The sequence below is a fragment of the Apteryx mantelli genome, chromosome 3 (genome assembly GCF_036417845.1).
Source record: "Apteryx mantelli isolate bAptMan1 chromosome 3, bAptMan1.hap1, whole genome shotgun sequence".
Taxonomy (NCBI): domain Eukaryota; kingdom Metazoa; phylum Chordata; class Aves; order Apterygiformes; family Apterygidae; genus Apteryx; species Apteryx mantelli.
Window position 1 is genome coordinate 18546103 of NC_089980.1, and position 60948 is coordinate 18607050.

Consider the following 60948-nt stretch of genomic DNA (forward strand, 5'->3'; position numbering starts at 1 on the left):
TCATCCCGACCTTTAAAACATGTTCCAGCCTTGTTTCTTCCAGCAGAAATAACATCTCTGGGGTTACCAGTGCTATCTAGTCTGCTGGCAGCTACGGAGATAAGAGCTCTGCTTGCAAACTTAGCTTCCCCGTTCCTTCGGAAAGGTCCATTGGCATCGCCAAAATAGTGGCATCATCTCGTTCGTCAGTACTGGAGAGTCCAGTAAAAAGAAATAAAAAAGTCAGGGAAAAATAAATGCACTGTTGAACTTGGTGAAGTAAAATTGCATACAAAACTGGGTCATGGCCAGCAACAATACAAAGGATGAAAAATCTGCAAATATCTGTGTGTGTCATTTTTGCAATCTTTTTTAAGCTAAGTGACTTACATTGACATTTCCATAGCAAAACATTGTTTGAATTTTTTTGTCTCATAGTGTTATTTTTACTTTCAAAACTGACTTCAATGATAAATGAGAAAAGAAGGGGTTGTTTTTCAAGGGTTAAATAACTTGGAAATGGAGTGAAACACTTGGTTTCAAGTTAAACCAAAGATTTGGCGCTGACCCCAAATCAATATTCGGGAGTTTTTGTTGCGTGAGAAGAAGTCGTAAAAATGAGCCGGCCTGACTTGGGGTGTGAGGGGGGCTCCTGGTGGGGCTTTGTTTCTCTGACTTCAGTTTCCAAATTGGCTGCTGAATCAAGGAAGCAGAAGACCTTTGGCTTGGGGACTTATCCTAAGGGAAACACGGCAGAGAGGCAGAGTTGCTGAGCGGAGCAAAGTGGTGCTGCAGGTAATGCTGGCGGCGCGGAGGGAGCTATTTATGTCTCAGGGGGCAGAAGAAGAAAAGGACACGAGCAGCAGCCCCGTACCCTCCTGAGCACTTTTCTGCAGTCGGAGGGGGGTTTCAGCTACTTTCTGGCCCCGTAAATCCAAGTGGCTGCAATTTCAGCACCCGGTTCCCACCACCTTTAAAGTGTTTCATCCACTTTCCTGACGTGCATCTTTTATTGCCAGAGTGCTTGTAAAAGCGGAGCCTGAAATGCTCAGTAAATCCCCAGTTGCGTCATTCAGGTGCTCTTTGGCAAGGGGAACATGCTCACACACCATCCAAAATCAATAGGAAATCTCAGCCTGTCCTCACAAAACTTCCCCTTGAATTGCTTGTGGAGTCTCTTGGGAGCCTGAGCCAAGGCAGTAGCAGCAGGATAGTCGTCTCTCAATACATCCACATTCAGGTCAGCTCCTGGGATTAGGTCTCGCCGGGGTATTACTATGGTTTATGTGTCATAAACAAATTGTGTACATAAACTCATCTCGACAGACTAGTGTCTCTCTGGTTGAATTTCAACATCTTTCCATAAGTGCCTGCACTTGGACTTCATTTAAATGTGTCGGGTGGGGAAAGGTTTCCAGGTTTAGAGTCTCATCAGTTATTATAAGGCTCCTCAATTCTTCCTCAGCAGCCAAGTTTGTTTAAGACTATTTAAGTTCTCCTCTTTCCCTCTGCTGATAACATTAGCTTAAAGCTAGTGAGAGCCATGGAGCAGCTTGGGTCACGGGGTGCTCACTGAGTTTTTTGCTGTTCACAGGCAGATTCCTCCTGAGTTTTTGGGGGCTTCTGAATAAATAGTTGCATGCCTCCACCACTAAGTGATCTGCTTTTCCTTGGTGAACAGTTTGAGCAATGCACACGGCTCCTTCGCTAATGCAATCAAATGCTCACAAGTAGCACTGCACGTTCAACCACCATCGCTGGAAAAGGGTTAGAAATGTAGATTGCAAGGCCTGGCGTTGGACTTTCTCCAAAACTGGGAGTTACCCAACTGAAGTCAGCGAAGTTACGAAACGAAGGAAAGAGAGTGAGGGTAGAAATAGGGCCCAGGGATTCCCGGACAGAGTTTTGCCCATGAGTACGCTGGTTCCAGTGTTGCTGTAATTGCCTGCAAATACGGTGCCCTGCAACATTCCCAACCTCATGGCTGCAGGGCTCGGCCGGCACGATCACGTCTGGCCGGCGACAAGAGCGGCTTCCTTCCGCCCGTGGCTCATTCTCCTGCGCCAAGCTAAGCGCAGGAAACAAAGGCGGTGTAACTGTTTAAAAGGAAATGCTAATTAAAAAAAAAGTCTATTTTGGTTTAGCTAAGTTTGATGGCGAGGCTGCAGGCAGGGCGGAGGGCTTGCTGCCCAGGAGGCTGTGCCGGTCGGTCTGCATGCAGCACTAACAGACCTACCTGGTCTCCAGATTTCTGTGGGTATCAGTGTATATGCATAGGTGTCCTTGCTTCAAGAAAAAAAATACAGCAAGAAATCTCTCCTCTTCAGAAGTCCTGCAATGAGGGCTTCCCCAGGAGAGCTCCCAAGCTGTTTACAGGGATACGGCGCAAGGCAGCACTGGCCTCTTGCCCAAGTTATTGGAGACTTGTCGCAGCTTTGTCAAGCAGGAAATATTTCAGAGGAGCATGAAAATCGTTCTGTGCATAACTTAATCCTGTGAATCATCCTCCTGACCACTTCTGTAAGCCACCTCTTCTCGAAGTGCCAGCTAATCCCATCTTCAAGCCAAGCAACCCCAACACCCTCTTCCAGGAGGAAACCTCCCTGCCAGCCTGCAGCCCTCCCTCTAGTACTATTAGTTGTTTCCTTTTAATACGGCCCCCCTTGGAGAGGGGGCAGCCAGCACCCAAGGGAGGAGTAGGTTGCCATCCCTCAGCAATCAAATGCTGATGTCCCGCTGGTCGAAGCCCTGGCTGCAACGTTGGCTGTGGTCGGAAAGGGAAGGCAGGCTCCAGGAGGAAGATGGCATGGGCGGTGCAAACCGAAGGGGATGCGTCCAGCTCCCTTCCCTTCCACCGTCTCAGCGTTTCCTACACCTGAATAACATCCTCAACTGTGTGTTTTGCAGGGACAAGGCAATAAGTAAGACAAGGCAGTAAGTGTGCAATAAGCATTCAGATTATGACGATGTGAACCCTGATAATCTAGTCCCCAGCAGCCAGTTGGCAATGGATGTGTATTCAGGCTGTGGTGGCCTTCCATGCTTTGCAGGAACAAAGTGCAAAGTTTGCAACAAGCATGCATTCAGGTTGTTATGATATTAACCCCTGTAGCCTGGTCTGCAGCGGGAAGGGGTGAAGTTTGCAAAGAATCCATATATTCAGACTGTGATAACAGTGATCCCAATAATCTAGTCCACAGGGGCAAGGGGTGGAGTTTGCAACAGATGAAAGTGTAGAGCGTGATGTTAATCTCCCTAATCTGCTTTCCAGCGGCAAGGAGTGAAATGTTACTGAGTGCATGCAAGCACTGTTACCGTGTTCATCCTGACCATCGGGTCCGCAGGGAGGAAGAGTGGGGTTTGTCACTGATGCATATTAAGACTGTGATGATGTTGAAAATAGAGTTTATAATGGATTTATGTTGAAACAGTTCTTAAATAAGTGTTTCGCAGAGGCCTGGGGTGGAATGTGTTGGGCATAAATTGCAGGTTTTACTGCACTCACACTTGGGCATCCAATTAATTCGCACAGGGGCACCCAATTAATCCATGCATGAGTGCCCAAATAGTTCACGCATGAGCAACCAATTTATTTACACATAACTGCCCAATTCATTCATGCATGAGAGCCAAATAAATTCATGCTTGTGCAAGCATTTAATGCATGTATGAGCACCCAATTCGTGCATGAGCGCCCATTTAGTTCCCGCACACGTGCCCAATTAATTTACGCAGGAGAGCCCAATCCGCTCGCGTCTACCTCGCCGGTAGGACAGAAGCACTTGTGATCCAGTGCGGGAGGATGGAGACGACTGGGACATATATTTCCAAGTTAGTATTTTGGGAAGAGCAAAAGTGTGGCTCCAGTCAAAACTGGAGGAAGAGGAAATCCCAGGCCAGAATATCTCTAGCAGCTCGCCGCTGTGCCTGAACCGCGGCCCTTGCACCACCCGCAGGAGGGGGCTCCAAGCAAAAGCTCAGCTTGGCAGCAAGAGCAAACATGGTTTCCCTTTGAATAAATCCGAAATAAAATACAGGCCACCCTCTTCGCACCCCCACACAGAGGCATTTTTAGCTCGGCCCTGCACGCTCCCCTCTCGCTGCAGCAGCGGACGGGCTCATCTCCTCCCTCTGAACATTTTCCATGCACAATCCATCCTGGGGAAAAATGCATATTTATTGGGGACTTGCTAAGATGTGCAGAAGCCAAGCTGGACGTGACTGCAGTGCTGGGAGTGCCTCTTTCCTTGGAGCGCAATGGGGCACACGGAGCAGGATGGTCAGGGAAGGGGGCTCCCGGCACATCTGGGATGGTCCCTTCATCACAGCTGGAGCCAGTCGCTGAACCTCCCCGGGCCTTGGCCTTGCAGGTCTGAATTAAAGATAATCCTCCTGTCTCATCTCATTCTGCTCTGCACAGCAGAGCCGACTCATTCGGTTGCGTTGGGTTTTTTTATTCTGTATTGCATGACCTAGTAAACATAAATAATCTACAGCAGTAGGGATGAAATTACCAATAATAAGCAGGTATTTGCACAAGAAAGAGACAAAGTAGGTGTTGCTACATCTGAGGTTGTTTAGCTTTGAATGGGTTTACCAGCAAATTTAATAAAAGAGTGCAAAGCCCCACTCATTTCCTTTACTTTGCTGTAGCCCTGATTGCTATCAATTTTGGCTAACCAGGCTGAAAATCAGCAAAGCATTTAGGGCACTTCGTGCTGCTTTAGCAAATGCTGGTTTCAAAGTGCTCAGTGCAGACATGGGCCCTGGAGGCCAAATCCTTCTCCAGGCTTAGCCTCGGATACTCCTGGACAGGGAAAACCAGTTGTGTGTGGCTCCCGCACGGTTCTGTGGGGTGAGAAGCCAGCTGTGGAAGGACCAGCCGCACGGCCATCGGCTCTGCCAGTCCTCCAGAGCAGCCCCTGTAACACAGCTGCAGCCAGCAGGACACAGGGCAACCCTTGAGTTGCTGGAGATTACGTGGGCTACTTCCTTATGATAGAAAAGGGGGAGGTCAGTTGCGTCTTCTAGCACAGTGTCTTCTAGCAGATGTCTTCTAGCAGGTATCTTCTAGCATGGTGTCTTCTAGCATGGTGTCTTCTAGCAGGTATCTTCTAGCAGGTGCCTTCTAGCATGGTGTCTTCTAGCAGGTATCTTCTAGAATGGTGCCTTCTAGCATGGTGTCTTCTAGCAGGTATCTTCTAGAATGGTGCCTTCTAGCATGGTGTCTTCTAGCAGGTATCTTCTAGAATGGTGCCTTCTAGCATGGTGTCTTCTAGCAGGTATCTTCTAGCAGGTGCCTTCTAGCATGGTGTCTTCTAGCACAGTGTCCTCCATCCCTCCCCCCCAGGCTGACCTTGGCTGCAGTTGGAGCCTCCTTGTCCTGGCACGGCCGTTTCAGGGCTGGTGCCCAAGGGGAAGATCCATTCGCACCCTCGACCCACCTTGCCTTTGGGGCTGTTGTTTAAAGAGGTGCACAGGGAGGCCAGGGTGCAACTGTGCGCTTCACCCTCCTGCGACCTGGACATGTTTGGGGATGTGCACGGAGGTGCCCTGCATATTAGAGGGAGGGTTGTAGGAGAAACTCCACCGTGGTGTCTGAGGTGGGATCCTCAGCAGTTCTGGCAGGTCCTTAAAAGGGATTGAGAGACCTAACTTTGGGCACGTTAAAAAATATATAGAGATATAGATAAAAAAAATATATATATATATATATGTATACGCACACATATATATGTAGTTTGGCAACTGCTCTGCTGTCCCAGACGGGCGTGAGCCAGGCACGAGCAGTCCGCAAGGCTTTGGGAAGCGAGCTTTAAGCAAGCGCTCCGGCGTCCGATAAATACCCCGTCGCAGCCGAGTTTGGGGAGAGCTGGCAAAAACATTTCCCTTTCCAAAGCCCGTTCTCGTGGGGGTTTGCCAAACACCGTGGCACCGCGTGCTGCCGAGCCGGCCGTGAAATGCAACCGTCGCGGGGCCGGGTGAAGTTGAGAAGGGTCCTTAATTAATAAATGTGAGAGTAAGAGAAAGCCGCGGCAGGCAGCGACTTTAATGGAAATAAGCTGCTCGGCTTTGCCCTTGAAAGTTTATGGCGTTTAAAACAATTGTAAACATGTCAGTGTACATGGAGACCGTTTCTATAGCAGCATAGCAACAGTTAAGGGCTTGCTCCCAAACATGCCCCAAAGGAAACTAAAAATAGTGTGCCTGTTGTATCAAAATCTGTATACATATTTGGGCAGACCTACAGAAACCAGGAGTTTGTGAGCCTCCATCGGCTTTTTTTTTTTTCCTTTTTTTTCCCCCCTCCTCTTTCTGAAAGGGAACTCGGAGGAGGATATTTTGCTTAAGCGTCACAGTTTGGGGAGAAACGGGCTAGATGCTGCGCTGGCCGGTGCCTTGCTCACTCCTTCCCAGCCGGTGCAAAAGCCAAGGCGGCCAAATAGCATCCGTCCTCCTCGCCTTGCATAAAAGAACCCCCCCCCCCCCGGAGGCAAAAGGTGATGGAGAGTCAGGCCTGACGGGTGCTGGGTACCCAGCCCAAGTACGCATTTCCCTGTGCACCTGAGAAAAACCCAATTTTCCCCCTCGTGTCCTCTTTGCTTGGCGCTTCCCGGAGCCCAGGAAGAGGTCCATTGTGCTCCCAGGAGAACATGTTGCATGCCACAGCAAGACCCGAGATGCGCAGCAGGGAAGCTGGCCAAAATCTGCAACGGAGGCAGCGCATCAGGGCCGCCACCAAGAAACTTAACGCGGTTTTCTGGGTAGCGGTGACCACGCAGTAACTGTTACTGGTCAACTCATTCCCAAGGAACAGAGTTATGGTACATTTTTTCCCTGAACTTCTGCAGAACAGTTCAATATTCAGGAAAATGCTGGATATAAAGCCTTAATGAAATGTAGCAATACTTAAATCACATCCTTCATAGCTGAACTGTCTCATTGATTCCTTAGTTTCTTCTTTTTTTTTCTTTTCTAAATCCGTCATCTGACCACAAAGTAGAAAAGATGCAATAAGAGTTAAGTGACCAACTGCTCAGCATCAGTGGTGCCTTATCCAGCACACCATTCATAAACAAAGCGTCTCACCATTCATTCATTCATTCATTCATTCAGAAAAGCTATAGGCACAAGGCACATCATTCATGAGGGATATCTTGACCAGCTCTACTTAGGCTAAAATTATCCCACTTTTACAATGTAAAAACCCTGATGCTTTTTATTTGTTCTTAATTGTAAACATGTGTCTTCCTATATTTTAAATGAATTGCGTGCTGTAGCAGTTAATGAATGACTCGTCCCTACTAATAAAATCTGCACAAGTGGATTTATTGTGGGCATTAATTTGCAAAACAATGCATTCATGAAGGAGCACTGCGAAGAAAGGCTTTTTGATTGCAGTCAGGGTTTGGGGAAATTGCTTGCTACCAGGCTGAAATCATGGTCCTCTTCAGCTTCTCCAGGATAACAATTGGGATCCCTCGGATAAAAGTGACAAACGGTACTTACCGTTGCTGTAGCATCTTTAACTACAACACAACAGGATCTCACCTGTCTTTCCTTTTTTATTTTACAGAGCCTAAAGCATATTCCTCTGCTTTGACAAATGGCATCATCGAAAGCCTTGTTTTGATGTTCTCCACGTAGCATAACCAATAAAATGGGAATAGAAAGCTGTAAACAGTACTTTAAACCATAAGGAAGGAAAAACAAAACAGCTGCATCCCAGGGCCTGACGGTCCCTGCAATCTTCCTGTGATTTGGTGATTTTTTTGCCTTCTGCAGCACGGCTTCACCACCGGTATAAGGCGAGGTTAGCTGTCCCCAGCTCCAGGATGGGTGGTCATGGTCATGGCTCCTGAATCTAAGATCAACCTTACTTTTTTTTTTTCCTTTAAAAGCCAAGTTCTTAAATACACTGGGAATGGGCAAACAGCCCGGTTATGTCCTTTGCCGCATGTTTCGTGCAGCAACAGAAGACCACCTAGCCAGGAGACCATCCCTGAGGAGCCCACTCCTTGGCTTGACTTCACCTGGTGCCCGGAGCCACGGCAGCCCTGGTCCTCCCCACCACCTCTCCCCACGTCCCCTCACTTCATCTTCGTCTTTGGTGCCTGTCCACTCCCCAGGACATCCAGGGAAATGTCGTGCCCTCCTGCAAGTGGACTTCAGCAGCAGCTTGAGCTCTGGCCATGGACCTCCAGGCTACGTCCCTGGTGCCAGGAGGGAGCACAGACTCGCTGTCTCCTGACCGATTTTACTCGGGGGTTATTTAAGGAAGACATCGATAGCTCTGAAGTCGAGGCAGCTGAGCCAGACCGCAAGCGCCTCGTGAAGGTGACTGTCAGGAGGCATCACCCCGGGGATTAGTGTCATTAAACGGAGTTGTGAAATGCCAGTGCAAGCAAAAAATCCCCCCGCTGGATTTTTTTTTCACTTCACTGGAAAGCAGGTACTTTCTTAAAATCTCCTGATTCATCACTTGCTTGTCTGCTACTGGTCTGTTTTATTTTCCCTCTGCACCGCTCCCCTTCCCCTGATGCAGCCTGCGCGTGCCGCCCGCGTTTCGGCAGCTCTGCAGACCGCACCACCCAAGTCAACCCCCCCCCCCCCCCGAAGCAGAGCCCCGAGCAACGTCCTTCTGCCGGAGCCCAGACCCGTCCCCGGAGCACCTCGTCCCAAGGCGAGCTCCGGCGGCAGGATCCGGGGCCTTCGGCAGAGGGATCGCCACTGACCCCGGTGCGTGCGGCCTCTCGCTGCTTGTAGCCTCCTTCTCTCCCTGCGCCCTCAGACGGGTCGCTCGGGAGGGCTTTTTTTTTTTCTTTTTTTCTTTTTTTTGGCTCGTTTTCCTAAGCTGTAAAAAGCCGAGGAAAATACTGAGCTGCCTACCTGGCAAGGCTGATGTGGAGATTAATTAGTATTTCTCAAGCGCTCTGAAAATTGCCCAGTGTTATTACTGCTACATGACAACTGTTGCTAGGTAGGGAAGATTCCCACTGCCCGGATCCGGGTGCAGCCACCCCCCCCACCTTTCCTGTCCTTCCGTAGGTCAGGCCTGGGCTGGGCCTAGCGCCATCCGGAAAAACCCTCCTTTGGGCCTTTCTGCCTCTTCGCTCGCATTATTTCTCCCTCTTTTGTTGTTCCCTTCTGCACATCGGGAGCCGCCAGCCGTGCGAGGCGCCAGCGCAGCCCTCGCTGCGCCCGTTCCCGTCTCCGAGGGCTGCAGAGCACCTGAAACGGCACGTCGGGATTTGCCGACGTGGGAGCGACCCCCTCTCCCCTGGGAGGTCGGCTGCGCCCAGATGCAATTTCAATGCGCAGCCCCCAAAAAACTGCCTCAGCCCAGCAAGGGTGGATCCGCGGAGCGCTGCAGCCTCTCGCCACACCTCGGTATCCGGATGAGTCACGGAGCTCAGCGAGAAGGACGGCTTCACTCCCCTTCCCCTTTTCTCACAGCTGGGGCTACGGGCTTTTGCAAAACGGCGCTTTTCCCCTCCATCTCTTAGTTTTTAATGAAATCGTTGCGGGCGCCGGATCCAAGGGTCCGGCGAGGCCGGGTCTCCGGACACGCAGCCGAGGAAGCCTCGGCTCCCGCGGAGGATGGACGGAGCCACCCCAAGGCAGAAGGGTTAAGGTTAGCTTGGGCTATGCCAGCGCTTCCCCGATTTCTCGGACCGCGGCGGCCTCCTTCCCTTCAGCTTCTCCCGTCGCTTGACAGCCTGCATCCCGCTCTTCTGGGAATTCACCCGGCCACCGGCCACCACGCTCGCCGTGTTTTTCCAGGCGGGAAAGCAACAGGAAGGGCATTACTCCGTTACTGCTCAGCCAGCTCGAGTGGCTCAAATCGCAGTTTTAGCAGGCCTTGCGGCGTGCGCGTTTGCGGGCAGGGAGCGCGGGAGTTTTTTCCATACTGTGAGAAAAAAAAGAGAAAAAGCCTTGGCTGCTCCTATCGAATGCAAACAAAAATATATACATGGAGGTCTGCGGTTTTGTGCACTTTCATGGGATCCCAGGGCTCAAAAGCCGCTTTGTTTCTTAAGCTAACTCGGCACGTCGCGGGTCCCCTTACGCGCAGCAGGGACCGGCTTCCACGCCGTAAATCCAGGCTGCTCGCTCGCCTTCCGGGCTCAGGGTGGTTTGCTGTTGGCACGGGGGGTTTCGCGTTGAGTTCTCAAATGTTTTCTGCATTTTTCAGCCGCCGGAGGAGTGATCTGGCTCCAACCCCAGGTGTGACGATTAGCGCGAACGCGCTTCGTTGCAGCGTCACGTCTCACAGTGCCAAGCTCTGACTCGCCATCAGCCCCGAGTGACTACGGATTTGCTTCGCCCTTCCAGCGAGGAATTCGGCCGGGGCTTGTCAGCCAAGGTGTTTTCACGCGACCGAGCTCTGACTAAGGAGTCCGTCACGGATCAGCGCGGTGAACTGCGGTGACTACCCGGTCACGCGTGCACGGCAGAGCACGGCCGCGCGGGCAGCTGCTTGCTGTCGTCAGCGTTGACCCCCGACAAAGTTTGTTTGGGTGTAGGCGTGATTCGTTCCCAATCTGCGGCCTGGGGCATTGAGGCAATGCCAATCTCCCTCTTTTGCACGGAAAATGATGCTGTTTCAGAGTGTGTGGAGCAGGCCGGTTTGCAGGGACTTGCAGGCTGGGCTTGGTAGCCCTGGTCCAGGAGGAGACCCGGGCACGGCCAGGAGATGTGCTGAAGCCATCGGGGCTGGCTTCAGCCGTTGGCCGAGTTGCTCCTCTGGGAGGATACTACGGAGCTCGTGGGGCTCTGTCCATGCCCCACGTTAAGCGCAATCCCACCGGACTCTTCTTCCACAGCCGGGTGGGTCTGAGCCCGGCCAAGCCACGTGGCCCCCGGGCCGTCGGACTTAACGCTGCAGACGCGGCGCGGATGAGGCGGCGCTGCTGGGGCCGCCTGCGGTTCGAGAGCCCTTCATGCGGCTCCCTCCCCTCCGCGCCTCCCCGCTGCTTCTCGGCAGGCCGGCCGTGCCGTGGGACGTACTCGCCGCCCCGTGCCTCGGTTTCCTCCCCGTCTTACTCGGCAGGTTTCTGCCCCTTTGTGGGAGCAAAGCTGAGCAGATATGCAAAGCAGCCTAGCAGAAATTCCCCTTAAAAAGGCATTTACTTATTCCTAGCTGTATGCAATAAAAGGAAAATAAGATCAAAGGCCGCCTCTAGGCCACAATTTCCCCTAAGCGGGGGAAAACAAAGTCAGCTACTGTAGTCTGTCTTTCCATTGCCACAGGGATGGCCTTTCAGCTGAAATACTGTTTCAAGTTATATATTTCATGTGCATGTTTTGTCCAAACGGCAGTGCAAAGCTCCTGTGTTTCTGCCACACAAATAGCTGCTAATTATAATTGATATGTATCCATCGATAGCTTATATATGTATATATATCAATATAATATATATCAGCTTTAATACATACATTGCATCCGTGTGGGCAGCGGGGTTGTTGTCTGGATATCGCAACCTCCCCTCTGCTACCCCTCACTCTTTGCCGTACTTGTGAAGGGTCTGTCAGCTGAAATATATCTGTTATATCCCCACGGCCTTGTGGAGCCACCTGAATTTCCGCCTGGCCGTCTATTTCCTACCCATCCATCGCCCTGCCGCTGCCCGGCTCAGGCAGTCCGTCCCGAGGGCACCTGTCCTAGGAGACCCGTGAGGGGTCTCGGCAAGGCTCTCCAAGCTCCCAGCAGGCGTGAATATAAAAACGTGTATATATGAATATATACATATATATACACACACAGAAAGAGATTTTTATGTGCATGTATATGTGTATATATACATGTATGTTTATGTGTATGTATACATGTGTTATATACAGATATCTGTACAGACATATATAAAAATATCTATATATCCGTATACACACATATCCATATATGCACATATACACATACACACATATATACATATACACACACATTTACAGATACATACATATATACATGCACATAAATATCAATGTATAATATGTGCACGTACATATATACACACATATATAGCTATATACACACAAATATATATATAATACATATATAGACATGTATATTATATATATAGACATGTGTGTATATATATGTATACACATGTCTATAAGTATGGGCGTATGTGACCTATTCACACACCCACCCCCGCGTAGGCACTGGGGCCCGGGGGCGCGGCGTGCGGGGGGGCGTGGCCGGGCCGGGCGTGCAGACTACAACTCCCAGCATGCCCCGGGGAGGGGGCGGGGCGCCTCGGGTGACGTGACGCGGCCCGCCCCGCCCCCGCGGCTGAGGTGCGCGAGCGTGCCGCCGCTGCCGCGCCAGAGGGCTGGCGGCTCGTGGGAGGCGGCGGTTGGCGCGGCGGTTGGAGCGGGGGAGCCGGCGCCCATCGGATTATCGTCTCCGCGCGCCCGGCCGCCGCGGCGAAGGCAGCCGCCGCTTGCCGGCCTGTGTCCCCCGGAGCCGCGGGGGCGGCGGAAGCGCTGTGGGGGCTCCTTCCACCCCGCCGGGGCTGTCGCGCTGCCTCCGGCCGCTGAGGAGACGCGTGGAGAGGCTGCCCCTTCCTTCCTCCCTCCCTCCCTCCCTCTTCCTCCTCCTCCTCCGCCGCCTCCTCGGGGAGCTGCGGCTACGGACGGGGGTGCCCCTTCCGCCTGCTTCCTGCCTGGGGTGAGTGTCGCGACTGTCGCGACAGAGCGCAGCTCCGCGCGCCCGTGGGGGGGGGAGGGGAGCGGGGGCGCCCGCCTCCGTGGCCCCCCCCCCGCTCTGCATGGGCTGTTTTGGTGTGTTTGCAGGGCTTTGTGCTCCCGTGGCGGTTGGCTGGTCGTGTGCAGGGTTGGTGGGTTTTTTTCCTTTTTTTTCCTTTTTCTGGGGGTTTTGCGAGGGTTTTTTTCTCCCTCTTTGCTCCCCGCCCCCCCTCTTCTCCGAGGGGAAAATTTCCTGGGCAGCGGAGTTGAGCGAGCCCCTTCCCCGCTGACTCCCCTGGATGTGCTGGGGAGCTCTTTGTCATGGAGAGGCTGCGGAGCACTCTCGCCTTCAGTGCCTACCCTCGCAATAAATACGTGTATGTATGTTCCTTCAAAACAAAACAACTTGCTCGTTCATTATTTGGACTCTAAGACCGTGTTGGTTGTGAGGTTTTGTGCTTGGGGTTTTTATTCACTTATTTATTTTTGTTCAGCGGGGAGGAAAGTGTCCCCTCAACTCTAGCCTCCATTTAGCGCAGCCCCCTGTGCTCAAACATTGAATGGGAGCAGACGAGTGAAAACAAAACAAAGGGCGATTTTGTTTTGCTGGTGTTAGCCTGCAAATTTGGGGGACGAGAGGGCGATTTTCTTTTTCCTTTTTTTTTTCCCTGCTGCTGTGCCAAATTGTTTTGTGTTGATTTATTCTGGAAGAACCAGTAGATAAGTGGAATTTTTTTTGTTTGGAAGCTGCTTGGGAGAATCTGTGCCTTGTAAGATTTCTCCTGTACCCTCACCCTTCCCTCTTGGCTGCTTTGTGAACAGTCTGTGATGCAGCGCAACTTTCATCGTTTTTTTTCCTCTTTTCACTCTATTTTACGTAGTTAAATAATGCGGTTTTAGAAAGAATTAATAGCATAGGGAGATGTTGTTTTGCGTATAAAAACCATGGAGAAGATTTTAAAGGGCAGGGAAGATGAGTAGTTGTGTTTCAGCTAATTTTTGTTTTGTTTTGTTTTTTGCCTCTTAAAGGGGGGAACGATATTTTTAAGCAACTGTTATGTTTTATACCGAAGGCTTGCTATTTTTTATTTTAATTACCCCCTCAAAAACTGCAGTCATTTGACCTCTGCAAAATGTAGCTTCTACAATATATGCAAGTATAAAGTAGTTTAGCTGTAATGCTCTTATTTCTGGCATTGTCTTTTAGAGGCCACTCACTTTTTTTTGTTGGGACTCCTCTGACTTTAAAATGCGCTAGTTGGCAAGTAAAATGAAAAAAAGGTTTCAGCTGGACTGAGCTGTAGATTCTGCCTTTGAAAAATCATGGATTTTTCTTTTTTTTTTCCCCATTTTGAATTTGTGTGAGAGGGGGAGGAGAGTCGGGGAGAAGGCTGTTTCCTGTTTCTGTTTAGCAGCTTACCTTTTTCTTTGTAAGATAAGAAAATTTACAAATGACCTGTTGATGATATGTCTTTTGTCACTTTTTATAGTAAAAAAAATACTGCTAGGTAGGAGAGTGAAGGCTTTCCCAAATAGGCTGCCCAGATTTTCGTTTGCATGCGTGTCTGTGGTCCATGTGGCTTTGTAATATTTTAGGCAGACTATTTCAAAGTGCCTAATGCGGTGCCAAAGTTCAGAAGCCTACGCAGAACGCTCTTCCCCTCCCTTTCCCCACTGTCTCCACCCCCCAAAAAGCCTGGTTCTTTGAAAATTGAAGTTAGACTGTTTCAGTGCTGTGGAAGATGGGTATCCAAATCTCTAATTACTGTAGGAGTTGTTAACCATGTTGTGTGAATGGCCAGGCAGGCAGCTTTAGGAGTAGGTTTTAGTGATACTTAGGCATCTACTGGACACCTTGATATGTTTAAATGTCTCCTAGGTCTAATTAATTAAACTTGTAGGAGCACCTAAATTATGCTGAGTATAGTTTTGTGAAGTGTGCCTAATGAGTGTTCTAATTCCTACTAAACTCTCAAATACATACATACCTTATGCAGCTGGGCATCATGCTAGTGCTCATTTCTGAAGTAAAAGTTAAGCTACTACTAGTAATTTAATACAAATGAAACTTAGATGTCAGTGTTAATGTAAAGTCAGTCTATTTAAAACTATTGTATGTTTCCAGATCAGTATTGGTTTCTATTGAGAAGCCCAGAATGGGAAAACAGGATTATTTCACTTCAGGATTTATATCTAGTGACTGTGTGTTTGTAGATGCAAAATAGAATATAATCTGCTTGGAGCCAGTGGTATTTAAAACTCTTACATGTAGTGAACTAGTCACAAGTATATTTTTATTTAAAATGCCTTCTTAGGCAACAACTTTGGAACACAGAAAAGCAGAAAACTGGAACTGTTGTAGATGCTAATCTTTGCCTTGATCTAAAAAAGGAAGAATGAGGATGTTTCATCAAAAATCAAACTTGCTTTCAAATACATTTGTGTAAGCCAAATTACAGAGGTGATTTGGGACTCTTGCAGGATGCTAATAATTGAAGTACTTGTTGCTAGCTGGTCACTGTGTCTGGCTGATTAGATCATAAAAGTTCTGACTGTAGGTGGCATGAAGAAAGTCCAGCTCTTTTGGTTCCAGACGTTCATTCCTTAATCTTAAGATTCACAAGTGTGCTGATAAGCTGTCAAAGGAAATGACAGCAAAGAGATGGTGTAGGAAGTAGGTCAAGCACTGCTAAATACTGCTGAGATAGTTTCAGTGGAAAAAAGTAAGCATGTTTCCCTCTGATCTAGTCTGTCTCCTTTCAAACTACTGGTTTCAGGATGCACCAGTAAATCTCACTCCTACTGTGGTCCCCTAGTTCTACTGAAATTTGTATTGCATTCCTGATTGGGCCCAGTTAGCCTATCTGGATGGACAGACTCATGGTGAGGAAGATAAATTTGCAATTTAGTTCTGAATCTGTGTGGTGTTGATTGCCCACAAGTCATGTCAGTCAGGCAAAGTTGAGGGTGTTCTGTGTTTTCCAGGAGGTCAAAGCAGCTTGTGGAACTGATTTCTATGCTTGCTTCTTTTGCCTGTTCTGCTTTAGGCTCTATAATGGGAGGCTGGGGATAGACTGGGGCAGTATGGTAGCGTGCTTCTACAAAAGCTCATTTTTTTTCAGTGGACAGAATTGTCACATGTGACTGTATTCACAATAACTTGATTTGCAGAAAAATTACAGCCTTGCACTGTGAGTGTCTTTTTCCAAATATCCTGTATTTATGTTGGTGTGGAAGCAGGTATTACTTAGAGAAGGCAGAGGTGCCTCATTGCTTTGCCCAAGTGAATGCTTGGCTTCTCGGCTACCTACGTGAGCACTGTGCCAAGGGCCTCTTTTGCTGACCCTTGTCATGTGGCCTTGAGCACCAGATGTGACTAGCTACTTGAAATGACTGTTTGGAATTATCTTGTAGTTATGAATGAATGTAAAATGTTTCTTTGAGTCCAGCATGGTAAGCTGTCTAGGCCACCTTAAAGCTGCTGTACAGGAAAATTTGTTTTCCCCCACTGGTACCCTGTGCTGAAGGTAGATGGTCATCAGTACTGGTCTTGCTTCAGCAGTGCCTCCTGGCTGGCATGCTGGGAAAATACCCTGTGAAGGAGATACTGTTTGAGGACACATACTCAGGTGTGAACTGGTCAGCATTCCCAGTTTGCTTGACTCAGACTGAGCATAGGCACCTGAGTGGAAGCATTTGGTTGAAGATTGATGGTGTCCTGCAGTCTTTGCCATGTAGAAACATGAATCAGCTCATGAATAGTTAATAGAAGTTAAGCTGCTGACATTGCTTCCTAATCCATGCTGCTGAATTCAATCATAGTCTCTTGACTGCCCCCATAGTCTTTATATAAATGGTAAATTTTAGGTTCATGTCTTATGCTGTACTTGAGAGTGGAGTGGACTGAACCTTGCAGTGCATTTCTGGCCACCATTCCAGGAACTTGTGGCTGGAAGTCACTTTTAATGTTCTGATTGAAGGTAGATGGCAGCTGTCAGAATAGGAATAGTCAAAACCTCTTACTCTGTCCCTATACTTATATTCTTGTTGGGAAGAGGATTTGTTCAGTTCACGCTCAGGTTGCAGTATTTCCATGTTCACCAGTAGAGTATGTTGTAGAAGAACTCTGATATGCATTGTGCTGGCTCAAAAAGCTCTTGGTATGATCTCCCTTGATGTTAGCTATACAGTTATGTCAACCAGATGTGTTTTTCTGTGCTGACTCTGTTTGCAGCAGCATAATTGCATAAGCATGTTGTAAGAAGAGGGAAAAGCACTCCTTTGGGGAGAAGGTTTTTAATTTTACAGGGGTGTTTAGGCTAGAGAGGTGCTGGTCTGGCTCAACTAGTTAGGGTGGGCACGTATGTGTTGGTGGGAGCAATTGCACTGTCTAATTGACAAAGTTAAACAGGTTTCTGATGCAGGAAAGCTTTTGCTGATAGAGTGTTTTTGCCAAGCCTGTTAGTTTACATATTCAGTGTTCAAGGAGATAGCGCGGCTGTTCTGGCAAAAGCACTTTTGTCGCTAAATGCTGCATTTCCGTTTGCGGTTCTGTAATGTTAGCTATAGTGACTGAGGCTCTGTGTTGTAGACGGGCCTGTAGTGTAGCATACAGATGAACAGCAAGAACCAGTAAGAAGAAATTGAAGTTAGATAAACCATAACTGATCTGCAGTTTTTTTATTTATTATTAGGATAGTTGATAATTGGAGTAGCCTACTAGAGGGTGCTATGTTTTGTGTATTGGCTGATTTTTATTTTTCTTTTTTAAAGCAAATTGGATATATCAAAAATACTTTCTAGATGCTTGCAAGATATGGGACTGGAGCAAATTGTTGAGTAAGGGTCTTTGGGTGAGAGTTTATTGGAGACAGGACTCAAAAAATCTGCTTAGCCAAAATTTCCTTTAAGGAGACCACCATAAATGGATTATTGCTTCCACTGCCAATTGTTTCATCTGCTTGGATGTACTTAGCCATTTGTCTTTCCAACTATGTAATATTTTTGTAATTATATAACATTTAAAAATACTTTTTCATGAGCTGGGATAGTTCTTTTTCTCACTTCATGGGCAAGGTCGGGGATAGAAATCAAATTTGAAGAGACTGGCTTGTTTTCTTTTTAAGAGCAATATAAGCTTTGCCATTAACAATGGTGGAGCTCGAGGCCTGTACGAGTGTTCTGGAGGCATACTGAAAGCCAACTTTGATCTCATTCAAGAATCTCGCCCTGACCTGCTTGCCTTTTCAGTGCTCCTGCTTAGTTTTCTGGCAGCTGTCTAATCTAGTCCTGCAAAAATAATAAAGGAATGAGAAAGACTTCATTGGTAAAACTGAGAGGGTGATAACATCCAGTGTGGGAGGTGGAGAATGGAGTAGTGAGTGACTGGGGGCAGCAGCTGTTGAGACAGTTTCTCCTGCACTTCTGCCAGGTTGTCCTGGCAGACCTTGGTCTGAGAGCAGGAGTGGTGGCAAACAGCTGAGGGTGGTAATCCCTTAACCTGGGTCAGCAGCATCTGGGAGGACTTTTCCTTAATTATACTTTGGGTCAAGGTAGTCAGACTGGCATCTCTGGGTTAGATCTAGCTTGAGACACGTCCATCCGGCTGGTTGTCTTTGCCTGAGAAGTGAGCAGCAATTCTCAAGTCCATTGGGACACTGTAGGACATTAAACTAGTGGCAAAAGTAGGTTTAGGAGTATATGAGTTTATAGGTCCTTTTCTTGTGCTAAGGATCATACCTCTCTGACAGTTGTAAATCTGCCCCAGAGTGTTTTACTTTCTCTGCCCTGAGTTGCTTCTGCTTTTAAAGGTCATGAGTAGTAATAAGTAGTAAAGTCTTTATTTTAGAATCTTGTAAACTTGAGTACTTCATCTGTATTTTCTTTGTTCTAAGAAAAATTTTTCATGTTAAATGATAGAAGTGGTCTCTGAAGAACTCCTAAGAAATCTCAAGGCTCCTCTTAAGTGTTAATATGTATACTGCAAGTTTGTCTGATGCTACCTTGATATCCTTTCCACTAATCTGAAGCAGTTACATTTCACTACAATATTTTTTACAAGAATAAATATTGCCTTAGTAGTGGTTTAACACAAAGTTCAACTGGGAAAATAAGTAATGTTTCTTTTGTCATATCATGCAGCTAAAGTATTTATTTGTTATGAGGTTAGAGGAAAAAATCTGAAATGCATTACACATGGAGGCTTACTATCAAGTAATTCACTTCCTTTTAAAGAACTTGTTGCTCATTTTCCTTCTGTAATGCACCTCTTGGGATAAACTGCTAATTCTAAAAATATGTCAGTTCCGCTGTTTCCCACTAGTATTTTTTTTCTTTGTTTGGCTGTAGTTAGCTTTTTCCCTGAGCTACTTAAAATACTCTGAGGAATGCTTAAAATGGAAGAAAATACATGCATCTAGGTATTTGAGTTGCTGTATTTGATCACTGCTGTATTTTAATGGCTAATGGAAGATTACTTTAAATGTGGTTTGTAAAGCAATGGAGAACTCAGCAGCCTCAACCCTTAGTATCTCAAGTAGGATATGTTCTTTCTCTTAAATACGCCTCCCTTCTGGTAGACTGGTGCTTTGTATTTACTTTGAGTTTAGAAAAGAATGTAACATGCTACTAATGGTGTCAAAACCTTACTTCTAACTGAAACAGGATGATTTCCTCACATAGAGGAAACTTATTCACTATTCTCACTATTTCCAAGTTCATAATCAAACTTACGGTAATTCAGTTTCAGTTTTTACCCAGAAAATGTTTTCAGCTTATTCTTGCACTGGAAATAGGTTTTATTTAATCAGTATTGTCTGTGGATGATTGAAGAAAGATTTTTAACATTAGTAATGATGACCAGAGGTTGAATAGTTAGAAGGAAGAAGAACATAGTCAAAAAAACTGTGAGGCATGTCATCTTGTTAACACATAACTTCAACACCTGCTATTTGCATGGGTAGGAGGTGGGAGCGATATGTTTAATATACCTTAAGCAAAGGCCTGGGAGAGATCCATGTCAAATTCCCTGAAATATATAGGGACAATCAGTAAAGATTGCTCCTTAACAGGAAAATAAGATCAAAAATTTTTTCTCACTCTTTCAGATATGTAGTGTAGAGACTCAGAAGGCCCCAAAGCAGGCCCTTAGGTGTTTCATTGGTTCTTTTTCCTTTCTTGTGTGATAATGTTTAAGCAAATTTGTGATGGTGGTGCTGACCCTTTAGGTAAGGATCGCACTTCTGGTCCAATCTGCTGTCCCTGCATCTCTTGGAGATAGTGAGCAATTATGTAACTGTGCACTTCATGCTCTGGGGCTGGCAGAGCCAGGTCAATGCAAGTTCTATTGTAAGGTGTATTAGTCTGAAGCCAGTTGATCACTCCTTCCTGCTTTGACTTTCATGGTCCAGTTGTCTCCTTTTGTTTCCTGTGGTAGGAGGAACCATCATACTAGGTCTTTGCTCTTTGATTTTTTTTTAATAAGGTAATTACTACACTGCTGATAGCCCCACATCAGTTGTTTTAGCATTCATTTGGTGCTGTATGTGGTGGATGTAAATATTATTAGGATAGAACTTTCCCTTTTGGTGCAGCATGAACTGTTCACAGCTGCTTAAGGTTAAGATGGTATTACTGTTAGGGTTTTTTAAAAATATATATGTATATTCAAGTTTGTTGCAGAGGACAGGAGTGTACTGTGGTGAGGGTAGCAGCATGTAAAAAAAGAACATTCTGCTGAGGTGGTCAGCCACCTGCTAAAGTTGAGGAACTCAACTTGGTTTTGCAAAAAGATAAATGCATGGGTAGCTTTGTTATTTTTATGCGTGTATTTTTCCTTGTATATATGCATATTTATACAGTCAGTACTGTGGCCAGTTTCACTAACTTTGAGTCTTTCTGAGCAGCAGATGTGAACACAGAGCAGGTAATTGCAAATGTCGCTGTTGGCTGACAAGGACCATGAGGATGCTGTGATAAAATGGGGAGGGAGGTGGATTGTAAGTGACTTTGTTACAGCACCTGCTTTTGAATTTCTCTGCCAATATCTATAGGCTGTTTAATTTGTTTCTCATATAAATAACTATTCATCTTCCACTGTTTCATGAGATATGTGCAGTCAGCAAGGGAAATTCCCACCTATAGAGGGGAAGTGTTACGAGTACTTTTCTTGTAATTTTTCACTCATGTAACTTTGGAGAGAAGCTCATTTAAGTTGGCAGTGTCTGAACAGAAGTAGAGATAGGAGCCTGATCCAGAGGATAAAGGAAGAGTTAACCTTTACCTTACAGCCAAGAGGGACCAGTTGAGGGGAGAAGTAAAGAGCTTATCCCATTGATGGGCATGTGTAGCAAGTGCCCGGTATTTTTCAGTCTCTTAGAGTCCACAGCAGCAAGTATTGTAGGCTTGTTGCTATTATTCTATGGCTATTAATGAGGAGGAGTAATGACAAGATTTATGTGGGCCTTTCATTGATGTTATATTCCAAAACTTTAGTCATCAATAAAAAGCAGTTTTAAAGGTCCATATAGTGCTTGGCTTACAAATAAAGTGAGAAGGCCCAAGCAGTTTCTTGTCTCCTTGTCTTGCTCTAAACAGATGTCAAGTGTAGCCTGTTTTCTCTTATTTTGCTCCCCAGAGCGTGTTTTCCAAGGCAGGGGTGGGACTGTGATCTTTCTGTGCCAACATGTTAGACTGGCCTTTAAGACAGGATGGATAGGTTTCATCCAGAATTCCTGGGAGATCTGGGGGAAGGAGGGGTAAGCCTTCCCATACGTAATCACAGAAAACCTCATCAAGATAGAATTGTTCTCCACCATCCTATCCAGCCAGGAGATCAGTGTTTTTATTTTATTTTGTATGGTGGAGGGAGGGGTGACACCTATATGCAGGGATGATGGATGGCATCTTAAAAGCCCCAGTTGGGTCTTAGGCTTGTTTTTCTGCCTTTATTTTACTAAAGGTAAGGAACTCACAGGTCTGTTGATGCTTAATTTGCTAACTTTTGGAGACTGCTATAGAAATGCAAAATAGTATTTAGTTACTAATCAAATCTTCTGCTTTAAGGTATGTAAACTAATTAAGTACCAACAAATGTGAAGCTGGGTGAATAAATTGATAGTGCAGCCAGTATGAGTTTTTTAAGTTCAAACTTTACATTTCTCTCTTCTTCAACTGCATCAGTTGTTTAGAGGTATATCTTAAGATGACCAAGGGACTAGTCATGTCACAGAACTTTTCTGAGATGTGAGCCTGATGATTAGGAAGACTGCACAGTGTTTTCTAATATGGGGAGGTATTACATCTGTTCATAACCTTTGTCACAAGTGGAATGGATTATAAAATGACAAATGTTGATTCGCTGCCAATCAGCATATGCTCAATTCAGTATTTCACAAGGCCTGCCAATCAGATTTAATACAAACATACCCTTGGAAAGATCACCTTGATTTAATTTTTTTTCAGATGCACGAAGTGGAAATGGTCTGGCTTCTCTGTTTGTTCTTTAAAGACTAAGTGCTATATTTCTAGCTCTTGGCAGACATTGTCCACAAGTACTTCATGTTCCAGTGGGCTTATGCCAAATTTAATGTACTGTGTGTACTGAAAGCATCAAAACCAGACTTACTTTAATTTTAGATTTTACAGCTACCATTATTGATTTTTCTTAGAGCTGTTCCGTCCAAACTGCTATCATTTTAATTTCTTTTCCCTGAAGGTTTTTGGGAAATGATCTTGACAGTCCTTATTTGTGTTGCCAGGGACTGTTTATGAGAGAGCTATAGATCAGACCTGCAATGGCCAGACTCTCAATTTATAGAAGCTAAATCAGCACACTGAATTATTTGTGAACTCCTATCTTTCATACTGATGGGTATGCTGTGACTAAGGGTAGTTTTGTAGACAAAGTCCATCAAGTACCTTTTGGGAAGCTTGAATCTCATAAATATTTGAGACAGGAAAGGACTGTTAGGATCAGCTAATTGTATTCCCTACAGTGCTAAAAATTCTGCAAGCTTCCATTTTGCAGTGCTTGTATGCTGTACAAATGGAAGCCTGTCTGTAAGACCTTGAACTCTGAATAGACAAAAAGGGGAAAAGATAAGGAAAAGAAATGGAGGGCAAGCAGAAGTTATGGTAAGCAGACAAAGAGAGGAAGGAAGTGACTGAGAGAAAGAATAGGGTATAGTGCAAGCAGCCATTCAGCATGGGCTGGATTGTTCATAACACTGCAGTCTTCAGGTCTGGTGATCCCTGCCTGACAGCTGTATCTGCTGGCTTCATATTTTGGCTGTTCATCTTTATTTTCAACCCTTGAGGCCAAGTGGCTGTGCGTGAGCCTGACTTCAGGCCAGGTGGCTCATAGCCATAAAAGCTGAGCAGGATTCCCTTCCATTATGCTGTTGTGGAAGAGCATGGTGCTCAAAGGAGCCTGTTTTGCTCCTCCTCCTTCTCTTTTTACTAGTTTGACTGTCCCTCTTTTCATTAAATGTTAGTCTGTTCTGGTTTCTGCTTTGCACTGTCACCTTCTGCTAGTGATGCTAGAGTAAAGTTGCTTAGCTCTTCAAAGATGCACCCAAATGGGGAGTAAAGGAGTCTCTTGATACAGAGACTTAAAAATCCTAAGGAGTTCTACAATCCCTATTAATAGTGGTTATTGCAATTGAAGTAGATGGGATTTCCAGTTAGCCTTCATTGTAGGCTCAACCTGGGCACTGAGTGGTTTTTGTTTGGCCCAAGCCTAATGCCTAAGGATTGAGCGTGTCTTTACATCTAAGTTCAGTTGTCCAGTCTGTCCAGAATGATGGTAAGTCTTTGGAAGCATGACTTATGTTTTAATATTCACATAGCATCCCAAAGTCTTCAGAAACTGTATTTTTCTGTCTTCCTCTTGTCTTCTCATCCCAGCTTAACACCTGTGTGCTGGAATCTGTTGTGGCCTGTTCCATTTCTGCAGCTTATTTGCCATACAGTGCTAGAAGATGCCTTTTCAGCATGCAGCCACATGACTAGTTTGCAAGAATTATTGGTTGAGCAATTCTTGCAACTGGACCCTAACATGTGTTAACATTAGTATATCCCAACAGAAAGTTTTATTATAGCAGTTTGCTAGGAAAGTAACTTGCATTGATGATAATAGTGGACAAACTATGCATCATTTTTGATTCCCAAAAGTGTTTTGGTAATTTTTATCTTGGTGTCCCTTCTTGTAACAGGAATTGCTGCTGTCATGCTTCAGAACTGAGCATGCTGACAGTGCTTGCTTTCTTTTCATCTCTCAAGTTGCAGTCTCCCTTAGTGTATCTAGTTGTTCTGAGTCATAGACCCCCCCCAAGCACAGCAAAAACTGTAATAGAATAATTGCCCTATGGAAAAACTTATAGGAGATGACTAAACCTGGTAAAGACAGAATAAAAGGCTGTCGCAAGTTTGCTTTTGAAACTGGGACAGAATTTGAAATTTTAAGTTTATTGCAATACCATGCTTGTTTTCATGCTTGATTTTCATGCATCTTTCAGATAAACTAAGTATTAACTCAGTACACACACTAATAACATTTTTGCTGTACTAAGCTTCCTTTTTTGCTGATGAATGTAGCTTTTGTTACCTAGCAGAACATAATAAAATACTAAAGTTGAATAGAAGAGTAATGTAATGTAAAGAAAACAAAAATCAACTCCAAAGTTAAGAATATAGGTGATTATGTTCCCCCGTTTTTTTGAAATTAAACTGCTTTTAAATGCTGCTGTAGAATTAACACTTATTTCCTATTATCCCACTATTAATTTGTCTGTGCATTTCAGAAAAATACCCCCCCCAAATTTTTTTTAAAGGAACACATCAACTACTTGAAGGATAGCCCCAGCCATCTGTTCCTGGTTTGTGCTCGCAGATGCTTGCATGGGACCTAGTGAATCAAACGAAGGAATAGATCGGGGTGTGAACCCGCAGCCACCATGGTTGTGCAATGCCTTGTGTCATCTGAATGCAGAACAATGGGCAGAACGGCTGCTTTTGGGGACAGTGGTATTTTATGCTGCCCTAAGATTGTTTAACTATGGTATGAGATCCTGTTATGGTAGCGGTACAACTAAGTGCAGGCATTTCTACAGCTCGCAAGAATGGGTGATAAATAATAGTTCTCTGCTGCTGTGCTCCTTTCTTTGCATGCAGAGCTGATGCCTTTGTGCTAGTGGCCAGCTTTGTCAATGAAATAGTAGAATAACATAGTTTGGAAGGGACCTCTGGAGGTCATCTGGTCCAGGCCCATCCCCTCCCTCTCTTCCCCAATACGCAAAGGAGTTTCAAGTTAAATCCAACTGTTTCATCCCGTTTTGTGTGATCTTGAATAGCATAAGGCCAGGGTGTCTGCTGACAATACTTATCTGCAGTTGTCAATCTTTTGTAAACGTAAAACTTGCGCTTACCTAGTATAATTAGAGAATATAGTTTCCGAGTTTCAGTAGAGCATGCCGAAATGGACTGACTGGTAACTGTACTCATCAAATAATTTCAGAGAACTGAGTACTTGATTTGCTCTGCACTAGAAATATTGATTGAACACAAAGCATATGCTGTGTTGAAAGACATGTTATTATCAGAAGAATTGCTTTTCTCAGAGTGTGTTTATTCTACTAGACACTGAGCCAACACTGATAAATCTCTGAGAAACAATTCTTTACAGTGGCTGTGACCAAGAGGTACCTTTCCCACCTCTGCCTCTCCCAGCTGACAATTCACGATTGGTGATGCTAGCCATTTGGTGCTAATGTGGATGGGGCTTAACCATATGGTCTCACTCTTGCTTTTTCTCACAGTGTTGAAAAATGTTGTCCTGTCTACACTAGCAGCTAACTGATCTGAACCCATTGTTGACAGCACCATCATCAACAGGTCATTTTCCCCCTGCCAGCACGGCTTTTGATTATGTATCGTAAATCCAAGTGGAAGTGCGGTTACAATCTTGCGGTTCTTGAACCTGGTGAGTTTACATCTACACAGTGCTTAGAACAAACATTTCTGCTTGCATCTGAACTTCTCTCCATGAAAAAAGTTTGAAGAGAAAATCTAGTGACACTTGTAATGTGTATCTAAAGGCAACAGCTGTGGCTGATAGATGCACTCCAAGCATCTATTAGAACTGTCCAATTTCACAACCACTTCTAGAATTCCTTTAGAAGTTATTTATCTCTTAAAATTTTGGTTGAGATTAGTTGCTAGAACCATAAGTGTAAAACGATACGAACGATATTAATGTTGTCTTGCTTTTACTATCTTTAACTGTATTTATGCTCTGTAAACCTTTTTTGTTTGTTTTAAAATAGGTGGAGTGTGTTCTAAATTTTTCATTGGACATCTCTCTGGCATTGGATATCTCTCTCCAACAACAACCCACAGCTTTTTATAAAACTATGTCCACAAATGGGCATGGTTAAATATGTTAAAAAGAGATGCCTGTTAAGCTGTACCAAATTGTAATCTCTTATGCCCTAATGTAGGATTTCTGCTGCAGGTTGTGTTTCCAGAGGCTGCTGAGCTGGTATAATATTCCACTGCTGCTGAAAGAGATGTCTTGCCCCTCCCTCTCATCTCCCTTGTAGACACATGGCCCCACTCCCCAGATCCAATTTGTGCAGTCCTGCACCCTTCCTTGCTCCAAATCTGCTGATCAGAATTTTTCTGTGAGCTGACTCCTCTCACTGACCCGAGAGAGAAACTAATTTAACTGCAGGAGTTTTCTAAGAGGCATAAAGAATTGAATCTTAAGTTTTGTCATTGGACTGACTACTCTTGTTCTAGCCTAGCTGATAGGCTTAAAATTCTTGCTTTCAGTAGCTTTGTCTGTGAGTGTATCTAGGGCTTGTTCTTCTTCCTCAGTCCTCTTGTTCAAGGGTAACAGCTGCTGCCTCCTCTTGTAGTTGCTTGCTTTGCACCAAAGTAATAATGTTGCGAGAGCATCAACTCTTCCTTGCTTGGACCAGTTTTCATACCAAATTGGTGCTGGTGAAACTGAGAAGACCACCTCAAACACAATGGATATGGTTAACAGTGAAAAGAATTTAGGCATACAACTTCGAAAATGTTTACAGTTTATTTTAAATCTTGGTGGATTGGCACCAATAGGCTGGAGATGCTAATCACAGTGTTTTTTCATGATCAAAGATATCACTACTTCAGTGGCTGCTATTTTTGTTTAAACTGCCAAAGTCTTAAAATTGCCTGTGAGCAGTCAGTATTGGTGATTAACAGCCTGAAGCATTTTAAGGACAGAAACCCCCACTTTATCTTATTTTGGATAAGCTGGCTGATTTGAATTCATATTGCACGTTTCTTTTAATGTCTGAGCAGCTGTGGATTTCATTGTGCCTCTCGCTTTCCTGTCAAGTTTCTACCCTGAGTGAATTTTCATTTCAAAATTACTTAACTGTGCCACTAAGTTTCAAGGGGAATCTCAAGAGATGATACAGTATGGTCTAGAGCTTTAATAGTACTGTAGCTAGGAACTTTGTTTTATCTACTCAAAAGTCTCATCTTGCAGTGAACAAATTTCTATCTAATGAGCTATGATGAGCCAGAGAGATCATGTAATGCTAAAGTACTTGCATATAAACCAAAATACTCATAACAGACTTTAGTGTTAGCAAGAGAGTTGTTCTGTGAAAGGTGTGGAACACAGCTGTTGGTGAAGCCGATGGCTTGAGAGGCTTCATCTCTTTAGACAAACAGTACACACGCATACTATAACTGACACTGAGCGTTGTCTCTGGCTGCACTGTAATTATTTTGAATGTCTGGTGCTTATCCAAAATCAGAATAGTGATTTAAATTATGCATACAGCCCAGATCTGCTCTAGTACAGTCTTGCTTAGGTAGGCTGATAGCGATCTCGCTTATGCTGGTTAATTGGTTGCCTTCAGTGCAGTCGAATCCTTACCTGCACCTGCATGATTGAGCTCAGGTATCGGGTTTGGTGAGGTGGCACAGTAGATAAACAGGAACAGAATTTGGACTGTTAATTCCTTTTCCTTCCTTAATATGCTTTTACTTGAATTTTTTTTTGGACAGTATGTCTAGAAACAAAGCCTGCTGCTGATTAGAATTGATCATCTGTTAAACAGATGAATTAAAAACCTCAGGTTTATTTTTGTGAAACATTGTTAAGGCTTAAAATAATAATTAAAGAGAGAACTCAGTTCTTTGCTATATTACTGTGCCAGGAAATAATCCTTCCTCCCTGACCGGTTCCTGAGCTGTTCCAGCCATAGTATGATGTCGCTTTTTTAACAATGGCTTTATTTAGATTTTTCTTTCCACTAATGGTTTTGGCACACTTTAAAAAGACATTTAAGGAGGGGGATCTTGTTGCAGTATTCCACTCTGGGCTAAGCTTACAGGCTGCAAGTACTTTTTAGAATTTAATTAGAGTAAAGTTAAACATATTTGGAGCATGTTGAGCTTGCAAATAATTATTTAAAAGGCTAAAGTTTTGTCAAAGGATGCTGTCTCCTGTACGTAGGAGCTGTTTTAGATTATGTCATGCCTTATTAGTAGGAAAGAGATTCCCTGTCACTTTCAGTTCACAAAAAACTTTTTCCTGTGATCTTTGATTTCTCTTGGCTGCCACTTGAGTGGGAATTTTGATTTTAGTATTTTGACACCCCTTTGGGCTAAGTCCTCTGCTACCTTTGCTTAATTTCTAGATTCTGGACCTTTGTGTGTACCATGGGTAAAGATAAGTCTTGTTTTCTTCAATGCATGCAGCCACAGTTGTATTCTTTTGGGGCTGGGTGTTTTAGCCTTTCTTTTTCTTTTTATCCAATTTGTACTTTTTATGCAAATGTCTGTTGAAAGTTAAGGTATAATCAACATGCTGTAACTTTTGGGAAACCCAGACAATTTAAATCTGTTAATTAAAAAAAAATTGCAAATAATGTGAAGATATTTGAGGTGAAAATCAGTTATTGTGATTGTACTGACCTTTTCATTTTGCTGAATGATGGCGGGTGATGTGCAAAAGACAAATCTAGAAATAAAAAGGAACCCAGTAACTCCTTAACTTTTACCCTTTAATGTTTGGCTTGATCCTGTTCTTACAACAAGGACCTAGAACAAGTATATATGCACCTTTATTTCCACAGTTTGACCTCTGAAAATCCCCATCCTGTAAGTATGGGCATGCTTAGTTTTAATATTATAAACTGTAAGAATAGCTCTCAGTAGCAAAACTAAGAATGTGGAGTTATTCCCAGAATTAACACCTAGCTCCATAAGTGCTTGGCTCCGGAGTTAAGCTGTACTTAGCTGACTCTTCTAGTTGGACGAGTTTTGTGACTGAAGCTTTGTGTAAACAGTTGCATTTGTGCACTTTGGCTATGATGTTTATATCTTACTCCTAAGTATTTTTTTAAAAAATCTTTAAGTTTTTTATTGATTCTCATTTTATTTCTAATATGAGATGGATACTATAACTTCATTAGATTTTAAATATGATAATATATAGGTGTAAATCTGATGTTACTGATAAAAAAAATTCCTTCCTACCCTATTATTAAACCATATTTTCAAAATAAAAAAATTACTCAAGTCACAGATTGCTTTTAAGTTGAAGGCTTTTTAAAAAAGGTAATTTTTTTTTATATTTGCCTGTGTTTGTTTTTAATTTTCTGCTATAAAAATGAAATGCTTGCCTCTTCTAAAAAGAAAAAAGCCTCAGTTAGTTTGGAAGTGGTTACTAAAAGAAGGACACCTGTGAAACAATTATTTGATCTGGTATAGTCATTACGTTGGTTCTGCAGTGTTCCATATTGTGCATAGTATTTCATAGATTTGTCAGGTGCCGTACTGACCTCGCACCTTTCTGTCCTATTGGTGGTGGTTACAAAAAAACAAGACATATTATGAAAGAGACTGCAGGAGGGTAAGCTTGCGACAGCACCATCTTTGCTCATTTCTCTTGCTTATTTTCTTCTTAATTCCAGTTTCTTTCCAAGATTGTTGGAGTCTACACGTGATGGTACTGCGCTTTCTTGATTAACTCGGCTGTTCCTATCTTTAGCAAATGCTTGAGCAGCCAGTTCTGGAGCCTTTTGAGCATTCCTTCCTAGTGGTCTTGTTGGTTGGGAAAGATTTACAAACATCAGAGTAAAGTCTTATTCACTTACAGCAATGGATGTTCACCTACAAAATACTCTAATAGCTAAAGGAGGGTACCATATCAGAATAGAGGAATGACTACTGTGGGTTTAATGAGCTATACCAATATTTCAGTGCAAGGGATGAAGCAGTGTATTCTTTATAACATATCAATTTTGAAGCAAGGCACTGTAACTATGGTTATTGTTGCAACGGGTAGACAGTCTTTAGTAGGGGTAGGCATCCTTATCTACTCTTCTTTTCCTCATAGCTGCTTAATTTTTTCAGCTTATTTTTTCTGACCAAGAAGTTTCTGTGACCAGTGTAGTGGGAACAAAAATGAAAAACACCGCTCTGCTGTAAGCACAGCTTCTTAAATGAAGGCAGATGCTTTACAAATGTCCCCAGGCAATTGGGAGAAAGCCCTTTAATCTGCTGTCCTGCATTGTGCTAGAGCTGGAAGAGGTCTCCATGCCAAATTGCCATTGTGTCTCCTCCCTACAACCTGCAAGAAATTATCAAACTCTGTTACCTGAAAGCTAGATCTAAAAAGCGGATCAGAGGCAAAATTCATCCTGTCCATCTGCAATATTTATTTATATAGTTCAGAGTTTATTTTGGGGACATGTAAAAATTCATGTGCTCCTGTCTGTGAAATGCTAAAAGTAAAGAATGACTTCAGAGTTTAAAGTACATCAGTGGCTGTGAAGCCAGAGAAAGTATTTTCTTTCCTTTATACTTAGTGAATATGTATTATTTTTATAATTGGTGTTGAACTTGCCAAAGTCAGACTGAATGTGCTGGAAGATTTTTATGAGCTTCTAACTAAAAACCCTATTGCTGAATTGCGTTGAAGAATGCCCTCATGCTAGCTATTGCGAAGGCAGCAACTTGTCCTGTTAGTTGTCTCAGCTGATCTGCCTGACAGACTGTTAGCCTTTGTCCCACTTGCCCGATGTTTTATAAACTTATTCTGGTTTTAGTGCCGAGACTGGTTACATTGGCTTTGCAGTATTGGTAGTTCTTTAGTCGTCTTTGCTATATGTGTTGTACGGTTGATTACTTGAATGGGCTTGTTTAAATGTTTTCTTTACCCTGAATTTGCGTTGGTCCAAGAGCTTGAATGTGGTCAGACATCTCTGCTGAGTCTGGGTAGTAACTTCTTAACGTGTGCTAACTTGATTGCTTATGACTGTTCATACCCTCTGCTGCATGATGTTTTTCCTTCTCTGCAAATGGATGATGTGAGATATCCTTAAGCAGGAGAGTAATGACAAATAACAAAACGAATGTGAGCAGCTTTCTGCAAGCCTTTATGAATGCATGTGAGTGAGGCACAAATGTGCTCAATATGAACAGCTGTTAGTAATTTTAAATGTTCATAAACAATATCAGCCCCGAGAGGGGCAGTCTATCCCTAAAAACTTGCAAAGATTATTTCACAAGAGCCAGGTTTTTTGGAATGAATCAATCTGCACTGAATGGCTGACTAAAGCCAGAGCAAGTGAAATAGCTCCACCATATTAGATTACTGTTAACTTTGCTGCTATAGAAAAACGGAATTTCAGAGTTCTGTGGTACACTGAGATGCACTTGATGACAGGGATGCCCAAACAGTAATCTTGTAGCAGCCTGTATGGGCATCTGCAGTGCACACAGTATAGAGTAGTGGCTTCAGTCAAGCTCTTTCTCAAGATTCAGGAAGGAAGGAAGTCTGCATGGTATCAGCCAGTCACTTTGGGTAATAAAAGGTGCATGCTGTAAATCTGCTGTAAATCATATGAAATTAGTTTCAAAACTGTGTAAAGTACTACTTTATATTCAGATATTCTGAACTGTCTGTTATTATGTAAAAATTACTTAATCGTGTTACTGTCAAACTGCGACTTTTGTGGCTATATGCTCTTATTGGTATACTTGCCCAATTGCACTTACTATTTCCTGAATGGAAAGGTTTTTCTTTGAGAGCGAATTATAATTCTTCACTGCTTACTGAACCCTGCCTTTCAATGAATAGATGTGCCCCACAACAGCAAGCTAGAAGTGAGTTTGACAATATAGGACTTTTGGATTTATTTTTGCATGTCTGAGAAATGCATGATATGGGAAAACTATGGGGATTTTACTTAACGTATATACTAATTCATATCTGTCCTAATTTGTTACAACTCATCTACGCTTGGTTTGAGACTTTTTCAGGTAACTTTGAAATATAAGCTGGTATCCAGAGAGGAAAAGAATCCTAGCTAGGATACAGCTTTAAGCATGTGTTTTTTTTCAGACAAAATTACTGAGCTATCCTCAAAGTATTTTGCTTAAGAACATTATATAGGAAATAGGTAAACCTGCATTGTATGATGAGCAATGTATTGCATTAGATCTCTTTAGAAAGCAATTTGGTTCATCTTAAACTGTTATAAGAAGCAGGATTGAAGTGGAGAAAACATCACAGTCCTGAATTTATGTCCAAAACCCCTTCAATTTTAGGATTTTTATCAAATTCTAAGCCAAATCTTGAAGGTTCACATTCGGACAAAATTCTGCTGTCCTTAGTGGATCAAGGAAGAGTGTAATTCTTCTTGTCTTCAGGAACCCTTTCCTTACTGATAGAAATACTAAGAAGAGTCAAACTTGCTGTCTTGCTAATGCAACTTCATTAGGGTTACTGACATTACTTACCATTGTTGTAAATGTGAGGGTAGCCCCTAAAACTGCTTGCTGTATGTTTTAATGCCTTCTGGCAATGGGTGCACACTTCGGCTATTGCTGGAAAAGAATGCTTTACTACAGTGACCTTCAGTCTCCGTAAACACTACCAGTTTGAAATTCCTTGTGCCTCATATGTTAGATTTTTGTCTGTTGCTTTCCTCAGCCACATGCTTTTATAGGCAACAAAAATAAGTAGAGATTCTAGAGAGCATGATTATTTAAGAAAAAAACAGGCATACCACTATAACAGTACAAAAATATGTTAATATTTAAAAAAAATGGGTCTTATGTGAACCACACATTTGAAAATACCTTCAAAGTTCTTATGGTTGTAACTGAAGACTATAAGAAGTCATATAAAAAATAAAACAGTTGCTGTATTCAGCTGGATAGCTTCTCTTGTTTGAAGTGAACATCATTTGTCTGTGTGTGCTTAGCAAATTGTAGATTTGGAAGCTTTCCGACTCTAAGTCAAATGTTAAACATATAACAATTTGCTTAGCTCTTAATTAAAACTGGCCTGTATGGTCAGACCAAAGTCCCTTGAGTCTCTGTAGAAGAAATAGAGCATCTTATCTCAGCCTCCTTGGCTGAGGCATTGTCCCTCGCTCTTCTTGGTGAGAATACCCACTACGATGCCAAATGTTACCCATAGAAAAATTATGCATATTATTTTTTTGAGTTTGATTGGGCCACTGTTCCTGCCAGCATGTTCACGCCAACATTACTGTAGTGGTATTTGCTTTGTTTTCTGTTGTTTAATTACAAGTAATTTCAGGAAAAGCTTGAAGGTCTTGTCCTTCTCTCTTCCTGCCACAGGAAAAAAAGGTTGTACTTGAATTTTTGAAGCTTAGCTGCACTTTGAGTTGTGGAAAAGAGCCAAGAGTACCCACCAGCTCTGTTTGCACCTACAAATAAGAAATTGGATTCCTGTGTCAACCAAAGAGTAAAATTTAGGGATAGAATTGCTAGCACTGATTTCTTGCTACTGTTTGAGAGTGACCTCTGTGGTCTTGGGTGTTAGATATGCCAAGTCATGCATTGCCCATGGGATTTTAAAGGAAAACAAAAGATGATATAATCAAATAGTATGGGATTTTTCTCTCTGAATAATAACAGGCTAGGAACTGGTAAGTGATCTACAGAAACATGAGGTTGGGGGGGAGGCCTCTTTGAACTCGGTTTGGTTGGAGTTGGTGGCTGTAGAAGACTATTAACACGGAAACTTAAGCATACCAAAAGTTAGGTTGTGCTAATGTAATCTTCAGTGTATTAATAAACATAAAAACTTGCTAACCTTCTTCATTAAGAGACAGCTTTCAGTGTATTTGGAGATATTTTAATACACCTTTCTTAGAAAGTGCATCTTGTGACATAATCAGTTCTTGTTCTTTTGCCTTGTTGCCTACAGTAAGCTTTGTCCTTTACCTGAGCTCACACAACACTATTTAAAATAGCCCTCAAAAGACATGCTTGAATGTCAAAAATATAGAAAACTTAAGTACTGAGCTAGCCATTGAACTGATGTCTGGGGCTATAACCTAGCCTATCAGGCCAGTATAAAGAACTGATACTTGGCTTGCAGAGAGTAGACAAACTTCTGACAGCTATCCAGAGGTATGTAGGTCATATGCTTTTATGTGTAAATGTTGCTGGTGATATGTTAGAAAGGCCCAGGTTTTGAACCTTATATAAAGGTTGGACAAAGTTTGAAGTTAGGAGGAATCCATACAATAAGATGGTACATTTATTAGTTGTCTTCTAAAAGAACAGTGAATTGCAGGAGGGTGTTTGACTTTCAAAATATCCAAGTTTGTAGTTCATACCTGGAAGGCTCATATGCAGGTATTAGGAGAGCAGGGTGCAGGCCACCCAGCACACTTTTTTTATTGGAAATGCAGATTAACTACAGTTGAAATGGCGAGTGTTAAGAGTGTAATAACAGGGTGGTGAGGAATTTAGGATAAAGCAGAGGGAAACTTTCTACTGAATAAGCTTGGTTTCCATACTTCAAGACCTTTCTAGATTAAAAGGTAATTGCCTTTTTCAAGCATATCCATTTTTGTGGTGTGGAAGTTGAGAATAAAAACTATACTGAATAGTTCTTAAATTTTGTTCCTCTGCAGACTCTATTTCCTAGAGAGTGAGTGCAGGGAGAGGGGAACTGTCAGCATGTCACAGCTGAATTTCTATAGCTAAATTTCTGTAACTGAATACACTTCTGACCTTTTTTTTTTCCTAGTCCATGAAATGTTTTAGCTTAATTATGAAGCAAAGATGTGTAACACTGCTAGTGACTGCCTTAACTTTCTCTGAAGAAGTCCTTGGTCAAACAATCTGACTTTGTAGGAATGAAAACCTGCAGGTAATGCAGGTTCAGCTAGTTCTGCTAGCAGGTACCTTAAAAGTTTTGCAAGCAGAAAAAAATACATCTTGGAAATGAATTTGAATTGGGCCTCTCTTTCTTAATTTGGGGGAAAACAGAACAGGTTGAAACTTAGTGAATCTATGAGTTTGGTTGTTCAAAGAAGTCAGGAGAACTACAACTAATAAATTCTTTGAGGAAGTGCTAGTGCATAGCCTATGTTAATTGAACTTGCAGATACAATATTTGGCTTGGAGAGTTTTACAAGATCCAGAAATGTTCCTGGAGAACTACAAACAATCTCTTACAGTAGCTATTTCCAGGTACCTGGGAAAGCCAAAGTTTACCGTCTTGGAAAGAAGACTGATGCAATTACATTTGCATGTTTCTGAATGTGTTTTCTTCAGATGATGCCTCGCCTATCATCCTTTCAGTCTTGGATATTAGAAGCCTAGCACTTCTCAAGAACAACCTGAAGCATCAGAAGCTGAATGAAGGACTGTCTTAAGAGCACTTTGAATCCAGAGTATCTTATTTGGCCTGTCATTATAAATAGAGCTCTATAGTGTTAGCACTGAACTGCTTAGTAGGAAGCACTTCTCTTCTGTGAAGCTTTTGTAAAACATAAGGTATGCTGTGAGTCTTATACTTTCAAACGTTTAACAAGTTCGACAGTCACCCATGGATCGCTATGGTCATTGGGTGGTGGATGTTTTAGAGGTGGCAAATCCACTTTGAAGGAGAATTTGCTGTGTCTGAAGAAATTAAGATTCAACTTAAAGATCTTTTTCTCAGCCTTCCTGTAAATTTGTCTTACCAGCCTCTCCTGCCAATTCCAGAGCTGGTAGTGTGTGGAGGATATCATAAAGTTGAACCTTCTGCTTGTTGCAGCAGCTTGAGACACAGCAAATCGTTCTTCCCTGGAAGCTGTACAAGTAACAATGGATCTTTGTTTGCTTGGCCCTTAAAAGAATTTTAGTTCTTATTAGGCACCACACAGTAGTGCAAGGGATTAGGTCATTTCCTTCCCCCCTCCTCTTCCTGCAGATTACTTGATTAACATTTCTATTGTATACTCTAATTAACATGTTCTTGGCTTCAGGCTGCTTTCCCCCATTTATAATCTCCTTAAAACACTGTAGTATGACATTAACTGTATAAGATGGGAACTCCTTGCACAGCAATTACATGGGACATGACACAATGAAAGATTAATTAGAGAATGGGGTTGGCCAGTCACCAATCTTCCCTTTCTTCTTCCCCCATGCACCCCTGATTAGATTCATGGGGACCCCGTAACAGACTTCATACTTTTGAAAGCATGAAATGTTTGTCTAGTTCTGATATCGCTGGCTTTGAGCAGAGTTCAACCACTGATTCAGGGGTAACAGTTTTAAGGTGGTGTCTAGTGTGTAAGCAGGCTATGGATTGAAAAACGTAGATGGCTTTTCTCAGGAACTGAGTATATCCAGCATTCAGTATTGAGCACTTCCCCAGATCCTATTCTTCCATTTTTTTTGCCCTCTTTTCTCAGTGTTTCCTTCAGTCTCCTTTTCTGTCTCCTGTGTGCAGCAATTTCAAGTGCTTATTCTGTGTAGGATTTTTATTCCATTTGCTGCCTGGTTTGTTAACTAAAATTATCAACAAAGACATGTTTAAAATTTCCTCCTTGGACTTTAGCATTAACATACTAATCAGTTTAACACTAGGATGAAGAGTTTGCCACTTGGACTTCTTAGCTGTCTGTACTTTAGAGGACCTAGTAATGGCTTTTGTCCATGTGTGTAAGGCTGTCTTTTAACTGATAGGACTAGAAACGCATTCCTCTTAAAAGCTCATTTTGAATGTCATGTGAAATCATGTAATTATATCAAACTGCACAGCATCTGCTTGTGAGTCAGATATAAAGGGGTGTATCATCATGTTCTTTCTTTAACAACTTCACGGCAAGAACCTCCCCTGCAGTTAAGCATTGCTTCATGAAATTAGCAGTGATATCTTGGGCTACAGACTTGAGTGTTTCAGAGCCTGGCATGGTCGGCAGCATCTCTGCTCAGGGGACAGTCGGGCACCTGGCTGGTGACAGCACACTTGAGGCTATTGCTTCCAGTGCCCAACGCAGAGCACAGTTCTTGTATGGGCATTGCAGGTGGAGTGGAAATCATTAAACCTTTCCTTTGAAAGTAAAGGACAATGTTGACACAAGAACAGATGACTAGAACGTGGCTGTGAATAAGCATAAGCTGGAAAACAAAGTGTTCAAACCCTCAGTAGGGTGAGATTCTGAAACAGCCACTTAACAATGCAGCTAGGGGCAAAATAAAGCCAAACAAACCATACTTTAAGGTGGGGCATGATCAGCTATGAAAAGGTGATTAAGTGGTGTACTTGTCTGGTAGCAGAAGACTGTACTCCAGAATACCCTGGGTCACTAACAGGAGAGTAGGTGAGATATTGAGATGAAGATTATCTGCGGGAAGCTGGTTGAACAGTGGAAGGTATATCCACCTGCAGCGGCTCATTAGGATAAATGAGTCTGCACCAAACCTGCTGCTGCAGCTAGAGTGCTATGAGAACCTGAATTAGCCTGGGGTATTTTGACACTGCAACTACCTCTGTGATTGCAATATAAAACTGTCCACAGGTATATTAACCTGAGCTCTGAACAGTGGCACCTGAAACAAAAATAAAGGAGCTGTTAAAAGCAAATTAATCCAGATTCTACTTTTCAGACTAAACATTCTCGAAACAGTACAGCTCAAGTTTTATAACTTGCGTGACAAGAATAATGCAACCTAAGAGCGTTCTACCAATGTAACTTTATCGTTATGGTAACTTACACCAATATAGAGCACCTTTTGTACCTGTGTGACCATATCTATTTTAAGTGATACTAATGCAGTCCTGATATTAAAACAACAACAACAACAAAAACAGCCTTGGCTGAAACAGAATAAAAATGATAAACCCTATGTAGGCAGGGTCAAGAGGAAAATATTTGAGGGTGATGGGGAAAATGGGATTAGACCACTCTTCCAGCACCGTGAAAGGTGGCATTTTAAGGTTCTAATAGTTATCAGCGGAAAAACTAGGTTCATGTGCCAGTATGGTGAGGTAGTTGATTTTGGCAGGGAGGAGAGCTAAACTTTAATCTTCACGTGGCTTGATGAGTTTCTGGCTTCAGTGATGTAACTGATTCAGGAGGTTCCTGTCCTCTCAGTTGTATTGGCATAGCTGGCTTGCAGAATAACACCCCAAACATTAGGAAAATGACTTGGGTTAAAATAGTTGGGGTCTGTGTGTGTGTGGTTCTTTGGGGGGGGGTTCTTTGGTTTGGTTTTGTCAGTTCAGTGATCTCTCTCCTATGAGAATGACCATGCTGTTTAGGATTTGAATTCAGTAGAGTGTCCTCTGGCCAGAAGCAGAAGCCCAGAGAAGAGCAGAATAAGGGAACATGAATGTATTGATGCTTCTCCAAAGCTCTTCCCAGTGTTCAGCAGTTTGTGGCTCAGTGACTTCTGGAGCAAAAGTGGTGTTTTTGTGCTTAGTAGTCTTTGGAAAATAGTCCAGTGTCTTTGAGCCTGTGTTCATTTTTATTTTCCAGAATATCCTGTGGCAAGGAGTTCCATAGTTTACTTTTTCATGCATGCGACAGGATCATGTAACAGCACAACCTCACAGTATAACTTGGAGGAGATTAACATTGGTGTACAGGTTAAGAGAGAAAGAGGGCATGTTTTAATCTTGTTCTTAGTGAAGCTTGCTTATGTGGATTTGCAATTTATGCTGTGTTAAGCATTATGTACAAAAAAGTTAGAGTACTAGCTTTGCGTAGTGCTGTGTAACGTACCTCCCCTCCCTCCTTATGCTTGGCTGGTACAACTGTTTGCATAGCCATGCTGTGAGCTGAACTGGGGAGCAGATCCAGCTGAAAACTAACTGAGCAGATAAACCAGCTTTTAAAAATGTGGGTACCTTCTCTGTGAACTAGATCAAGAAAACCTATCTGTGCAGGTGTGCTTGCAAAATTGAGGTGGTGAGCCATAGTTCATAGAAATATGAACTACTGTATTTCCTGCATGGGAAAGAGCAGCAGAAGTGGCAGCAATACCGTCAGCTGTAGAAGTTGGTTGTGTCAAATCACAGCCTGAATATACCTCATTTGAGCCGGGGTAACTGTATGCGCCACCTTGGCCCGCTACAGATGTGATGTAAAACTTGATGAAAAGTCTGAACTACGGCATTGTAACCTGCTTGCTGCAGCCCGAGAGCGTTGGTATGATCAGTTTTATCAGGCTGTAACTCGGAAGATGTGGTAACTTGCTCACTGTTTTATGGCTCATGCATTTAAATGATCCAACTCACTGGCTTGGTACAGTGATTGCAATTTTAGTGGAACAAGATGAGCTCAGAATCTGACCTGACATGTCCAGATTTGTCTGTCTTTCTACACGTGCATCCTATAGGAACGAACAGTTACAGAATCACTGGCCATGGGAGTCCAGTGTCTGAAAGCAGCTATACACAGGTGGTATCTGCAGGTGTTTTGAACTTGTCAAATTCTATAGTGTTAGTCAAAACAGGGCTAGCAATGCCTGAAGTTTCTGCTGTTTTAATTCTTATTGTATTAAGAAATTGCTTTTTGTGGGGGAGGTGAGGAGAGCTAGCTGGGCTAATAAGTGATAATTTAAAAAAAAAGTATAGCATGCATGGGTACAGTTATGTAAGACAAGCTGAGAAGGAAATAGAATAGTGTTTCTCTGCGAATCTAATCCAAAGAACTGCTGGGGAACTGGGCTGTAGAATACAGTTTTCAACACACCCTCTACTTCCTTTTTTCCTTTTTGGGGCCCAAGATTGATGAGTTTATGGGATGATAAGCAGGATGCAAGCTCTGACTTCAGCCAATGGTGTGTAGCATGGTGGTGTTTACCTAGCTTACGTAAGGCAGAGCCAGCCCCTGTTTAGTCAGACTGCGTTACCAACTGCTTAAGTAAAAGCACACAGAGCAGAAGCACTCAGTCTGGCAGTTGCTGGGTTTTAAAGGAGTTGGTGGATTTCATGCGTTTTTAAGCAAGACCAAAGGTTGGTTTCTTCTCTACTGTGTAGAAGTATTGAAAGCACAAAAAGATACTGGTAAGTGCCTGTATGCCATCTTTTTTCTATTCTAATGTATTGCTTCAGTCTTTTTTTCATAGAAGCCTCTTGCATTGCAGTATTTTTTCAGTGAGAAGTTGATAGTTTCAAAGTGAAATCTGAGAACAGACAGTGTGTTTGCAGGCTGCCCTCCCACCTGAACTAGGAAGAGTCATTCAAAGTGTGTATTATCCAAAATGCTTTGTGCTCTGTAACAAGTGCCAGTTGCTTCTTGTTTTGAGGCTGCAGAGCAAGATGCCCTGAAACTGTCAACTTTGTCTAATGAAATCATACTGGGGGAATTTCTCACAAAGCTGTTAAATATTTGTGCTCTCTAGACCAAGAATGAATTAAATATAACAGGTCTTTTTGCAAGGTGATATGCTATGTGAACAGGCTTTATTGTGATAAAAACACCTATTGAGCAGATAGTAATCTGGTACTTAAACTGCCTTATCGGGAAGTCAGAAGCTCAGAAAAAGCTAAACAGTGACATTCAGGTTTGTAGAACAGGAACTCATTGTGGTTTTGTGCAAGGATGGGGTTCTTTGCTATATATTCTAGTTCAGATGCATCATTCAGTAGATCTCCCTGTGCTTAGTCATCAAAGCATAAAAAGCTCCATCTATTTGCTAAATTGTCCTTTTTAAAATAGAATGTCTGTATTTTGGCATGAACTCCTAATCAATATGTATATGGAAGTTGTGCTTCTGTCACTGACTTGCAATGAAAGTAGGGACTGCTTATTTTTAGGGTAACATTGTATAATTTGTCTGAAGGCAGTAAAGACCGTAATAATGTTAAAGGACTCTGACTGCAAAGTTCACTGTGTTGGGAAAATTAGTCCTTATTTCTGTCACTTTGTACAAATATACAAAGTTTTTAGCCTTCCTGCTGCTGCTTTTGTAATGCGCACTATAAGGATGTAGGTAGGTAGTGTTACGGTTAATGAACACATGGCATTGTCCTATCAGCACACCTCTTCACGTCATTTTATGGCTTCATAGTTATAGCATATGTAAATAATCTTTCCTTGAAAATCTGAGTAAGAAATAAAAACTATCCTCGGTCAACGTACAGAGTTTGAAGCAACAGTCAAGGTGCAAGTCCAACCAAAAACTTGTGTAGAAAGCTGCAAACTAAGCTTCCTAAGTAACTCTTGTGAATAGCTTTCACAAGCCTGGAATCTCAGCTGATTCAACAAGCATAGCTTTTATTTGGCCCTGGTGCTGCAGAAGTAGCCAACTGAGAAGCTTGGTGTTATGTGAGGCTATGTTTTGTCACAGGTTTATCTGAAAGCTGACTCGGTGAGCATGGGTGGTAAGGAGATGTAAACTGCATGCAAATGTAGCAGTTTGTAACTGGTGAAGAGGCTTTTTTTTCTCAGCTAATTAAGGTTATAGATAATATTGCAGTGACAGCTTTAAAATAGCCACCTTGTGCTAAAAGACAAATGTTTTCAGCTTCCCACACACAGTCTGAATTACATCATTTATAATCTGTAGGAGGATATCGTGGTTTCCTCAGGGGAGGATCAGCTGTTACTTTTCATAACTGAAAAAAATGCTGGATTTTTTCAAGAGAATATTTTCAGATTTGATTTTTGTCAATCTGTTAGAATGGATCATTATCAATAGATATGATATCTATCAATAGATAATAGATGTAACTGCTTCCCTTTAGCTTTAATATGCTTGGCTGCCTTCTAATCTCATCAATGGCAATTGAGAATAACTCTACTGAAGTTCGCAGGACCCTGAACTGAATCTGGCCCAGGTACTTAGGTGATTTTTTCCATCTTCTGGGAAGGAGTGGTATTTTTGAGTGCTGTCAGCAGGTACAGATTTTCATATATGAGCCTATAATAGCAGCTTTGTTCTAAAAGGTTTGCCCTGTTCATTGGACAAGGATGTCTATCTTCATGGCATGGTTCCCGAGTTTCGTAAAATTGCCGAGGACTGTTCCGATTCATTTTATGTGAATGAAACGAAACTTGAAGTGGAACACTGAATGCCAGCCCAACTGAAAGTGTGGTTTCCTAGACTGGAGAAAGTTAGCTGAAGTCTCAGAGCAAAGCAGTACGTTTGCTCTTGTGTATCGAGTTATGCACCTTTGAAACGGTCCACAGACAAAGTGCCTTTTCCATGCTATGACTCTTGCACGCCATGTTCTCAAGACTGCTAGCCTACTAATGGCAGGCGTCCTTGGTAAAAAGAGGCTTTGTTTTGTTTCCCTTCTGTTAGGGATTTACAGATGTTCTCAAGGCACAGAAGCAGCTATTTCTGCTTGCATTGTTTTATGTTTGTTATCCTGTGCAGGAAAGACTGTTTGCCTGTTTCAGAGTTTGGCCTTGTTGTATGGGGGTTGTAGTGTTCCCCCCCCCACCCCCCCAGTTTAAAGATATGAAAGCATTGAAAATAAAATGCAACTTGTTTGTATATAGTGGATGACTAAGCTTATTTAGATTTTAAAGAAAAGGTCAATGGTTACAAACTAAGGAAAGAATAATCCATACAAAGGCAAAAGGCTGGGCTGCTCTTCCATGCTCCAAGACCTATTGTATATCTTTTTAGGTGCTAGAAAACTTTTCTAGACAGGAGGGGAAAATTAATTATCCTTCCTTAGGAAGGTAAACTAGCACTACTGATACAAAGTGACAGTACAATCTGAATACTCAACAGCTGCATCATTACACCTTTCCTATACATCTATAGCGAAGGATGCAAGCTATAGACAGAATCTGCCTGATCTCACAAGTGGAATATAAAACCTGCAGAGCCTAAAGCTCCAGGTATGTCTGCAAAGGAACATGAGCTGTTTTTTAACTGAAAAAAAAGGGGGGAACTATGGCTGGTAAATCACAGAAGAGTGTTATGTGTTTATATGCTCTTCTACTCAGGTGAAAAGGAACCTAGGAAAAACAGTCTGTTATTGATGAATAACTTTCCAATGGCTATTTAAGCATCACATAGTAAGGAAGTGATTTCCAAATCTTTGTCTCTGCTTTCAAAAGCAGTGATGTAAGGAGCTGATTGCTCACATCAGTGTAGATCAGCAGTAATGTTATCAGTATCAATGGAGTGACGTTAATATGAAAAATGAGCAAATTGTGTACAAAACAGTCATTCTGGTGAAGCGCAACATCCTACAAAGATACTGATGTTTCAAGATTGAGGAAGAATATCTTCCCACGAGTGGTTCGGATATGGTGGTCTGCCTGCCAAAATGTGCTACCACAATCGAGTTATCTCAAACGTGTGTCTAGTGCTGTGAACTCCCGTGCTCGTACCTTCTGACTGTGTTAAATCTGGCAACTTGGGCTTGAGGGACTCCTTATCAAGCAAGAAGGCAGCCTGTTGGGAATGACTTTGTTTTTTTACTTCTCTCTGACTGCTTATTGCCTCTTCCTTCTTCTAGGCTTCCTTCTTCTAGACTAGAGAGACAAGTAGTCCACGTGGCTTCTTTGTCTCTCACAGTTACCTTAGCTTTGATGTTCCAGCCCTTTAAATCAGGAAATCAAGATTTTCTCTTTGAAGAGGCAAGACATAGCCATAGAAGAGAAAATGCAACAGTGAAATACTGCACATGCATTAAGAAGAGTTTGGTTTCCAATCTTGCGGTTAGAAGACTGTCTAGTAAAAATTAGTTTTATTTTTAAGGACCTTAAGTGTGTGAATGGAGACTGGCAAACTTGGGTCACAGTTGTGTTTAGTCAGGTAATCACACTATTGAATGTGAATTCTTTGTAGATGTTCAAAGAACAGTTTAGGCTTTTGCATCCAAATGCAGCTTTAGTTTATAACAATATGCAAATCTGCAGAGGAGAGGGGTAATGTTTTTTTCTTTAAAATTAATGTAGTTGCTCTTCATTTGTCTCCAACTGACCAAAAGTGCACTTAAGGTGCATATTTCACAATTCAGTTGTGCTTGGATTTGCTTCTTTAAAATGTCTTGAGCTTTCTAAAATGAATTATAGTCCTAGAATAACTTAGGTTGGGAGGCAGTCTTGGAGGTCTTTTGGTCTGCCCCTTCCATGAAAGCCCGGCCACCTTAGATCAAGCTGTTCAGGGCCATGTCCAGGCAAGGTTTGAATATCTCCAAGGACAGAGATCCCACAGCCTCCTTGGATTTTGCTTTCCTAATAGCTAATCAGAATTTTCTGTGTTGTAGCTTGTCTATTGCCTCTTGTCCTGTCACTCCGTACCTCTGACAAGAGTCAGGGTCTGTTTTGTCTGTACCCTCCCTGATTTAATACAGAATTACTGAGTGAAGGAGCTGGATATGAAAATTGCAAGGGTTGTAAATAGAGAACTGCAAATAGCAAATTGTACTCAAAAAAAAAAAAAAAAGTAGAGAAGCTGTCTTGTGCTTTATTTCTATAAACCAAAAAAACTCCCAAACCCTAGAATATGCAGATATAGAATATTCAGAAGATGATAATATAAAAATGGAAAAATGTACATTTTTTGCATTTGAATCAGCATATTTTTATTTTAATTTACTCCTTGACAGAGGACTACTTTTTATACTGTGGAAGTGTTTTTTAATGCGGTATTTTAGAAAAGGGCCAGTCTGGCACTAGCTACAGTTGCTAACAGCCTATAATGCTGGCTCTGTGTTTAGAAAATGATGGTAATTTATTACAAAGAGACTTTTATTCTAGTATTTTTAGCTCACAGCAGAGTGTTTAATGAATCTCTGCTTGAGCTCATTGAATTTAAGGTTTCCCCTCCCCCTGCACCATTTTAACCATTAAGATACTGCTATTCTAGTTGCATTTTTGAATGCTGCGCTTAGTCCACTAAATAGCTAACTTATTAATTCCACAAGGTGCTGTGCCCCAGTGTGAACAAGATCTAAAGACTCTCCATAGAAGCCACTAGAGATTAATCATAAATGCTGTATCATGATCAAAAAAGACAGTTGAGTGATTGAGAATGAATGGTAAGCTCAGGCTTACAGTTCAGAAACAACCAAAACTCAATATATCTCTGGGTCTCCCATGAAAAATGGCATGTTCAGTAAAAGTGTACAGACCTTTAAGCTTCACCTGTATCTACTGTGAAGCATGCAAACATTGTTTTCCTGTGCCCAAAGACTTAAAACTTCAGGTAGTGAATGAAGACAAATAGGTCAGATCCTGATGTTCAGCTGGACTTGATCTAACTTAAATCACTAAGTAACTAAAAGCATGTCAGATCTGCATTGCTCAGTATTAGTCCCTTTGTTATGACATGCTGTAACAACACATGGTTTGCTAGCTCTTCCCAGAAAATAGTGCCTCCAGACCCAGAGACTAGTTTTCAGATGTGACAGGAGAGAGGGTAATGATATATATGGCTGTTCCTTCCTGCTTGAAGGTAATAAGAAATGCGGCTTGCTTTCTGCTGTAGCAGTCTTTGCCTTTTGTGACTCAAGAGACTATTTAAGAAGAAGAAAGAAGGCTCGTAAGAAAATTGTGTTGCCCTTCCTAAATGAATTTAAAATCCTTTTTTCAGTTTAGATGTCATCTGTTTCCATTCCCTCAGTTAACTTGCACAGTACTGTGTAAGTTATCTTCCATGATTTTTCTCTTGGCTCCAAAGGAACCAGTTTTCAGAGTAAAAAGGTACTACTTGTTCATGTTTTTTTCCTATTCCAGCTTCCTATTTTGCAACTGAAGGATGCTAGTTAGTACCCATCCTAGTCTGTGTTAACTGCAGGCAGCTGTGCTCACTGAACAGCACCTCTACCAAATCCAGTAATGGCTTTCACAGACCATTCTCTATTTGCAAGTTGATTTACTCCCAAAAGCTGTTCACTTCTGTAATGCAAGACTATGCACAGATAGGGTTTTTCCTGCTTTGGTCTCTTTTTTCCAACCAAGAAGCAGAGATCTTGAGGTGAAAATTTTGTCTGCTGCTACAAGTTCTGTGATTTTAGAAGAATGTAGGACAAGGTTGGGATCCTGTAATTAACGCCTTATTCCTCATCAGTGGTGAAAAGAGCCTTGAAGGAGTTTTAGAGCAGTCTGTGTTTTTCAGAGCCTACTTCAATGAAGCCTAATTCAGCTGTGGCCTGAGATGCTGCTACAAAATTAATGGTCATGACAAAAAGCTAACTTGCACATATTTTGTTCAAGCAGTCAGTGGCTTAGTTGTCTGTTGGCCTTACAGTGCCAGGTTCAGTCTTTTAACTTACTTAATTGGCCTTTCCGAACTCTTTTAAAGAGCTTTAAGTAGTTCTAAAAATAAAAACATACCATGTGGACAGGTTTTTCAATACCGACAAGAGAAGACCCATTATGTATCTTAGTGCATCTTTCCTGACATCTCAAGAGGATTCCCTCTTGTAAATTCTTAAACTTTTTTTATCCAACTTTAAATGACTTTAAGCTTTCTCCAATTCGGGAGGGGCAGCGTTATCCTATGGCCTATTTAGACTCCTCTCCAGTGGAAGAACATTTGGGTTTTATTCACCGGCATCAGATTTCAGTCGGCCTAGTCTTTGGAACACCATTGGAACAGTATGATGAATATTTGTTATCTCTGAGAACAAAATGAGTCTTCTCTTTGGGTCACACATATCAAGCAGATCATATAGGTGTGAGAAGTAGCGTATACGTTGCACAGAATTTTTTTAGGGGCTCTGAATTTTGTATGTCTTTAAGTTCAAGTTACAGGTTTTTACTATTTGTGAGTGTGATGTGTGCAGGTCAAAGGTTCTGAGGCATATGAAAAAATGAAGTTCAAACATTCAAGGCATGCTTTTGAGGGCGAAGCAAGTTTTGCTACTAATGATAGCTCTAGATTTCTTATTCTTGAACCTTCCTTGGGTCAAATAACAAGTGGGTTTCCATCATTTATGCTGGCTCCAAAATAAAGTTGGCTGGATTTCTTTAATTGTGAAACAAAAAAAATGTATTACAGAGGAGCTGAACATTAGCAGTTAGACACTTTTTCTTGAAATAAGATTTTTCTAGTTAACTGTTTGCACTGCTGAAGTGTGTCACATGAGTCTGTTGGCTCCTTTTTTGGTTTCTGCTCAGTGATGCTCTTCAAGAAGGTTACTGGCCGCCTGTTCAGGTAACTTGTTAAAGGAGTGTCCTATAATTGTTTGTGTGTAATTACTCTTAATGAGATTTAGAAGCTGACTCTGTGATTGGGAGATTGATCTTTTTAGCTTTCCATGAAACTTATCCCCTGGGTGAACAGAGGGGAGGTTATGACAGACCTTTCTCATACTAATGGCAAAGATTAAGTTATTTTGTAATGTTTGTCGTGCCACCTGCTTGAAGTGAGTTGATTAGTTTTTTTGAACACCATAAGGTATGGTGGATGTTATTCAAATCTCTTTTTTACCCTGTGATGACATTTACTGGTCCTATGCTGTTTCCTAATAGGTGGTACTGTAGATTGCATAGCTGTTTTTCTTCTCAGTTGTTAGGTGTCAAGTCAAAGGACAACCATTGTCTACATTAGCAAAGAAATGTGAAGATGTGAAATGCAATGGCTAAGATTAATTTAGTTGTACATGGAGAAGACTGAAGTGAGGGGGAGAGGCTGCTGAGGAGATCAATATGCAAGTAGAAGTAGGTTAATCATTTGGGGAGAAGATTAAAACATCAGGGTTTTTTTGAAAGTAAGCAACTTGCACCTTAATATAGATGCAAATTTTTCCTGATTTTGCTAGTACATACTTGCAAGAACATTTTAAAACAAATCAAAACAAGAAATGCTTAAGCTGGTTGTGGAAATACTTGACTTTATAGAAATTATAAATCTATCCTTATGTTTATAGACAGAGGAGATGTTGCTAAAGAACCAAGTTTCCTTAAACACTCAAAGCTATATCATCTAGTATCACTGTCAGAATACCTTTGCTGTAGTGTCTTCAAAGGCACATACATGGTTTCAGGGAATTGCTCTTGTGGTGCTCCAAGGGAGCTGCCTTGCCAGGAAACAAAGAAGCCCCCAGATGGCCAGAGCAAGGTGAGAACTGTCTGTAAACACAAGCAATGTCCTGGGGCTCTGTTTATCAGGTGAGACCATCTCCACTTTGTGTTATGACTACCTGGCATGAGTGGGAGTTTCATGACCAAATTCTCATCTGCTAAGTTTGCTTTAAATTTTTCACTGTAGAAGTTTAAAGGAAAAACTTGCTGAACTATGATAATAAGCTGGCTTTATACTAAGGGACTTGGGAGCTGCCACTTTAAAAAAAAAAAAAAAAAAAAAAAAAAAAAAAAACCTTTGGCCCACTCACAACAGTAAGTACCCTGACCATATGAGTTAATTTACTGCTACATATAGGCCAGCAATCTCAGAATACTTCACAGCATACTATATCCATTTATGCTCTTCCGCGCTGTTGTTGCTATTCCTGTGCGACAAATGGGGACAATTGTACCAGTATAAGGCATTTTGTGCACCTGCCAAATGGTGATTACGCTAAGACTTGAACCAGGTTAACTGTCTAGGAAGAATGTGCACAGCCTCCTGAGTAACAGAGATATATTGGTGTGACTCTCATGTAGACCAGCATACAGCCGCTCCACAGTAGCGTTGTGCAGTTGAGGTTTATTACTATGCGCTTTACCTCCAACAGTGGATCAGAATACCATTGTGATAATGTTATGCATGAGCTAAACAAAGACAGTCTTTGGTTAATTTACTATTTCAAGCAATATGAAGTACACAGAACCCAAACTTGAGAGCCAAAGAGAGGAATTTTAGAAAACAATGAGAAATGTAAGGAAAAAACATGCAGGCTTCAGTTTAGCATCCCAGCTGTGTTCTGCAGGCATCAGAGCAAGGCTGGAGGGCAGTAACATGTCTTTGTGGGTATTTGTGTGAAGCCCTCTCAAATACATGGGATAGCATGCAAGAAAGCATGGAAGGCCATACCACATTTTCAGATAGCATCACGAGCTGATTGCAAGTGGGAACAAACGTTTCCATGCTGAATTAGAAATGATTGGTAGGTTGAAAGAAGACGATGAGGGCCTAGCTTCTCTGTGATGGAGGAAAGGCTGGGGGAAGATAAAGATTGGGTCAGGAAGGGTGGTATTTGCATCAACTTCTGAATGAATGTAAGCAGGGTAAGATTGCTTTTGTCAAGCACTGTCACATCATTTTCTCTATCATTAAGACATGAGATGTGCGTAGATAAAATCGGTATGATATCTTTTCTGCTAATATCTAAGGCCTGGGTAAGGTTGGAGAAAATGACCCATGTATGCATAAGTTGACAAGACACAAGAAATGTCATGTGGACCAATGTGTTCATTTGAACAGAAGGCAGCATATTAATGATCAGTTCTGAAAGTGCCGAATTAAAAAGTTTAATAGCTTTTTGAGTTGGTGTGAAAACTTATATGGAAGAATCAGGGGACTGTTCTTGTTCCTGTTAAAGGAAAGCTTCAAGCAGGCTAGTATCAGCTTTATCCTTTATCAAGCGAGTGCTGTGTTGGGTGGGTTTCCTCTATGGGAAGGTCAGAGATGGGTTGGGTAGGTCGGAGATGTTTGGAAAAGTTACTAATGAGGAATCGATAAAAGAGCTGTGAAGAATTCTAGTGTGAATGGTTCCTTAAACCAAAAAGATAAAAATTGAGCTTCAAGAGACCATTCTCAGTAAGAAATCCAGAAGAATAGCTTGGGACATTTTTACAATTAAAAGAGCTTTTTGTCTTTTCTGCATTTGCCCTGTCTTTGTGGGATCACCAAGAAAAGACCCTGAACAGTTCCTGGCTAAACAATACTGAATTTTGTTGTTATTTTTTATCAGTTGGAATTCTCACTGGAAATGTAGTTCAAAGAGTTGTTTGCGTCACTTCAGTCCCTGGACTGTGCAATGTCTCTGTGCTTAATCAAACTTGCATGGTAGACTCAGTATCAAATTGTCATACAACTTCCTGCAATCTGCAAATCCAGAACTTTTTTGGAATGCTCTGAATCAGATACTTTCATGAAAAGTTCTACTTCTTTGGCTAATGGACTGGTTTTGTGGTTTTTTTCTTTAAATCTGATCCTTCTCTGGCTCTCTTGGTAATTGCACCAACATGCTGAAATAAGCTATATACCATTTATACTAAACAATTAGCATGAATGAAAACAAATGTGGATGTTTCATCAAGGCCATATTGGAATTTTCTAAATGCACTTGTATTTTTTTGTGTTATTGTTGTTCCAGGCAATTCGACCTGAATTATCATGTTTTTATACATAGTATTCTTAATGAATTCAGGAAGAGTCAAAATATGAGAAAATAGCAAGTACAAAATGCAGCTATTGTATCAGGTCAGGAAGACTAAAAAATAGGTGTGGAGATTTGTGTAGCAGATAATTTGAGTCTTCTCTGTTACATTTTGTTTTACCTTTGTTTTTACAGGAAATAATGAAAAAAGTGTGCCACAGCTCTTGATCAGAGACCTGAAATTTGAGAAGAAGTCATTAACTAAGCTCATGTTTTCTCCTGATCAAGAAAATCATCCATCAAAAGCACCAGTAAAATATGGTGAATTGATTGTATTGGGGTAAGTGACTTGCTTGGAACTGAGAAATGAAGGTATAAGAGGAAGGATGTGTCAGGGTGTGCTTAAAGCAATTGAACTGCAGGTTGCTGCAAGAGGCAGTCCTTCTACCTCTCCCTTGAACCCCCTCTTGTAACTAGTGAGTGCGCAAGCGGATGGTGAGTCGATCAGCTTTTTTTTGGTAGCTGATCTCCTGCCAGGAAGGGAGCTGGAATGCCTGGCCAAGGGAGGGCTGCCATTTTCAGTGGTAACCAGTGTTATGCATAATGCGATCCGTTGGAAAGCTGCACTTTCCCATGCAGACTTGTTTTGTGACAAAGTGAGCATGGAGGTAGGGCTCTGAACTGTTGAGCACCTTTCGGTTTATTTTCAGCCCTTGTATTCTTCCCCGGTAAGCCTTTCATGACAAAGGCAGCCAATTTATGAGGGGCTTCCAAAGTGAGTTCAGGTTGGGCCTAGATAGATGGCTAATGTGATAATGTAGAAAGAGGATCTCTAGAACTTTAAAATGAAAGGAGTTTTATAAAAACATGGTAACTAATGCTAACACCAAAGTGCAAACAGAAAATTTTTATAAAGCATACTAGGTGGCTTGGCCTGGTTATGCTGGCATGCTCAAAATGAGGGTTTTCTGCTGGATTAAGTTAAAGTTTCAGAGGAAGCCCTCTGTATTTCTCACAGGCTTTTATTTCAATCAAAATTCTCTGAAATAATAGCTCTTTGGCTGGCTTGGTGAGTATTTAGGATCTTTCATTTATTGTGTGAACAAACAATTTAAAGATAAAGCTACAAGTAAATGTATTGGCTTACTTGTTTTCATCTTCAGGCCCCAAGTCTCTTCCATTTGTTCACAATAGCTTTGAGGTTGATCTGGGTAACATTCCCCATCCTACAAGCTTTGTGTGTATGCAGTAATTCTCTGGGCATGTTCCAATATTGTGTTTACCAGTTCTCAGATTTAAATAGGTGAATTAATTGGAAATCTAATTTTTCAATAGCATACTAATTAAGGAAGCTTTGTGCTTAGAATGGAAGTTCTTGCAGGTCTGTAGCTCATGAGAAGCTGCAGACTTGCAATGAAGTCTATGTGAAGATAGACTTCATTTTTTTTTGTATCCTTTTTCATAGGTACAATGGGTCTCTCCCAAATGGAGATAGAGGAAGAAGAAAAAGTAGGTTCGCTTTATTTAAAAGACCCAAGGCAAATGGGGTGAAACCTAGCACTGTGCATATTGCCTGTACCCCTCAAGCAGCAAAGGTAAGCTTGACTTGTCTAGTTAAGTCTAGTTCTTCTAGTGCAGTCTAAAGAATTTAGTGGAATGAATACTGTTATGCTGAGATGAAATGGTGTGAAAAGCATCAAGTCCTCTGGCTGTGAAAAGAATGGTTGGTATTTATCCCAGGTTTTTGATACCTTTCAGGGTTAGAGGAAATTATTTGGCAAAACAAGTCTGATGCCCAGTCCTTGCTGTGTCCAGAAAGAAAAGATGTTTTTTCTAAAACATGAAAGTTCATGGCATAGGCTAGTCACGTAAAACACTTTCTATTTTATTTTTCTTCCAAACTCACTACAAATATGTATTTTAGACTTCCTGTTTTCACTCATTCGTGCTTTAGGGCTAGGTTTGTTCATGTGCAGCTGACTTTGGAATGGTCCCTCACCAAAGCTCTGCATGCCCATGCTACCGAAATGGGTGGGAGTTCCCCAGGGATGAGGATAGGTGGGTTTTGCATGCTTTTAAATGGCTCATAATCAAGTTTACAGTTTTCATTCATTTTTACAGTCTTGAGGGGAAATTTTATTTCATGTCAAAACTAAGAATGTTCTAAGCTGTTATCCAGAAGATAATTCTTGCTATATTGTGGTGATTCAGGCTCATGGAAACAGAGTGTTTCTACCGAAATACCCTCACTAAAATTGTTGGAATTTGAGAGTCCTTAGTGGTTGTTTAGAGCTCTTCAGCATGATTTGAGATCAGGTCCTTGAACAAATACCATGGTATTAAGTCTTTGACTCTCTAAATACCTTGGCATTTAGGAATATTGATTCTTAAATTAGGGAATGGCATAAAAAGCTCGTAGCTAATTGAAGTTAATGTGACAGAATTACATTTTTAGGAGATCTGTGAAAAGAAATTATTTTTGCTAATTCTTTAGGCCTCCAAGTGACAAGTACTATGTAGAAGCACTTTATAAAAGAGTATTTGCTCAGTTATTAGCAACTAATTGGGGTTTCACATAGGAAGTACAGCACAAATCTCCAGAATTAAAATCTAGCCTAACAAACTGCAATTTAAATTTGCTTTGCTATAACTTTTCCATCCTGTGCTTAGTTTCTGTTTTTCCCTGTTTTTCCAGCAGTGCTCATTATGTTTTGCCCACATAACACATTAATCATCGCTGACTTTTAGTATGAATTCAGATCCCTTCTCTAGAAGAGAGTCCATTAAGTTTTTGTCCTCACTTTACTGTTGCAGAATTTGGGGCCAACAAGGCCATGAAGGTTGTTGCATTCAGTTTCAGTCTTTGCACTCAGTTGTTTTGTTCATCTTTTGTGTCAAAGCAAACACTGCTTTAATGCTACGCATGACTAATATCTGTCTTGGTTACATGTATTTTGTTGCAGCATGTGGTAAAGAGACCAGTTTGGTCTGTTGCTGAATCAATCCTGCAGCTTTCTTTAATGGGCAGGACTGGTTTTTGTGAAGTTTTAACTACAGGTGTGTCACTAACGAGCATCTGACTTAATGCATTAATTGAGCATAGCAAGAGTCTACTTTGCTGCTGTATTCAATATAGTTATTGTTAATAGGTTCAATAATATCTGGATTTTCCACAGGCAATAAGTAACAAGGACCAACACAGCATATCTTACACTTTGTCTCGGGCCCAGACAGTAGTAGTTGAATATACACATGACAGCAACACAGATATGTTCCAGGTATGTGAACTATATATATAAATGTATTCTCTGTGCTATTTATGTCGACATCCTCTCAACAGGCTTTCTCCCTCAGACCTGAAGATTTGCATATGTCACTTTCTGCACTTTACTATTCAGAGATGTTTAATTCTGTTCATTCCCAAGGCCATCACATGAATAAAACTATGTATCTATGTATCTCCTTTAGGCTTCTCTGGTTAGAGGTGAAAGTTGTTTTTGTGACTAATGCACATGATTATGGTTCTGCCTTTGATTGCTACTGTGCAAGTCACTTAACCTGTCTCTATTCCCTTTTTGCAAAATGAAGAATAAAGTACGCAGTACCCTTAAATGCTGGAAGCCAAGTTACAAATGCTTATGAAGGAATTTGGAATCAGTGAGTAGGAGGTGGGGTAGAAATGCGAAGTGAAATTAGAAAATAGCTTTTATCACAGCTAATATGAAAAATAGGCACTGAATCTTTAAAATAAGTCTGAAGTGCTGGGAAGTGTTGAGAGAGGAGGCCCCATTCTGATGTGCTGTCGGTTCAGGAGAACTTTGCTGCAGTTCCTGTATGTATGACAAGGAACCACAAACACGTTTGCAGCTGTGGTGTATGCTCATATCTTATTGTTTCCTGTTTTTCTCAGAAGGAAGGGTTTTGTCTTTCGGGTTTTCTTAAAGTGTGAATTGTTCATTCTGATACCTGGACTGATCTAGCATTGATTTTTGTTGTTGCTAATTTATGACAAGAAATTTTGCTGTCACAGCATTTAGTTGTGATGACATTGCAGGATCTAAGCTAGGAGGTGTTGGTGTGTGGAGAAGGAAGCTGCTGTGCAGTTGCGCATACCTACAACAGAGCAAAAGGGCTGTAACAAACTAACCACAGCATAAGCTACTGTTTGTGTTGTACATGTTCTTTCTCCAGGCATGCTGTGGCATGTATGCGGCTCAGAAATTGCCGATGGCAATCCATGTGTATTGATGGGTTATCCTGCCTAAGAAATAATAGCAAAATACATTCTGACAATGCAGTTTCAGTCTTACTGAAAGCTCTCCAGCCTTTATCAAAAAGCACTTGGGCTTAGGGTCTCCTCTATGAGTGGGCTTTAAACCTAGCTACGTGGACATTTAGGACAAGGATAAAACTTCCCATTATGCTTTGAAAGGAAAATGACAGTAAAAGCTGACTGGATGAGCAGTTGAACCCATGCAATTCTATTAAAATTGGTAGAGTTGTATGGGACTGCAAAACTCATCCTTCCATACAACCAGAAAAGAAGGCATAGCAGCACTGCAGCCTGCATCTTAGATGTTATATGGATGTTAGCTGGATGTTGTATTCCTGTTCTATGCATATTAATGTAAAACACTCTGCCACAAATATCTGGTACCTGGTCTTTCCTGGCAGATGAACTGCTTTCCAGCCCCACTGGAGCTGGAAAGTCAGCGGACATGATCTGGGCAGTCTTTTCCTTCATCTACGCCTCCACCTCGTATGGCATTGTTCAGAATATTCTGGGCTTGCAAAGTGACTGAACACCACTTTTCTTCTATCTAACTGCTGTTTTCTAGCTGTTTTGGCACTGCTACAGCCAATCCAGCTGACCTGAGTCTAACCTTTCTGATGAGAAGACTTTCAGTGAAAAATCCTCTTGAATTTGGCTTAATTACATCTTTTTATTTCTCCTTCCTTCAGTTGGCTGAACTTAGGCTTCACAATAACTTTGGTCAGATGGAGGTAGAATAACTCATCAATTCAGATTAGGCTTCAGAACCCCAAATTTAGACTGGGAGGGGAGAATGCTTCAAACTGGAATGTCATGATTTTTTCTTGGTCACTTAAATGGTTTGGGTTTGAGTGTTACTACACCCAAAGTCAAACTTCTAACACTGTGGTTTTTACTCCTTGCCAGATTGGTCGGTCAACGGAGAGTCCTATAGACTTTGTTGTGACAGATACAGTTCCTGGAAGTCAGAGTAATTCAGATACACAGTCTGTGCAGAGCACTATATCAAGGTTTGCTTGCAGAATCATATGTGAGCGGAACCCTCCTTTTACAGCAAGAATATATGCTGCAGGATTTGACTCCTCGAAAAACATCTTTCTTGGGGTAAGAGAACACTTTCTTCTCCCAGGTCAATGCAGGTTCAGTCTTCCAACTATTCTGTAACTCCAGACAAATTGAAATTTTCATTGATGTCATTTCTCTTAGGAGAAAGCTGCAAAGTGGAAGACATCAGATGGGCAGATGGATGGACTAACCACAAATGGAGTTCTTGTTATGCATCCCCGTAATGGATTTACTGAAGACTCCAAGCCAGGGGTGTGGAGAGAGATATCTGTGTGTGGGAATGTGTTCAGCCTCCGTGAAACCAGATCAGCTCAGCAGAGGGGTAAAATGGTAAGAATGGTAGCCAACATTTTATGCAGCATGTTTAAAATGGATACAGCCATAGTCTAGGTAGCTTGGACCTAGACAGAAGTGCTTCATTCTGTGCATATACTGCCTCTGCAGTTAGTTGCACTGACTGTGTGTGTGTGCGTGTGTGTGTGTGTCTCTTCATACTTGTTGCTCAGCCTGAATAACTGGCAGAATCTGGCTCTAAACTTGTACTTAACTGCAAATCTAGACTGCTCTCCTACATTGAGTGACTAGTCTAGTATGCTCTTCTGCAAGCTGTGCTGGTCCTGTGCTTAAAGAATGTTTTCCTGACTCTCCCTCTTAAGCTTATGCTTTTTCAGTTTTCCTATTTGTCCTATTATTATAAATAATTAAGAATTTATAATAAAGAACAATTACAGTTTTATTGGCACATGCCTCTCTACCTGGGAATCCATCTCCACCTTGGTGTTCTGAGTTTTCCCCTTATTTTTAAAGCAGGGCCTACATTCCTGGGAGGGGAGGTGATTGGTGTTGTATGACTTGGGATCTCTTAGCAAAAATAGATACAACACAAACATTTAAATAAGTGATGCATTTATTTAGGAATGCTGGTAGCTGCTTTTTTCCTTAGGGAGAGGAGGCTTAGGTGTGCATGTGTACAGATGTGTGTGAAGAAAACAGTTTAAAATACGATGGAGGACTAAACAAGACTGGCCCTGTGCCATTCTTCCTTGATGCAGTTCAGGTAGCATAGTTGGAAGCACTCTTGGGAAGGAGTTGAAAGGAGTAATAAAGGATGGATGGGAGTTTTTTGTGGCCTTAATTTTACGTGTGCCTTGAAATATTTTCTTTTTAAGAGGATGGATTTAAAAAAAAAAAACTTAAGGCGGGGAGGAGCTGACACTGGGTTTTATATGGGTATGTTGTATAGGGCACTCAGCATCAGTAGGTGCTTCGTACTTTTTGTCCAGACCCTCCAGGCGGGTGTTTACTATTAAAGTGTCTCATGTTACTCTTATAATATTAGGTGACATCTCACTATTTCTCTCCCTCCCTCTCTGTCCTTCAAAAGGTGGAGAATGAAACAAACCAACTCCAAGATGGCTCTTTAATTGACCTCTGTGGAGCAACCTTGCTGTGGCGCACTGCAGAAGGCCTTTCACGCACTCCTACTGTCAAACACCTGGAGGCACTAAGACAAGAAATAAATGCAGCAAGACCCCAGTGTCCTGTAGGATTTAACACCTTGGCGTTTCCCAGCATGAAGAGAAAAGATGTTGTAGATGAAAAGCAACCATGGGTGTATCTGAATTGCGGCCATGTCCACGGCTATCACAACTGGGGAAACAAAGAGGAGAGAGACGGCAAGGATCGAGAGTGTCCCATGTGCCGCTCTGTTGGCCCCTATGTGCCTCTGTGGCTTGGATGTGAAGCGGGATTTTATGTGGATGCAGGACCTCCAACTCATGCATTCAGCCCATGCGGACATGTGTGCTCAGAAAAGACAACTGCATACTGGTCCCAAATTCCTCTTCCTCATGGTACTCACACGTTTCACGCAGCCTGTCCGTTCTGTGCACATCAGCTGGCTGGTGAGCAAGGTTACATCAGACTCATTTTCCAAGGACCTCTTGACTAACACGTGTTATCAAGGACTACAGTAAACTGATAAGCTAAGCGATTCTGATTTTTAAACTGTCTTTCGTATTCTCTGGGCTTTGCTGGTTTGCATTAAGATGAAGAAGTTTTGTTTTCTGTTACAACAGCTAAATCCCTCTCTATCAAGAAAAGTCTGGAAATGGAAGAAATGGGGGGTGAAGGGGGAGAACTCTTGCTTCTTTAGTTAATGACTATTTCTGAAGAGGTGAAGGAAGTGTTGTCGAGTGAAATTCAATGCCTTCAGTTTAATGGTTTTGAATTATATGCCCATGATGTTTGAAAGTTGTTTCATTCTTTTTGTATATGGAGGGTAAATAGTTCAAAGAACATTAGTTTACAGCTTGGATGCAAACATTGTAAAATATAACATGTATATTAACTCTTTTCTATTTATCTTTATTATTGAAAATATCTAGAACGTTTAGAGTAGCATGGTCATAGTGTGTTACATCCAACAATTGGATGTGTAGAGTAGTTCTGGATGGAGACATATGAGACAGAAATGGTAGAAAAATCTTTTTTAATCTAAAATGCTGAGTTCTTAGAATAGCTAAAATGCTTTTTAAACAAAGCTAATGCAAGTTATGATGGCATAAAGATGTGCTTTAACCTTGTGAAAGGTAGATAAGAAGGACGACTTAATGTCTTTTTGGTAGGACTGTACTTAAGATCTGGTTATGAGAAAATATTTACCAGACTCCTTGAATATGCAACTTAGTCTAGATTAAGGATTTTTTTCTCCCTTCATGCTAACACATGTCTTTATTTAACTTTAGTAACATTTATGAGGGGTTTTTCAATCTTAAACATTGGCAAACCTGAAAGACAAGGCTCATTTGTTCCTTGCTGTTTGGGGGGAGAGGAGGTGCATGCGCGGGTGCACGTGTGGGGAGCGGGGACCAGCTTGAGAAGCAGCCGGAAAGGGGACTTGTCTGTCGGATGTTCTGCATTTAGCCTGGCCCGTTGCGGCCTGGCAGGCTCAGGCACACGGGGGTCACTGGCGTTGTACGCTCGCCCGTCTGCCACGAGGAGCGGGGTGCAAATACTCTTTTAGGTGCCAGACAGAACCCAGTTGAAGCCTGGCACCTAATGGGTGTTTGCCTGTGTCCTGGCATCACCGTGTAACTTGGCACAAGCAGCAGTCTGTTAGGGAGGAGCGTGAGTTGGGACCCAGTCGGACTCGAAGCCCTTGGTGTGGGAAGCCTGCGTAAAGGCCGTCCACACTGGGGGGGGCCTCTAGCAGGTAGCCTTGCTCAGCACCACAGAAACATCCCCCTTTCTCTACCCTTCCTTTCCCTTCTGTATCCACCAGAAAAGGCCAGTGCACTACATCCAGCTTTGCTGCTAAGCCACCATGCTTCATGGCAAATACACAACCTGATCTTTTTAGGATTGAGTTGAACATTTTTTTAGCCAGCTTCATACTTTTTTCCAAATATGTACTGTATAATTGACCGTAGCAAATTTCTGTACTTTATAGCATAGCTTTAATTTTTCTTTTCAAAGCTGTTCTAAACTTTCCTTGGTTTAAAGAGAGACCTGTGTTGCTTAGATGTCATGAATTATTTACTTTGACTGTCAATCGTTTCTCCATTTAAAAAAAAAAATTATATATATTGTTTGGTTCACTCAGGAAATGCATGTGTCAGGAAATCTGTATAAGTTCAGTTAGCTGTCATGTACAAGTAACTGCTGTTACTCCCTTTTCATAGAAATATAACTGATTTTGACATTTTCCAGATTATATGCATTAAGTAATGAAACTTATGCAGCAAGAAACCCCTGTATTGTAGTAGTTCTAATCATTTTATTCAGACTATATTATACTGTAGTTTAATTTTTATTTGCAAATTAATTTATTCAAACTACGTGAGTAAACACTTTTCAAAAATAGAAATCCTGGGATTGTCTGTTGCTTTGTTGCCATTGTTTCCGAGAGATGGGAAATCTGGCTGGAGATGACACTTCCGCTGTCACTTAAGGTGTCTGTTTTGCATGTGGATTAAGGTAACAAACAAGTAATTGTAAAGAGTTTGCATGTCACCCTGGTCACAGACTGGAATAGCTCCTTTCAGATATGGCCTGTTAATGTGTCTTAACCCTACACGAAGGCAAGATTCTTGTTCAGAAGAGATAGTTAACTGATTTCCTCCCTGGGAAAGTTACAAATAATGAAATGTAAGCCAAAACTTTAACCTAATGGCTCTTACAAAACTTAAAAAGAGCTCTTGATTTCATCTTCCACAAAGACAGAATGACGTTTCTTCTCTCTTCCTGATCTTCTTGACTATGGGGATATGAAAAATCAGAAAAGGAAATGATGAAAGCCACATAGCAGTATTTGTAATACGAAGATGAAATGTGGAAACAGATTGAGACCCATACTGGAGTAAGCACTGAAAGCAATGTACTTGCCCTGTAGAGGGGAAGGAGCAGAGGGGCTTGTGCCCAACACGTAAGTGTCTCCAAGCTTCTGCCCTGTTCAGATGATACTTTATGCTTTCATGATACTCCATCCTTCCCCCCACTCCCTACCCCACAAAGAAAGCCTCACTACAGAAGAAGGGGTAGTCTCAGCAGACCCAGCCGTTTCTCTGGGTAGTGTTATGTTAAGGTAACTTTCACAGAGCCCTCTACCACATGCTGTAGCTGCCTGTTGGATGCTTTTCTTGACCCAAGTTGGGCTTGTTAATCCTGTTTTTAAATGAGCAGAACATGGACATTGGAGAGCGTGAGCCACTGGAAATCCCACTATCAAAGGCAGGATAGCAGCTGTTCAGTAGATTGAGGAACACCTTCTGTAAAACATGCAAGCTAAAAGCAGTAGCTTTGACTGTGGTTTCCTATTCGAGTTCCCTGGCCTTCTGTTCTTCAATAAACAATTCAAACAGAGTCTCATGCTCTGTAAAATGTAAAATGGATGTCAAATGAAGAGTGAAATGATCCCTTTGACTTAAGCAGCTGACTAAAGCCTAAAGACCTTTGGTTCTGAACACAACAAATTGGGAGCTGGGGAAAGTGTGTTTGTTAGCAAGAGGTGGAGCCTGGCTGGCCTTAAGACGGTTACAATTCCACTTGTTTGGCCTAAATCAATTTCTTGTACCTGCAATAACCAGATGCAAGTGAGATCTGTGGCCTTAACCTGCTTTCAAAGGCTTGTTCAAATGGGAAGAGGCATTGATGGTGCAAGTGGCAAATGACGTGACTGTTTCCTGGGAGATCACGGTAGGTATGTGGAATTGCTGCAGAAATGCATGTGGAAGTGAGGCAAATATAGGCCGCTTTCTAGCCTTAAAGTTTAGTGAAGATCGGCAGAAATGCAGCATCCTTTAACCAGGCTACATAAGGTAGAGACAACTGAAAATCACCAAGTAGCTTTTTGTTATTAACTTGTGCATCATTGTCGTTCTGTGCAGTTCTGTGTGATGTTTTTATGCAGGTTATTTAATGAGCTAAT

General features: G+C 42.1%; 1 protein-coding gene across 2 annotated transcripts; it reads left to right on the plus strand.

The window, feature by feature from the left end:
* The first annotated feature begins 12550 nt into the window (after positions 1-12550).
* On the plus strand, positions 12551-59382 carry PELI1 (pellino E3 ubiquitin protein ligase 1). 2 transcript variants are annotated; one of them, XM_067292793.1, is made up of 8 exons: positions 12596-12652; positions 25485-25648; positions 50378-50522; positions 51648-51777; positions 53359-53460; positions 55362-55559; positions 55662-55850; positions 56905-59382. In XM_067292793.1, exons 2-8 carry the CDS (start codon positions 25594-25596, stop codon positions 57469-57471), a joined length of 1386 nt encoding a protein of 461 aa, XP_067148894.1. In that variant the 5' UTR covers positions 12596-12652; positions 25485-25593; the 3' UTR covers positions 57472-59382. The 2 variants fall into 2 exon arrangements, with proteins under 2 accessions (XP_067148895.1, XP_067148894.1); XM_067292794.1 differs by lacking the exon at positions 25485-25648 and having other exon boundaries at positions 12551-12652.
* Positions 59383-60948: the final 1566 nt, after the last annotated feature.

Excerpts from the sequence above, each read along its gene's own strand:
- PELI1 (XM_067292793.1), top strand. The coding sequence starts at position 25,594 with ATGTATCGTAAATCCAAGTGGAAGTGCGGTTACAATCTTGCGGTTCTT. Across the intron at positions 51,778-53,358 it reads GTACCCCTCAAGCAGCAAAG|GCAATAAGTAACAAGGACCA; the intron begins GTAAGCTTGACT and ends GATTTTCCACAG. Across the intron at positions 55,560-55,661 it reads CGAAAAACATCTTTCTTGGG|GAGAAAGCTGCAAAGTGGAA; the intron begins GTAAGAGAACAC and ends CATTTCTCTTAG.